At 45.0% G+C, this 72,089-nt stretch overlaps 2 protein-coding genes and 2 non-coding genes across 8 annotated transcripts; 3 read left to right on the top strand and 1 right to left on the bottom strand.

The window, feature by feature from the left end:
• Positions 1 to 5,948: 5,948 nt before the first annotated feature.
• TRNAA-UGC (transfer RNA alanine (anticodon UGC)) lies at positions 5,949 to 6,020 on the bottom strand. The gene has a single exon. It is a non-coding gene; the product is annotated as a tRNA-Ala (tRNA).
• A 745-nt stretch (positions 6,021 to 6,765) lies between these two features.
• TRNAF-GAA (transfer RNA phenylalanine (anticodon GAA)) lies at positions 6,766 to 6,838 on the top strand. Its single transcript has one exon. It is a non-coding gene; the product is annotated as a tRNA-Phe (tRNA).
• A 6,292-nt stretch (positions 6,839 to 13,130) lies between these two features.
• LOC138668429 (polyubiquitin-B-like) lies at positions 13,131 to 33,663 on the top strand. 5 transcript variants are annotated; one of them, XM_069756030.1, is made up of 3 exons: positions 13,455 to 13,569; positions 18,789 to 18,837; positions 32,429 to 33,663. In XM_069756030.1, the coding sequence occupies exon 3, from the start codon at positions 32,432 to 32,434 to the stop codon at positions 33,026 to 33,028; it is 597 nt and encodes a 198-aa protein (XP_069612131.1). In that variant the 5' UTR covers positions 13,455 to 13,569; positions 18,789 to 18,837; positions 32,429 to 32,431; the 3' UTR covers positions 33,029 to 33,663. The 5 variants fall into 5 exon arrangements, with proteins under 5 accessions (XP_069612130.1, XP_069612129.1, XP_069612131.1 ...); XM_069756026.1 differs by lacking the exon at positions 32,429 to 33,663 and adding an exon at positions 21,477 to 23,353; XM_069756029.1 differs by lacking the exon at positions 18,789 to 18,837 and having other exon boundaries at positions 13,131 to 13,569.
• On the top strand, positions 33,114 to 33,663 carry LOC138668485 (polyubiquitin). Its single transcript, XM_069756031.1, has one exon. It carries the CDS (start codon positions 33,114 to 33,116, stop codon positions 33,573 to 33,575), a length of 462 nt encoding a protein of 153 aa, XP_069612132.1. The 3' UTR covers positions 33,576 to 33,663.
• Positions 33,664 to 72,089: the final 38,426 nt, after the last annotated feature.

The raw sequence follows: 72,089 nt of genomic DNA, 5'->3' as shown, positions 1-72,089 counted from the left end.
GGTTCATGGTACTCCGGTTTACAGGGAGAGCTCTGCGGATCACCGGTTACTTAGCGGTGATCTGCGCAGGCGCGCACTTTTGTTTCTCGTCGGGTCTTTCCGTGCCCTTCAGCGATTGTATACCGGATGTTACGTCAGCGCCCTTTGAGCATTTATACGCCGCTGTGCGGCTACTAACTGCACGCTACTTCCTGTCTTCTTGTGACACACGGCGATCTCGTACATAATTACAGGTATGTCTTGGTTTGTTCCTCAGTGTTTGTACATATTGGAATGGAGTTCCCCTATTTCATTAGTGATTTTTCGGTGCCTTACTCTTTCATGTAGTGCCAGTATATAGATTAGCCTGACGGCTCCGTGGTTCATTTTGGCAGCTTATCCCTGTGGAATAGGTAGATATGGCCCTTTTTTTCGCTATATTGTTGTGGTTATGACATGGTTTTGCATGTGGTTTCCTCGCAGTCACACTATATAACATGATGCACCTCCCGGCGGTTTATGAGATGGGGTCTTGCTTGATTTGGTGTAGATTACGTTTTTCCTTACACCGGTTACTTCTATTAGTATTATCAGGGTTCTTGGTCCTCTGGGTTCTCATTTATTATACACCAGTTTTTTCTATTTATTTTTTCTTCACGTCCTGGGTGGACTTTTTTGCTTTCTTTTTCTTCTCAACCTATGTTGTTGATCATCATATATGTCATTATTTACATTGTTGTTTTATTTCTAATATTGTAGACTTCCTTGAGAAAGGCATTAATGTGCCGAAACGTTGGATACTTTTGATGTCTATGTCAAATATCGGCTGAGTGTTGAAGATTAATAAATAATAATTTTCTCAAGAAAGAAATAAGTGTGGAATTACTTTTGAGTGCTGGAGGTTATTTTTCTATTACATGATCTTTTTACCTCTGAGCACCAACTTATAGTGAGTGCGCCGCTTTTGACTGCTTGGGCATGCTGTGAAAGCGCAGCACAACGGGGGCAGCAGATGCAGTTTTACAACGCATCCGCTGCCCCATTGTGAGCTCCGGGGAGGAGGGGGCGGAGTTCCGGCCGCGCATGTGCGGTCGGAAATGACGGACACAACGCACCAAAAAACGTTACAAGCAACCTTTTTGGGTGCCGACAGTCCACCACAACACGACACAACCGTCGCACGACGGTTGCGACGTGTGGCAATGCGTCGCTAATTTAAGCCTATGGAGAAAAAAACGCATCCTGCAAAACGACGCATTGCAACGTGCGTCGTACGACGCTAGTGTGAAGGTAGCCTAAGGCATCTTTCACACTTCAGTCTGTTTGTTTACGTCCAAATCCGTCGTTTTGAGAAAAAAAAAACGGATCCAGCAAATGTTGCTGCTGGATCTGTTTTTTTTTCTGATAGACTTGTATTAGCGACGGATTGTGAGGGATGGCCATCCATTTCATCCGTCGTATGACGGATCCATCATAAATTCTGTGTTCGTCAGGCAGAGACAGCGCACATAGAAACGTTTTTTGTGTACGTCGTAAATTCGCCCAGCGGCGGATCCTGTGCTCTACATTGTTGGCTATAATGGAAGCCAATGGATGCAGGATCCATCGCTGACCGTCAAAAAACGGAATCCAGCGATGGATTAAGTTTTTTGAAACTGAGCATGCCTGGAAGGATTTCCATTCTGGGGAAAATTCTCTCTCGGCTGGAACTACTTCAACGAATCTGTAAAAAAAAACGGATCCAGTGCACAGGGCTGGCGTCAGCACCCGGGCAAATGCCGGGGCCCTAGCGAGACGGGGGGGCCCATTTATGGTAGTGCACTACATCCCTGCTTTGTGTGACTACAGTGACTCAAACTACTCAGTCATTCAAATCCCTCATCCCCGGCACCCGGTGGCGCCTCAGATGCAGGCGGCAGAGAGATCTAAAGGTTTCGCTGGCGCCTGGCGCTGCGCAGCTGCAATACTCACCTCCGCCGGCCCGTCACCATGGATACAATACAAAGAGAGTCACTTCCGGGCGACGCCGGGTCATCTGTCCTGTCACTTCCGGTCGTCTTGTCATCCTAAGCGCCGGCAAGAAGAGAACAGAGAAGATCATCGGATCACATCCATTCCGTTTGTTCGCGTTGGTTCCATTCCACTTCCAGGACAGGTCAAGGCTCCAGCAGCGGCAGCGCCAAGCAGGAGAAGACGAGCAGCAGCTGCAGTCAGGACTCAGGAGGTGCACAGTCGGTGCTCCCTCTCCGTGTCCACAACGAGGGTGACAGCGCCGAGTGAAGCAGTGAGTAAGTGACTCGTCTTCGGTGACGGTCCTGACTCCCAACGCTGCGCATTGCAGGGGCAGGGGTCGGGGGGGAATGGGATGCAGCCTGCCCCCCAGAGCAGCTTCAAGTGCAGATCATCACCGTGTCACATTACAGCAGAGAGCTTCCGGCCCGGTAATATATGAGTAGTCTCTGTCTCGTACAATGAGATGTGTATTCCGAACTTGTAGTCCTCCAATAGCTGATAAGTCACGTGGTCACCTTATTACTCCCATGCAGCTTGGTAACCGAGTCCTTAGTTACCGCTTTTGTTAACAGGAATTTGTCTTCAGTTTAGTGTGCAGAGCTAAATATTGGCGGCCATTTTCCCAAAGACCAGAATGCACGTATTCCAATATCAGTGACCACGGCAATATGGCGGACATAGGCTACGTTCACATTTGCGTTGCATGCGTCATGCGCCCCTATATTTAACATGGGGGGGGCGCATGGACATGCGTTGTGCTGCGTTTTGCGACGCATGCGTTTTTTTTGCCGCAAGCGTAGGGCGCAGGGAACGCAGCAAGCTGCATTTTTTTTGCATGCAAAAAAGGACGCATGCGTCGCAAAACGCTGCGTTTTAGCATGCGTTTTGGTGCGTTTTTTGCGTTGTGCGTTGCGTCTTGGACGCAACATCGCACAACGCAAATGTGAACGTAGCCTTAGTGAGAACACAAACGATGCTAGTGTTAGCGAGAAAAACCTCAGTGCAGCTGAAGGAGCAAGTGAGAGGAGCACAGCTGATAGAGGTAGTCCGGGTGTAGAAATGTGGGATTTAGTGCTGAGCCTGGGCCTGCTGCATGCATCCTAATGTCAAGCTATTTTGCTTGCTTCATTCAGAGTTTGTGAACCAGGCCTTTCCTGTTTTCTGCTCCTGATCCTGTTATATACTAGGTACGTGGGCTGCCTGTGTTATATACTACGTGGCTGTGCTATATAATACGTGGCTGGGCAATATATTATGTGGCTGTGCAATATACTACGTGGCTGTGCAATATACTACGTGTCTGTGCTATATACTATGTGTCTGTGCTATATTCTATGTGGCTGGGCAATATACTACATGTCTGTGCTATATACTACGTGGCTGGGCAATATACTACGTGGCTGGGCAATATACTACGTGGCCTGTGCTATACACTATGTGGCTGTGTGTCACGCTCACGCCCTGACTGGTGGGCGTGAGCTCGGGGGGTTTGTGGCCCCACTGTGCCACAAACCAGACTACCCTGGAAGGGGCGTAACTATGATAGCTACCTGGGTTTTCACTGGAGCCTCTGATGGTGAGGTCAGGCTTGTGCAGCAGGCAGCTGCCAGGTGCTACTCCAGGGTGGTGTCTGGCTGTGGTTGCTGATCCCACTTGGGAGACAGGAACACCAGGATTGGTGCGGGCATTAGGCAGGACTGGCAGAAGAGCACGGCTGGAACTCAGACGAGTAGGCTGGCAGAGAACACAGGACTGGCTAGGACAGCAGGAACACAGGACTGGAAGGCAGGGCAGGAACGGCAGGACTGGCAGGAACACAGGATTGGTTGATGTGGTATATGAAGGAACAGGTAGGGGCCTGTTCACACTGGAGGTGCAGGTACAGATATGTAGTTTGGAGGAACAGCTAGGGACCTGTTCACACAGGAGGTGCAGGAAAGGAAACAAGCAGAAAGGAATGAGGTATGAAGAAACAGGTAGGGACCTGTTCACACAGGAGAGGAGTGCAAGACTGCAGATAGGAGTGGAAAAGCAGCAAGAGATAGCGTAGCAACAAAAGCTGAGCAGAGCCACAAAGAATGTGGAGAGAAGCTGCAGCAAGAGATACTGCAGAAGCTAAGCAGAGTGGAACCGCAAGGATTGCAGAGAGGAACTGCAGCAAAAGGTTTCTGCAGCAACGGGAGCGGAGCAGATTAGAACGGAGCAGAACCGCAGGAGTGCGGAGCAGCGGCAAAGCCACCAAGATACAGAGCAGGAAGAGCCGCAAGAGTGCGGAGTGTAAGGAAACTGAGAACACAAGGAAAGACACAGCAGGGAAGGAAGCCACAGACAAGAAGACCGAGATAAGACAAAGTACAGACAAGGCACTGGAACAAGACACAGGGACCAGGATATTCTGCCTCCTGGAGGGCGGACTACAAGATCAAGGCAATAGCACAGAGAAAAGCTCAGAGGGAGTAACTCAGAGCAAGGCCAGGCAAACTCAGCAGCTAAACACTAACTGAGCTAACACATTGCACAGGCCCAGACCACAGGGTGGAGCTGCACTATATACAGGAGGCCTCTCGGTAATTGGTCAGGAACTGATTAGACAGGTGCACCTGATTCCTATAAGAACCAGAGAGTTCAGGCGGCGGCCCCCTATACACACAGCCATGAAGCATGCACAGAGCAGAGACACAGAACATGGAGCTGGCATGAAACAGAAACCACATCATGGCCTGGAGCAGTGGGTAAGATTGTGTGAGAGATGTGAAGCCATGCTGTGATGCCAGCAGAGTTGTTACACTGTGCTATATACTACGTGGCTGTGTTATATACTACGTGGGCTGTGCTATACGCTACGTGGGCTGTGCTATATTTCTCTGCTGTATCTGTGCATCATGAATCGTGGTATGTGTTAAAGAGAGGGGCCCACTGAGACTCTTTCGCCCAGGACCCTCAAAAACCTGGAGCCGGCCCTGCCAGTGCATCAGTTTTTTACAATCTGCACAGGATCCGTCTTTTCAAAACTTTGACGGATTGTGACTGATTCTAAAAAACGGATGTGTGAAAGAGGCCTAAGGCTGAGTTAAAACCCTTTTTGGTAGATCTGGGAATTTTTACACCTAATGGGGCACTTTTCTCTCCATTACAAAATGGCGTGGCAAACGGCCACTCTATTTTCTATAGAGCTGCCAGAAAAAGCTGAGCACAACGTTTAGAAGGTCCATCGGGAATGAATGGAGGAGTGGTGGTCGAGCATGTCTACTGCCAATCCAATCAAAGGGGAATGAAAGTTGTTTTTACCATCCAAATCCTTTAAAGGGACTCTGTCACCTGAATATGGAGGGAACACTCTTCAGCCATAGGGGCGGAGTTTTCAGGTGTTTGATTCACCCGACAAACACCCAAACACCCCGCCCCTATGGCTGAAGATTGTTCCCTCCAAATTCAGGTGACAGAGTCCCTTTAAAGGAGTTTCCCATACTCGGACAACCTTTTCTTAATCCTTCTGTTCCTCCCCTCCCCAGTAAAATAACATTTAAACCCACATTTGGTGTCGGCCCTGGCTCTCCCGAGGATTGCGTCACATCGTTATGTCACGTAACCGCTGCAGCCAATAAGCAGTGGCTTCACTGTACTACTGTCGTAATTGACATTCGGAGAAAGTGAGAGAGCAGCAGCAGCAGCGCTCACTTCCTATTGATGTCTTGATTTTATTGGAAGGAGAGTGAAACCAGCACTGATTGTCTGCAGGGATTGTGTGACATCGCATCGCAATCCTTGGACTGGCCCAGCACCTCTCATGACATGGCAGCTGCATAGAAATATATCAACCCATCACACTCTGGTCAGGAGAGGTGCCTGCCAAGTCCATAAAAATTATTTTACTGAGGGGGGACATAGGGATAGAGAAGGGGTTGACAGAGTATTGGATGAACTCCCTTTAATGCAAAAAAGAAAAAAATTTCCTCTGGAGATGCCGGGGATTGAACCCGGGGCCTCATACATGCAAAGCATGCGCTCTACCACTGAGCTACATCCCCTTTCTTTTGTGTGACATTTCACAGAACTGTGTTGGAAACTATGCAAGAACCAGGCCGCTGTATATGGCAGGAGACAATGAGAATCACAGCAGAGATCCAGTCCTCCTTATATTAGTATAGTGGTAAGTATCCCCACCTGTCACACGGGAGACTGGGGAATCGAACCCTAATGGGGAGGATTTAAGCTTTCCTTTCTCTTGTAAAAAAAAAAGTCAATGCTGAATTCAAAACATAAATATACATGTATGCATTATTCTTATAAGGCCTCTTTCGCACTTCCGTCAGAATGTGAAGGTCACAATGCGTCGTTCTGTGAAAAAAACGCATCCTGCAAAGTTGCCCGCAGGATGTGTTTTTTTCACATAGACTTGTATTACCGACGCATCGTGACGTATGGACACACGTTCCATATGTCGTACACTGGATACGTCGGTATTTGGCGGCCCGTCGTTACGAAAAAACGTTCAATGTAATGTTTTTTTCGTCCGTCGAAACCGCCGTTTCCATCCGCACATGCGTGGCCGGAACTCCGTCACTCCTCCTCCCCGGAACTCACAATGGGCAGCGGATGTGTCTGAAAACTGCATCCGCTGCCCACGTTGTGCACAACGTCCGTCGGTACGTGGGGCTGAAGGTTTGCGATGGCCCCGTACCAACAGAAATATGAAAAAGGCATTAAGTGACATAGTTTGGCAGGCATAATACTTGTAGATTGATAGAATCTGGTTTCACACAAAACAACATGGCCGAAATAGCTCAGTTGGGAGAGCGTTAGACTGAAGATCTAAAGGTCCCTGGTTCGATCCCGGGTTTCGGCAGTTATTTTGCCTGTTACTGTTATTTTCTCTAATCTCTTCAGTTCCACATGGATTCCATAGAAAAACGACCATTCACACGTAAACTTTGTGTTTTCACTTCTGTTTGGTTGTTTCATATCAGTACAAAGACTCGGGAGCCCTCCTCCAACCAGTCCTCGTTAGTATAGTGGTAAGTATCCCCGCCTGTCACGCGGGAGACCGGGGTTCGATTCCCCGACGGGGAGGTTGTGTAATTTTTTTTTTAATTCAATTTTTATTTTTCTGCAATCTCTTTTCAACTAAATTGACGCTGCACTGCTCACTGCTTTTTACACCGCGCTTACAATTTTACTTTTTTTTTTTCACTGTGTTTCAGTTACTTACTCACTTACTTTGACAACAGTACTCTACATTCCATTACCATTTAATGCATACCTATGTCTCCCAGCCAGTCCTCGTTAGTATAGTGGTAAGTATCCCCGCCTGTCACGCGGGAGACCGGGGTTCGATTCCCCGACGGGGAGGCATAATTATTTTTTAACAGTTTTTGTAGCTTTATGGGGGGAGGAGAGGGTAGGAATGTTACTCCTCTTTTATGGGATGTCTGGGCATATTGCCCCCCCCATTATGTGATATCTACAAATATTACTCTCCTATTATGGGATGTCCGGGCATATTACTCCCCTATTATGGGATGTATATGAATATTACTCTTCTATTAAGGAGGGAGGAGAGGGTAGGAATATTACTCCTCTATTATGGGGTGTGTGGGAATATCACTCCTCTATTATGGGATGTGTGGGAATATCACTCCTCTATGATGGGGTGTGTGGGAATATCACTCCTCTATGATGGGGTGTGTGGGAATATTACTCCTCTATTATAGGATGTGTGGGAATATTACTCCTCTATGATGGGGTGTGTGGGAATATCACTCCTCTATGATGGGGTGTGTGGGAATATTACTCCTCTATGATGGGGTGTGTGGGAATATTACTCCTCTATGATGGGGTGTGTGGGAATATTACTCCTCTATGATGGGGTGTGTGGGAATATTACTCCTATATTATGGGGTGTGTGGGAATATTACTCCTCTATTATGGGGTGTGTGGGAATATTACTCCTCTATTATGGGGTGTGTGGGAATATCACTCCTCTATTATGGGATGTGTGGGAATATCACTCCTCTATGATGGGGTGTGTGGGAATATCACTCCTCTATGATGGGGTGTGTGGGAATATCACTCCTCTATGATGGGGTGTGTGGGAATATTACTCCTCTATGATGGGGTGTGTGGGAATATTACTCCTATATTATGGGGTGTGTGGGAATATTACTCCTCTATTATGGGATGTGTGGGAATATCACTCCTCTATTATGGGGTGTGTGGGAATATTACTCCTCTATTATGGGGTGTGTGGGAATATTACTCCTCTATGATGGGGTGTGTGGGAATATTACTCCTCTATTATGGGGTGTGTGGGAATATCACTCCTCTATGATGGGGTGTGTGGGAATATCACTCCTCTATTATGGGGTGTGTGGGAATATTACTCCTCTATTATGGGGTGTGTGGGAATATTACTCCTCTATTATGGGGTGTGTGGGAATATTACTCCTCTATTATGGGGTGTGTGGGAATATCACTCCTCTATTATGGGATGTGTGGGAATATCACTCCTCTATTATGGGGTGTGTGGGAATATCACTCCTCTATGATGGGGTGTGTGGGAATATCACTCCTCTATGATGGGGTGTGTGGGAATATTACTCCTCTATGATGGGGTGTGTGGGAATATTACTCCTCTATTATGGGATGTGTGGGAATATCACTCCTCTATTATGGGGTGTGTGGGAATATCACTCCTCTAGAATATCACTCCTCTATTATGGGGTGTGTGGGAATATCACTCCTCTATGATGGGGTGTGTGGGAATATCACTCCTCTATTATGGGGTGTGTGGGAATATTACTCCTCTATTATAGGATGTGTGGGAATATTACTCCTCTATGATGGGGTGTGTGGGAATATTACTCCTCTATGATGGGGTGTGTGGGAATATTACTCCTCTATTATGGGGTGTGTGGGAATATTACTCCTCTATTATGGGGTGTGTGGGAATATTACTCCTCTATTATGGGGTGTGTGGGAATATTACTCCTCTATGATGGGGTGTGTGGGAATATTACTCCTCTATTATGGGGTGTGTGGGAATATCACTCCTCTATTATGGGGTGTGTGGGAATATTACTCCTCTATGATGGGGTGTGTGGGAATATCACTCCTCTATTATGGGGTGTGTGGGAATATTACTCCTCTATTATGGGGTGTGTGGGAATATTACTCCTCTATGATGGGGTGTGTGGGAATATTACTCCTCTATTATGGGGTGTGTGGGAATATCACTCCTCTATTATGGGGTGTGTGGGAATATTACTCCTCTATGATGGGGTGTGTGGGAATATCACTCCTCTATTATGGGGTGTGTGGGAATATTACTCCTCTATTATGGGGTGTGTGGGAATATTACTCCTCTATGATGGGGTGTGTGGGAATATTACTCCTCTATTATGGGGTGTGTGGGAATATCACTCCTCTATTATGGGGTGTGTGGGAATATTACTCCTCTATGATGGGGTGTGTGGGAATATCACTCCTCTATTATGGGGTGTGTGGGAATATCACTCCTCTATTATGGGGTGTGTGGGAATATCACTCCTCTATTATGGGGTGTGTGGGAATATCACTCCTCTATTATAGGATGTGTGGGAATATTACTCCTCTATGATGGGGTGTGTGGGAATATTACTCCTCTATTATGGGGTGTGTGGGAATATTACTCCTCTATGATGGGGTGTGTGGGAATATCACTCCTCTATTATGGGGTGTGTGGGAATATTACTCCTCTATGATGGGGTGTGTGGGAATATTACTCCTCTATTATGGGGTGTGTGGGAATATTACTCCTCTATGATGGGATGTGTGGGAATATCACTCCTCTATTATGGGGTGTGTGGGAATATCACTCCTCTATTATGGGGTGTGTGGGAATATCACTCCTCTATTATGGGGTGTGTGGGAATATTACTCCTCTATTATGGGGTGTGTGGGAATATCACTCCTCTATTATGGGATGTGTGGGAATATCACTCCTCTATTATGGGGTGTGTGGGAATATCACTCCTCTATGATGGGGTGTGTGGGAATATCACTCCTCTATGATGGGGTGTGTGGGAATATTACTCCTCTATGATGGGGTGTGTGGGAATATTACTCCTATATTATGGGGTGTGTGGGAATATTACTCCTCTATTATGGGATGTGTGGGAATATCACTCCTCTATTATGGGGTGTGTGGGAATATCACTCCTCTATGATGGGGTGTGTGGGAATATCACTCCTCTATTATGGGGTGTGTGGGAATATTACTCCTCTATTATGGGGTGTGTGGGAATATTACTCCTCTATTATGGGGTGTGTGGGAATATTACTCCTCTATTATGGGGTGTGTGGGAATATTACTCCTCTATGATGGGGTGTGTGGGAATATTACTCCTCTATTATGGGGTGTGTGGGAATATCACTCCTCTATTATGGGGTGTGTGGGAATATTACTCATCTATGATGGGGTGTGTGGGAATATCACTCCTCTATTATGGGGTGTGTGGGAATATTACTCCTCTATTATGGGGTGTGTGGGAATATTACTCCTCTATGATGGGGTGTGTGGGAATATTACTCCTCTATTATGGGGTGTGTGGGAATATCACTCCTCTATTATGGGGTGTGTGGGAATATTACTCCTCTATGATGGGGTGTGTGGGAATATCACTCCTCTATTATGGGGTGTGTGGGAATATTACTCCTCTATTATGGGGTGTGTGGGAATATCACTCCTCTATTATGGGGTGTGTGGGAATATCACTCCTCTATTATGGGGTGTGTGGGAATATCACTCCTCTATTATAGGATGTGTGGGAATATTACTCCTCTATGATGGGGTGTGTGGGAATATTACTCCTCTATTATGGGGTGTGTGGGAATATTACTCCTCTATGATGGGGTGTGTGGGAATATCACTCCTCTATTATGGGGTGTGTGGGAATATTACTCCTCTATGATGGGGTGTGTGGGAATATTACTCCTCTATTATGGGGTGTGTGGGAATATTACTCCTCTATGATGGGATGTGTGGGAATATCACTCCTCTATTATGGGGTGTGTGGGAATATCACTCCTCTATTATGGGGTGTGTGGGAATATCACTCCTCTATTATGGGGTGTGTGGGAATATTACTCCTCTATTATGGGGTGTGTGGGAATATCACTCCTCTATTATGGGGTGTGTGGGAATATCACTCCTCTATGATGGGGTGTGTGGGAATATTACTCCTCTATGATGGGGTGTGTGGGAATATTACTCCTCTATGATGGGGTGTGTGGGAATATTACTCCTCTATGATGGGGTGTGTGGGAATATCACTCCTCTATTATGGGGTGTGTGGGAATATTACTCCTCTATTATGGGATGTGTGGGAATATTACTCCTCTATTATAGGATGTGTGGGAATATTACTCCTCTATGATGGGATGTGTGGGAATATTACTCCTCTATGATGGGGTGTGTGGGAATATCACTCCTCTATTATGGGGTGTGTGGGAATATTACTCCTCTATTATGGGATGTGTGGGAATATTACTCCTCTATTATAGGATGTGTGGGAATATTACTCCTCTATGATGGGATGTGTGGGAATATTACTCCTCTATTATGGGGTGTGTGGGAATATTACTCCTCTATTATGGGGTGTGTGGGAATATTACTCCTCTATTATAGGATGTGTAGCGAAAATTACTCCTCTATTATGGGGTGTGTGGGAATATTACTCCTCTATTATGGGGTGTGTGGGAATATCACTCCTCTATTATGGGATGTGTGGGAATATTACTCCTCTATTATGGGATGTGTGGGAACATTACTCCTCTATTATGGGGTGTGTGGGAATATTACTCCTCTATTATGGGATGTGTGGGAATATGACTCCTCTATTATGGGGTGTGTGGGAATATTACTCCTCTATGATGGGATGTGTGGGAATATTACTCCTCTATTATGGGGTGTGTGGGAATATTACTCCTCTATTATGGGGTGTGTGGGAATATCACTCCTCTATTATGGGGTGTGTGGGAATATTACTCCTCTATTATGGGGTGTGTGGGAATATTACTCCTCTATTATGGGGTGTGTGGGAATATTACTCCTCTATTATGGGGTGTGTGGGAATATTACTCCTCTATTATGGGGTGTGTGGGAATATCACTCCTCTATTATGGGATGTGTGGGAATATTACTCCTCTATTATGGGATGTGTGGGAACATTACTCCTCTATTATGGGGTGTGTGGGAATATTACTCCTCTATTATGGGATGTGTGGGAATATTACTCCTCTATTATGGGGTGTGTGGGAATATTACTCCTCTATGATGGGATGTGTGGGAATATTACTCCTCTATTATGGGGTGTGTGGGAATATTACTCCTCTATTATGGGGTGTGTGGGAATATTACTCCTCTATTATGGGGTGTGTGGGAATATTACTCCTCTATTATGGGGTGTGTGGGAATATTACTCCTCTATTATGGGGTGTGTGGGAATATTACTCCTCTATTATGGGGTGTGTGGGAATATTACTCCTCTATTATAGGATGTGTGGGAATATTACTCCTCTATGATGGGGTGTGTGGGAATATTACTCCTCTATGATGGGATGTGTGGGAATATTACTCCTCTATTATAGGATGTGTGGGAATATTACTCCTCTATTATAGGATGTGTGGGAATATTACTCCTCTATTATGGGGTGTGTGGGAATATTACTCCTCTATTATGGGATGTGTGGGAATATTACTCCTCTATTATGGGGTGTGTGGGAATATTACTCCTCTATTATAGGATGTGTGGGAATATCACTCCTCTATTATAGGATGTGTGGGAATATTACTCCTCTATTATGGGATGTGTGGGAATATTACTCCTCTATTATAGGATGTGTAGTGAAAATTACTCCTCTATTATGGGGTGTGTGGGAATATTACTCCTCTATTATGGGATGTGTGGGAATATTACTCCTCTATTATAGGATGTGTAGTGAAAATTACTCCTCTATTATAGGGTGTGTGGGAATATTACTCCTCTATTATGGGATGTGTGGGAACATTACTCCTCTATTATAGGATGTGTAGTGAATATTACTCCTCTATGATTGGATGTTTTATTTCGTGCTTTCTGTCAGCGTCCTCCCCTCGCCACACACAATGGGTCGTCTCTGTAGCAGGCAGCAGCCGCGCAGCCGCACACACCACCCAGCCACCAGCACGTTCTATGGGCTGTGAGTGGACTAGAGAGAGGCGGCGCTCAATGAATGACTGTCTCCTGTCCTGTCTGCCTCCGCCGACGTCCCTCACTTTATAGTCTATCGTTTTCGTTTATATAGGACCAGTGACTGATAAAATACCCCTCTGTACTAATTACGCCCCGATAACCCCCTGCCCGTCCTTCCTGTTCTATAGCCCTATGTGTGACGTTGTAGGCCTGGCAGCGCCACAACAGGTCGGCAAATAGTCCCTGTCTCGTGGTCCCGCGGATGGATACCGGAGCGCAGTATATAAGCAGCACCCTGTCGCGCTAGCGCCATATTTCTTCTCACACAGAGCACAGCGGTTTGGTGAAGGCGGTGTTGCAGCTGACAGTGAGTATAAATAACGTTGCGCGCTCTTTCCCGCTATGGCAGCGACCGCTATAAAGACATAGACTGCGCTACCTCGTCAAGAAATGTTTACTAGGCGTTTTCGTTGTGTGGGTCTTTGCTGTGTGTATTGATGATTACCACGCCATAAGCTTCCTCCTGTTCCGCGTACTTTAGAGTGGGGCACATTAATAATACGTGCCTACGGTAGACGGTATAGCGCGCGGTCCGGGCTCATACCCGCGCGCTCACACCCTGTCCGTTAGTCTGTGACGTAATCGGGAGGACAATAGGGGGCGTGTCCTGGGGGAGGAGCTCGCGCCTGTGCAGGCAGCTTTGAATCCAGTGTTTCAGGCGGGTGCGCGCAGCGCTAAGGGGTCAGTCCTGGTGGTCATCAGCCCCTCAGCTGTACGGTAATGTGAATTGCCATCTCCTGCTTGGAGACTAAAGGGTTCACTCCATGATCGCCCAGTGAGCCAGCACTGCCAGCAGATGGATGCACTGTCAGGCTGCTTGTTGTCTGTAAAACTCGATCATATGACTTTATTAATAGCTCTGGCTTTTATGAATAATGGTTTCTTATTCGGCAATCTTTTCTCCTGTGATTTTTTTTTTATTTTTTTAATAGGTTTAACAAAAAAATAACCATCACAATAATAAAACACAATGCAGTGAGGTGCCCTGGTGTGAATACACTTAAAAACTGCTACAAAAACAGTAAAACTGGCACAAAAGTGGGCACCAAAGAGCGCTGAAGAAAGAGTTAAATGCCTTTGGGCCACTGATCTCACAGTGCAGACATATAGAACAGTGCGCCCCACATCAAAATCGGGTCCCTCCAGCCTGGCCCAAATGGGTTCTGGGCACCAGAACTGGCATCAAAGTGGGCAAACGGCTCATTTTCACATATTTGAATAAGTAACTGATTTTTTTTTTTTTTAATGGGTTAAATGCCTTTGGGCCACTGATACCACATCAAAACAGGTTTCTTCAGCCTGGCCCAAATGGGTTCTGGGCACCAGAATTGGCATCCAAGTGGGAAAACGGCCCATTTTTGCAGATTTGAATAAGTAAAGGTACCTTCACACTGACCAACTTCACAACGATATCGCTAGCGATCCGTGACGTTGTAGCGTCCTGGATAGCGATATCGTTGTGTTTGACACGCAGCAGCGATCAGGATCCTGCTTTGACATCGTTGGTCGGAGCAGAAAGTCCAGAACTTTATTTCGTCGCTGGATCTCCCGCAGACATCGCTGAATCGGCATGTGACGCCGATCCAGCGATGTCTTCACTGGTAACCAGGATAAACATCTGGTTACTAAGCGCAGAGCCGCACTTAGTAACCCGATGTTTACCCTGGTTACCAGTGTAAATGTAAAAAAAACCAAACACTACATGCTTACATTCCGGTGTCTGTCCCCCGGCGCTCTGCTTCCTTGCACTGTCAGCGCCGGCCAGCCGTAAAGAAGATTACAGCGGTGACGTCACCGCTTTGCTTTACGGCCAGCTGGCGCTCAGTCAGTGCAGGAAAGCACAGCGCCGGGGGACAGACACCGGAATGTAAGTATGTAGTGTTTTTTTTTTTTTTTTTTTTTTCTACATATACAATGGTAACCAGGGTGAACATCGGGTTACTAAGCTTGGCCCTGCGCTTAGTAACCCGATGTTTACCCGGGGACTTCGGGATCGTTGGTCGCTGGAGAGCGATCTGTGTGACAGCTCTCCAGCAACCACACAGCGACGCTGCAGCGATCGGCATCATTGTCTAGATCACTGCAGCGTCGCTAAATGTGATGGTACCTTAACTGATGTTTTCCATTCGCCACGACAGCACCCACGAGAGAGGGGATCCGCCCCTAGGAACAGGAAACCTACAGAGAGATAAAAGGGGCAGGCCCCCCTCGCTCCTCAGTTGGTTTCCTGTTCCTAGAAGGGAACCCACAGAGAAAACTCTATGGAGTACAGATGAAGAGGAAAGGTCCGCCTGGATGCCGCCTGTCCGTCTCTGATGAGTCAGGGGCTCCAGGACGGATGGACAGTCGGGGGTTCCTGCTGGCTCCCCCCTCATCTGCTACGGCTTGGAGCAACAATGTCCCTGCTGGGACATCGTTGTAAGTTATGACAAGGAGAGTGGTGTACCTCAGGTAAGGCTCCGGTTGCGGTGCTGCCTGACAGAGGTCGGCGTCGCTTCTCCCGATCCCATGATGGCGGTGAGAGCGGCCGGCAAGTTGCAGGGACGCCGGCGCATGCGCAGTGCAGCAGGCGCTCCCTGTACTATGAGGTCACGCTATTACTTCCGGGGGCGCCACCATATTGGATTTTGTGAGCGGTTCCCCCCCTGGACTACTATGCGGCTGGTAAGAAAAAAAAAAAAGGTGGAAACGGCAGGAAGGGGTGTGTGAGGCCGGTGCTATAAATTGCAGCTCAGCTGTGTAGGGGGTGCGGTAACATGTCATCCCATGAGGAGATTTGTGAGCGCCCTATGGAGGAGTTAGTGGAGCCCAGTGAAAATGTCAGGAAGAGAAGTGATGCAAAAGTGAGCGACTCCACTGACAAGTCAGGGAGGAGGTCGTCCCGTGGCATACCCCAGGCCGAACAAAAGAGCCGAGACCCGGTATATACAGCTACTGTGGGGTGAGTGTTTATTTAGCTTCTTGGAAGCTTATGTTGGTCTCCTCTCCTTATGTGTTTGTAGGGGAAGAGGACTGGGAAGACCAAGCACGTGCAGTGTGCAATATGTACTGAGCCCTTACCTGATGCTTATAGCATAAAGTTATGCCAAGTTTGTATAGATAACACCCTGCGGCAGGAAGAATCTGTTAAAATGAATGAAATACGACTTATAATTCGGGAAGAGCTTCAGAGTTTACGAGGCAGTCCATCCGTAAATATTAAGAGGAGAGCTAGCAGAGTATCCTCACCTAGAGCTGACACGTCGGCAGAAAGTGGGGAGGTCGAGTCAGATGTCTCTGTTATCGGGTTCATCAGATGAAGAGGACTATGTCTGCTTTCCTACTGATGGCATAAATAACTTGGTTAAATCCGTAAGGAGTACTATGGGGGTTTCAGAATTGAAAGAACCTCAAACTCAGCAGGAGGTGATGTTCGCGGGTCTGTCTCAGCGAAAGGGCCATGTGTTCCCAGTAAACCAGGCTATAAAAGACCTGGTCAAGAAGGAATGGAGTAAGGGTCAAAAGGGGTTTGTGCCAGTCTCCTGTAAGAGACGCTACCCCTTTGATGACGAGGAGTTGGCCAACTGGGCTAAAGTGGATGCGGCTGTAGCATCTACTGCTCGCCGTTCCTCTCTGCCGGTAGAGGATGCGGGTTCTTTGTCCGATCCAATGGACAGGAAATCTGATGCGCTTCTCAAGAAGTCATGGGAAGCCTGTGTGACTGCATTTAAACCTGCAATCTCCGCTACATGTACCAGTAGATCCATGGTGGTCTGGCTAGATCAGAACATCAGAAGTGGCATTTCCAGAGAAAAGTTGCGAGCCTCCATTCCATTGATCAAGGGGGCTGCGGCATTTATATCTGATGCCTCAATAGACTCTCTCCGCCTTGCGGCCAGAACAGCTAACCTCTCCAATACAGCTCGTCGAGCATTATGGCTAAAGAATTGGAAGGGAGACGCCCAATCCAGGGCTAAATTGTGTGCCATACCCTGCCAGGGTGAGTACCTCTTTGGATCTGTCCTGGATGACATACTCACTAAGGCGGGCGAAAGGAAAAAAGGGTTTCCTAATCCCTTTATTCCTTCCTACAGAAGAGCATTCAGGAAGCCACCATTTGAAAAGAAAGGAGGCTTTAAAGACCGCTGGAGTGACGGAGTTCAGGCAGAAGGGCAATCTGTTCAATAAGCGTCCCTTCAGACCAGCGGAAAAGTTCCGTGAACCCTATTCCACCAGTGGGCGGTAGGCTACTTCAATTTGTGGAACAGTGGAGAGAGATAACGGCCAATACATGGGCCTTAAATTTAATTTCGTCAGGTCTCACCTTAGACCTCATTCGGACACCTCCGGATTCTTTTCTTCTTACATCCCTAAAATCCAGGCTGCAGCAAGAAGCACTGGAAACTGAAGTCAAGTCTCTTTTGTCTAAACAAGTGTTAATAAAAGTTCCACCATCTGAAAGAGGAAAGGGCTTTTATTCTCCCTTATTTCTAATAACTAAGCCTGATGGGTCCTTTAGGACTATATTTAATTTAAGAAAGTTAAACACCTTCATAAGACCTAAAGCCTTTAAAATGGAGTCCATTCGATCAGCCATTAACCCTGCTGTTCTGTTAGGTCAAAAATGACCGTTTTTGAAATTCTATGTTATAAAAATTCAGCGTGTGATTCTGAGACTTGAGGCTCCCTGACTTTTCGTCATTAGGGGGGTACTCTCTGTGGGAATTTTTTTTTTTTTTTTTTTTTAATTTTTGTTTACTTTATTTGGTACAATTTTTTTTACACTTGTACTGTTCGGTCAAAAATGACCGATAGGCCTTTATTCAGCTCTCCAGACAATTTTTGACAAAAATAAAGGTGCTATCACCTCATTTTGAACTATATATTGCATCTACTACTATTTATCAATGTATCTGACTACTTTTGGTCAGAAAAGATTTACACATACCAACATTTTCAAGTTGCGATACAGCCGACGGATTCGCTTCCAGTATAGCTATGCGCAATTTATTTCACTGGTTTTTATTTACCCTGCTGTTCATATAGATCTAGTTCCATTCAGTTGTCAACATTTCATATTGTAAATCATGATTTTCTGATTTTCCATGTGTTTGCTGGTTGTACAGTATTACACTGTGCAATGCTGTCCTAAGCAGAATTCACCTAAAGTGTTAGTCCGGTTCACTATGTATTGATTTAGGCCTTCGCCGGATTTTTTTGGAGAGTCTGAAAACTATACATTTTTGGAAAGGTTATAGTATAAGCAATACGAAAAACAATGTTTCCATTTGCCCCGAGTCCCACGTGACCGCCATATTGGATTTTACAAAATGGCTGACGTAAAACCAATTTTCGTTAATATCTCAGCTTATAAATAACATAAAAATAAAATTTGACAGCTAAACATACATTTTAGGGCTAAGAAATGCAATATTACTAGTTGCAGATGTGTTTTAGATATTTACTACAGCAGTTTTTTATAATTAGTATTGACATAATAATACATAATGACAGGAATCACATGTTTTGTTTTTTCTTTTATTACAGGAGTTGAACATGACAGACAAACCACAAGCTACTGAAGTCACTTGTGAAGGTGAGGCACCTATCAACTGGAAGCTATGTATGCTCTGTCAGTCTTCCAATGGCAATGAGAAGTTGGTGCAAAATCCTCGGATACAGTCTTACCAGCGCGTTTTGGACATAGTAGCAGAGAGGGCAAGTTTACAAGATGGCAACTATGTTGATATCCATCGACGGATTAGCAACAGGAAAGACACAATCGTTACACATCAGGCAGTCTACCATCGAAGTTGTTACACAAATGCAATTAACAACGACCAAATACAACGAGCCCGGGACCGTTATGCACATGCATTAGCTACTGGTAGCCACATTACCAAGAAACGAGGATTAAAAAGAGGACGTGCTGAAATGGACGAATCAGGTTCATTAACATCTGACTCTTCATCACCATTCACGAGGTCACATACATGGCCACTGGATAAGGAAAAATGTTTCTTTTGTCAGAACGATGAGAATGAGAAGCTTTATAATGTGAGGACAGTCAACGCAGGGAAATCGTTGAAACAAGCTATTGAAACATCAGATAATTTAACACTGAAAACAAGACTGAACACATGCATTGCACCAGGGGATGCACATTCTATTGACGTCCGGTACCACAAAAGCTGTTGGACAAAGCATGTTTTTCATGGACAACGAGAACGTAGTACCAACAGAACAGACCACAAAGAACCCTTATTACAACGTGCAAGTCTGCTAGAGTTGATAAACCTAGTGGATATTCAAACACAGAACCAATCATATCTATCTATACAAGATATCGAAACCACTTATTTGAATATGCTTGGTATAGAAGGCGTGGAAAATCACAAACCTACATTCACTAGAAAGTGGCTCAAAGAAATTATAATGAATGCCTTGCCACATCTGAAATCCTGTCTTTCAAAAAACAGAAGGGAATCAGCAGTTCTTTATTCACCAGAAGCCTGTGAGGAAATCATGGTTAATTCTGCAATGGAATGTCGTAGTGATCATGCAGACAACATGCAGACAATCTACAAAGCAGCACAGTTAATTAGGAAAAGCATTGCTAATTTTACAACGGAAGTCAATGATAAAAACACCATAACGGTCACTAGTGACATAAACGACGTTCCAGCAGAATTATATTCCGCTATCCGTTGGATCATAACAGGGCCGATTGACAGCCTTGAAACTCAAAGAAGGACCAAAATTGTTGACGGAGCAGCACTCACTATGAGTCAGAACATCATGTATGAATTCAAATCAAAAGCTTTCGACTGAAAAAGAAGTGAGCAAAACTATGTTGTCAACTCTTGCTACCTTCGTATGTTTTGCTTACTCTCCAAAAGGCATTTTTATTAAGAATATTCCCGAACTGCGATGGCATCTATTTTGCAAGCATATGGCAGAAAGTGACAGGTTACCTCCTACACTCGGAGCTCTAAAACAACATGTCCTCAGAGTCCATATCCAAGCCAGAGTGTGGGGACAAGCTAACATTGCTTTGCAGGATTCTCAGCTGGATCCCGAGAAGAATGGCTATCACAAAGGGTTGGATGGACAGTTGAAACCAACCATGACAGATGTTCTTCCAGCTCCAAAAGCAATAATCGAGATGATTAGTTGTCAATGCAAACATGACTGTTCTTCAAGGTGTTCGTGCCGAAAAAATAACTTATCCTGTACCGATCTTTGTCAGTGTGACAGGGAGTGTATGAATGACGAGGACACTCAGACCAAATATGAAACTGATGATGACAGTGATGGTGGCGATATGTAAAGACACTCTGGTTGTTCAAAAGTTAAAAACATTAACTCTCTGCTTTTCGAGTTCGAAAATTTGTTCAAATATAAACCGATACAATTTGTAGTCGTATAGAGTATTTATTTGGATACCACTGCATTTCTTAGTACTCAAAACGTATGTTTAGCTGTCAAAATTTAAGTTTTACGTTACTTACAAGCTGAGATATTAACAAAAATCAATGTAAATCAGCCATTTTGTAAAATCCAAGATGGCGGCCACTTAGGACTCGGGGCAAATGGAAACATTGTTTTTCTTATTGCTTATACCATAGCCTTTCCAAAAATGTACATATTTGAAACTCTCCAGAAAATTCCGGCGAAATTACATAGTGAACCGGGCTATGTTGTACTGTGAGCTTTTTCCTGCTGCAGGGTGGTGTCTGCTCTGATCTTATCTGTAGACAGATAACATAGCAGTGTAGAGTTTCAGTTCAGCTGGAGACAACACAGAGTGAGCAGAGGTTCAGACGTCAGAGCTCTGAAGTCCCATTTTTACAGGTATGTTACAGATAAATTATTTTATTCTAAAATTATTCAATATTCTCACTGCTGTGATAAAATGGATGATGGGGGGTTAGCATTAGGGTTGTGTAGACTCAATGTCTGCTTATGAGTACATATTCTCACTGCTGTGATAGAATGGATGATAGGGGGTTAGCATTAGGGTTGTGTAGACTCAATGTCTGCTAATGAGTACATATTATCACTGCTGTGATAGAATGAGTGCATGCCTCATTTTTGTTTGCGACGCTCCAGCACCATAATCACGGCATATCTCAATGTGTGACGGGACATTATTGTGTGTATTGTTGCGAAATTGTTTTGATTTTTTTTTTTCATTCATTGTTTATGGATATATTTTATTTTTTCATTCAACAGTGATGCCTTACAGCATGAGAAGACACTTCACCCAAGCTGAATTGGAGGAGTTTATAAACGACTCCGATACAGACGAGGATGTCCCACCTGATAATGTCTCCGAAGAGGAGGACAACATTAGTGAGGATGAAGATATTGCCGAGAACTCGGATTCTGAGGGTGAATCTGATGTGGAAACCCCGACAACCGGTCTGACGCAAGAAATCAATTCAAAAAACAAACATGTCGTTTGGAAATTGCAGCCTCCTGCTCCGACTGGTAGAAGGTCTTCATCAAATGTCATCACAGATACTCCAGGTCCCACTAGATATGCAATTGCTAGAATTGATGACATTCAATCGGCATTCCTATTATTCATAAATATAGCCATGCAAAATATACTTATCCAAATGACAAACATTGAGGGAAAAAAGGTTTATGGCGATAAATGGAAGAACTTCGATGTGACGGCTATGAATGCTTACATCGGGTTACTTCTATTAGCTGGAGTATACAAATCATATGGAGAGTCCACTAAAAGTTTGTGGAATTCGGAAACGGGGCGCCATATATTTAGGGCCACCATGTCTTTAGAAAGATTCCACGAAATTTCCAGAGTTCTACGGTTTGACAAAACGGATAGATCTGAAAGAAGAAGCACAGATAAACTTGCCCCAATTAGGGATTTGTGGAGTAAATGGGTCGAGATACTCCCAAAATGTTATAATACCGTAGAAAATTTCACTGTTGATGAGCAGCTGGTGTCATTTAGAGGCAGGTGCCCATTCAGGCAATACATTCCAAGTAAACCAGCAAAATACGGTATAAAAATCTGGACTCTGTGTGACAGTAAAACATCATATGCTGCAAATGTTCAAGTATATATTGGAAAAAACCCTCTAGAAAGACCTGAAAAAAACCAAGGCATGAGGGTAGTTTTGGACTTGACCCATGGACTCAAAGGGAGAAACGTTACCTGTGACAATTTCTTCACATCCTACCAATTGGGGCAGATGTTACAAAAAAACAATATAACTATGCTGGGTACTGTACGAAAAAATAAACCTGAACTTCCACAGGGTATCCTCAATAAGAGAGACGTACACAGTTCAATGTTTTATTTTACAAAGGACACTACGGTAGTGTCGTACGTTCCCCAAAAAAATAAACAAGTTATCCTCATGAGCACCATGCACCATGATGCAAAAATAAGTGAGAGAGATGACAGAAAGCCAGACATGATTCTTCACTATAATGCCACTAAAGGTGCTGTTGACACATTAGACCAGCTTGTAGGCACGTATACATGTAAAAGAAAAACAAATAGGTGGCCTATGATTCTCTTTTACTACCTGATCGATGTATCTGCCTATAATGCCTTTGTATTGTGGCGGGAAATAAACCCCAAATGGCAAGAAAAAAAATTACACAAACAACGGCTTTTTATTGAGGAATTGGGGAAGTCTCTCACTAATCCATATGTAAAAACACGGCCAAGAAATGAGAGTGCAGAAAAAGTGGCCCGACAAATTCGAGAGCATGGTGGAGACGGCGAGCCAACAGCTTCGACCACCACTGATACTGAAACGGCTTCCACCATCGCAACCAGCTGCAAGCGAAAAAGATGCTCATTCTGTCCAACGTCCAGTAACCATAAATCTAATATTATGTGTTGCAAATGTGCAAAATACTTGTGCAAGCGTCATGTAAATTATACATGTGATCAATGCAAGTAATACATTGATCGCATTTATCATTTGTTTTTGACAAAAAACCTTTTTTTTTAAAAAAGTTTGTATATAGTTTAGAATAAAGAAAAGTTTTTATGTGCAATATGAAGCAAATATTGCAAAAAATGTTAATTTATTTGATTAAAAAAATAAAAGTTTTTTATTTAATTTTTCATCTGATTATTGAAAACCATGTTCACATACAGTAAAACAATGCAACAGGTAATCAAATAACACTTGAATTAGGTACAAATCACAACTTTGTTAGGTCCGGTCAAAAATGACCGGGAACAGTATAAGTGTATAAAAAACAACGTTTTGTTGCCATTTTATAGAGAAAAAAGCTTTTTTTTTTTTTTTGCCTTTGAAAAAAGTATATCTACATAATGTTTGATATTATTACTTATAGTTAACATTTAGATCAAGATTTTTTTTTTTTTATCTGCAAAAATAATCAATTTTTCCAAAAATCGAAAAAATACCATGTTCCCTTTTGGATATAAAAAAAATATAAAACAAGCTTTGTATTTTTTTTTCCTGGTATTTGAACAACCATCTTCACAAGCAATATAATAGTGCAAAAACTGTTTAAAAAAGCCACTTAGATTAGCTAAAAATGATTATTTTATAAGGACGGTCAAAAATGACCGGGAACAGTACAAGTGTATGTGAAATCTAAACAGAACAGCAGGGTTAAAAATCTATTTCCCAACTGTTACATGGTGGTGCTGGATCTTAAGGATGCTTACTACCATCTGCCTATACACCAGTTACACCAGCAGTTTCTCAGGGTAGCAGTTGTATTAGATGGTCAGGTTTGTCATCTGCAATATAGGCCAAAGGGCATTGCCCTATCTTTGGCTCCGAGGGTCTTCACTAAATTATTGTTAGAGGTAATGTCTTTTCTGAGGTTAAAGGACACACTAATCATCCCGTATTTAGATCTTCTAATAGTGGGTAGAGACTCCCTACAGTGTGAACAGAGATTGGAAGAGGTAGCCGTTTCATTACAATTTCTTGGTTGGATTATTAATTGGGAGAAATCGAGACTCCAGCCTGTTACATGTCAGAAGTTCCTTGGCCTCCTTTTAGATTCGGTTGATCAAGTATGTTGCCTGCCAGATAGTAAAAAGACCTCCATAATTGATAAAGGGAACTTAGCAATCAATAGGCGTAGTATGACTTTGAGAAGCGCCATGTCGTTGCTGGGGTCTTTAACTTCTTGTATTCCTGCAGTTGAGTGGGCACAGTTTCATACCAGGCAGCTGCAGAGATTTATATTACAGGAGAATATTGAGAATCAGGGTCATTTAGATCAGATAGTTTTTCTTCCGACAGAAGTGGTACACTCCCTCACATGGTGGTTAGATTGGGGAAATCTGTCAAAAGGAGTCCTGTGGGTAATCACTCCTTCAAATATAGTTACCACAGATGCTAGTCCTGAAGGTTGGGGAGCACATTTTCGAGATCAGATGGTCCAGGGACTCTGGTCCAGATCAGAGTATAGTGATTCTTCTAACGTTAAAGAGTTGAGCTGTATATTATTCCCTGCTCCACTTTCTTCCTCAGCTGCGAGGCTCGCACACAAGGGTCCTCTCCGACAACACCTCTGCGGTGGCCTATCTAAACCGGCAAGGAGGTACACGGTCAGTCACTCTTATGGAGGTGGCGTCAGACATCATAAGGCTAGCCGAAGGTCATCTGTTGTCCTTGTCAGCGGTACACATAAGAGGGGTAGACAACTTTCAGGCCGATTCTCTCAGTCATCATACTCTTCATCAAGGGGAATGGATGCTCAACAGGAAGATTTTCAAAATGATAACAACTCGATGGGGCATGCCTCAAATAGACTTGTTCTCAACAAGATCCAATCGACAGGTCAGGATGTTTGCCTCCCTGTGCAGGCTGGACAATCAAGACATATTAGATTCCCTTCAGGTACCATGGACATTCGACCTGGCATACGCGTTTCCCCCATGGAATCTATTGCCCATGGTGATAAGGAAGATAAGAGAGGAAGGGGCAAGAGTTCTGCTAATAGCCCCCTTTTGGCCCAAGAGGCCATGGTTTTCATGGCTCAGAGCCATGTCAGTGACAGATCCGTGGATTCTGCCTCTGGCCGACAACATGCTGTCTTGGGGTCCGTTTTTCCATCCTCAAGTGAAGGGCATGAACTTAACTGCCTGGAATTTGAGAGGCAATTACTAAGCAGGAGAGGGTTTTCTAGTGGATTGATAGATACCCTTATGAAGAGTAGAAAGCCTTCTACCACCAAAATTTATATTTGAGTCTGGAAAAAATTTCTTCAGTTTCACACTACACAAATTTCTTCAGAGGTGCCTATATTTTCAATACTGGAATTTTTGCAAAAAGGACTAGAATTGGGACTTTCAGTTAATACTTTGAAAGTTCAGGTCTCAGCGTTAGGAGCCCTCTTCAGTTATGATATCTCAGGTGATAGATGGATATCCCGTTTTATATCTGCATGTTAACGGTCGAAACCAATAAATATTCCACAGGTGCCCCAGTGGGATCTATCTTTGGTCCTGGATGCATTGACACAAAGCCCGTTTGAGCCTATTCATGCAGCCTCAATAAGGAACATTTCATTGAAAGCAATATTATTAGTAGCTTTGGTATCAGCTAGAAGAGTGAGTGATCTGCAGGTGTTGTCAATCGATCCTCCATACCTATCTATAACACCTGATAGAATAGTTTTGAAAACAGATCCATGTTACCTAAGGTGGCCACTAGTTTTCATAGATCCCAGGAGATCTTATTACCTACCTTTTATAAAGACCACTCATCTCCAGAGGAAGCAAGACTTCATACCCTTGATGTTAAGAGGACTATTCTAGCCTATTTAGAGAGAACTAGGGACTGGAGGAAGAGTAGGGCCCTGTTTGTGTCTTTTCAGGGTAAAACCAAAGGATCCAGAGTCACGAAGGGGACGTTGGATCAGAAGCCATAACCTTGGCTTACAGAGCCAAAGGAAGAGATCCTCCAATGCATGTGGGGGCTCATTCTACAAGGGCCGTATCAACTTCCTGGGCAGAAAGGGCGAACGTGCCAATAGAGCTTATATGTAAGGCCGCAACTTGGGCTTCACCGGGCACCTTTTATAAGCACTATAGATTAGACCTATCTGCTGCTTCTGATCTAACCTTTGGGGTTTCGGTTCTTGACTCAGTTAGGCTACGTTCAGACTAGCGTTGTGCGCCGCTGCGTCGGCAACGCACCGAAAAACGCGGCAAAACGCTGCGTTTTGCGACGCGTGCGTCGTTTTTTGCCGAAAATTGGACGCAAGAAAAATGCAACTTGTTGCGTTTTCTTGGTCCGACGCTTGCGGCAAAAAAGACGCATTTGTCGCAAAACGCATGCGTCCCCCATGTTAAACATAGGGGCGCATGACGCGTGCGTCGCCGACGCACACTAGCACAACGCTAGTCTGAACGTACCCTTAACCCACCCAATCTATAGTCTCTGAAAATCTCTCGTGGGTGCTGTCGTGGCGAATGGAAAATACCGGATTACTCACCGGTAATGCTCTTTTATAGAGCCCACGACAGCACCCATTCACATCCCTCCCTTTTCTTTGTATAGTTGCACGTGGTGCTTTTTTGGTGAGGTGTAAATATTAGAAAGATGTAGTATAAGGTTGTAAATATGTATATATGTATATACCTGAACCTGTTAACTAAAACCTGGCGGCGGTTCCTCCTATTCTCTGTAAAACAACTGAGGAGCGAAGGGGGGCCGCCCCTTTTCTCTCTGTAGGTTTCCTGTTCCTAGGGGCGGATCCCCTCTCTCGTGGGTGCTGTCGTGGGCTCTATAAAAGAGCATTACCGGTGAGTAATCCGGTATTTTTAACCCATTATCTACCTATGTCCTTTTTGTGACTCCTAAGATTTTATAATTGGGTCCATTTTTTTTTGTTTGTAAAATGTATTTTAAGTGTATTCACATCAGGGCACCTCACTGCATTGTCTTTTATTGTGATGCTTATTTTTTGTTAAACCTATAAAAACAGAAGAGAAAATTGCCGAATAAGAAACCAACTTCAGCCTCATCATATCAATGCTGTTCCGTTATGGAAACTATCACATCTGGCAGGTAACGGCTTAACTGGAGTTGGCTTGAGTTGCACCCCCAACAATCTGATATTGGTGACTCCTCTGTGGGTAGGCCATCAATATAAAGCTAACAAAAGCAACACATTTAAAAGAATCTTGCATGAAGATTTTACACCTCAAACTGTATTTGGGTTGTTCAAATACTAGTCCAGCAATAACTTTACATAGCCAGTCCAATACTGAGAAGTCTGCATTTACATGATACAGGGTGGGCCAGTTATATGGATACGCCTAAATCAAATGGGATTAGTTGGTGATATCAACTTCCTGCTTGTGGTACATTAGTATATGGGAGGGGAAAAACTCTTCAAGGGGGGGTGGCCATTTTGGATCCAACTTTGTTTTCCAATTTGAAGAGGGTCATGTGACACATCAAACTTGGTGAGAATTTCACAGGAAAAACAATGGTGTGATTGGTTTTAATGTCACTTTATTCTTTCATGAGTTATGTACAAGTTTCTCTGTTTACAGCCATTGACATGTCACAGAGGTTAACACGTGAGGAGCGGATAGAAATTGTGTTGATGTCTGGTGAACGCAGTACCCGGGTCATTGCAGCAGATTTCAATGCAAGACACTCAACGAGACCGCCCATCTCTCATGCTACAGTTGGCAAACTGCTTGGCAAATTTCGTGTAACAGGTTCAGTGTTGGATTTGACAAAATGTGGACGCAAAAAAAGAGTCACTAATGAAGAAACATCAGTGGCTGTCCTAGCTTTTTTTCATCAAGAGCCCACAGCATAGCATTCGCCGCATGTCACTGGAGAGTGGCATCAGTCGAACATCCCTTCGGCGGATATTCGCTACTCACAAATTGCACTCTTAGGGTATGTACACACATTGCAGATTTGCCTGTGGATCTTATGGCTAGAGAATACCAAGCCCGATGTTTAGTAATTAACATAATAATAAAATGATACGTAAAGTTATATAAAAACATACAAAAAAATCTGCATGTGTCCCGAGGTCATACTTGCGAGAAACTCACAAGTCTCTTGCATCAATACCCGACACTGCTGCCGGCACTCAGGGCCAGAGCGTTCAGCAACATAGAAATACATTAGAAAAAATGAGTACCAGCGGAGCATAAAAGTAGTGCAAAATTTAATATTTTATCAATTTAACAAGCTTAAAGTGCGTAATTAATAGGTACATAGTACAAAAGGATGGTTAAAGGGAAAGCGAGTACCCACCGCTGCAAACTGCCATATCTATATTACATGCTTAATATCAGAACGGGAAAGCAGCCATAAGTGCACAATAAAGATCAACCCATGGGTAAAGAGTATCACACAGCCTCAAATAATTATCTAAAGCGGCGCTTACCAATAAAATGTAGCAGGACAATGTGCACCGGGTGGGATTTAGCCAGGAAATGTCCCGACTACTTTTATGCTCCATAAAGGCACAGATGATTGGCCTCGGGGAGACCAAAACATCCAACACTGCGGAGACACCATCACGTGTTTCTCAACGCAGTGATTCCAGAACACTGCCCCCATCCCTTATGGGAAATATGCAGATGCATATTCTCAACGCAGTGATTCCTGGCTATTCACTGCTTGCGTCGAGAAACACGTGATGGTGTCTCCGCAGCTTCTTTACATGCATCTGCATATTTCCCATAAGGGATGGGGGCAGTGTTCTGGAATCACTGCGTTGAGAAACACGTGATGGTGTCTCCGCAGTGTTGGATGTTTTGGTCTCCCCGAGGCCAATCATCTGTGCCTTTATAGCCTTTTTACTAGGCACTGCTCCTAATAGCCAGATTCCTACTCCACACTGATGGGCAAAAACCCCGAAACAGCTGTCTGGATGGATACCATGCTTGGCATAGGTGGCTTTCTTTCATAGGATGCTGCCCTTCCCGTGGTTGTTCCTTCCCGGGGAAAGGCCTGGCTATTCACTGCTTGCGTCGAGAAACACGTGATGTGTCTCCGCAGCTTCTTTACATACTTTTATGCTCCGTTGGTACTCCTTTTTTCTAATAGTCTGCATGGAGTTGGTTTGCCACTTTGGTTGTGGGTTCTTATGGCACTATTCAGTGCTCTAATTTCCCTGTGGCTTTAATATGTTGCTTGGCATTGTTAACATAGAAATACATGCAGCTGCACACTCCGGTCCAATTGCAAGCGGCATTGCCGGGTATTGAGCTGCAAAACTCGTGTGAGTTTCTCACAAGTGTGACCCCAGCCTTAAACACTATCTTTTTAATTTGAAAAAAGAAATGGCGTGGGCTCCCACGCAACTTTCTGTGCCAGAGAGGGAAAGCCAGCAACTGGGGGCTGGTGATTACAGCCTGGGAAGGGGTTAATACCCATGGATCTTTCCAGGCTCTGAATCTCGGCCCACAGCTGTGTATTTGGCCTTTACTGGCTACTAAAATAGGGGGACACCCCCTAGTAGATCCCCCTATAATAGCCAGAAAAGGCAGCTGCGGGCTCATATTCATAACCTAGGAATGGGCCATGGATATTGCTCCCCCTTGGCTACAAACACCAGCACACAGCTTCCCCAGAAATGGTGCATCTCTAAGATAAACCAATTCCGGCACGTATCCTCTCTTCCCACTGCCCTGTAGTGGTGACATATATGGGGTAATAGTTGGGGGTTGATGGCACCTTTTGAAGTGTGTGTGGCCACGGTGTAACGCACTCCGTTAACGCTGCTATTAACCTTGTGTGACCAACTTTTTTACTATTGATGCTGCCTATGCAGCATCAATAGTAAAAAGATCTAATGTTAAAAAAAAAAAAATTATATACTCACCTTCCGGATCCAGCCTAGGCCTTTCCCACTCCTCACGACGCTCTGGTGACCGCACGTCATCTCGCAAGACCGCAATGCACTCTTGGGACCGGAGCATCGGTAAACGTCTCGGCTGGATCCAGGGGTCCGACGGAAGGGGAGTATATAACTATTCTTTTTTTTTTTTACAAATATATGGTGCCCACAGTGTTTGGTACTGCGTGGGCTGTGAATTGTGGTATGTGTTAGAGGGGGGGCCCACTGAGACTTTCGCCCAGGGCCCTCAAAAACCTGGAGCCGGCCCTGGCTTCAGTGATTGTTCGTGGCCGGCCACGAACAATCAGCGACAGTCGCAGTCCGCCCGTGAATTGGCTCAGAATTTGAACCACGCTTTGCTAATTGGTTGCGGCTGGCCAAATCCTGTGTATAAATTGCATTACTCTGAAAACTTAAAAAACTACATACATATTCTAGAATACCCGATGCGTTAGAATCGGGCCACCATCTAGTGTATGTGTATGTTACACTTGAGCACAGTAGCCAGATGATGGGACTGCTACTGTCCCATCATCCGGCTAGCTGTCACTGTAGCAGGCATAGCCGGGTGGGACTAGTAGTTCCATCGAACAATGCCTGCCTACACACAGCCGCGCGTGCAAGCACCCTCTTCCCCCTCCCAGTCTGCAGCATTTCTCACAGGCACATCTGCAGCAAATCCACAGATTTTTTTTTTTTTTTTTTTTCAAACATGCAGATTTGCCTGACACAATGGAAGTCAATGGGTGCAGAAACGCTGCAGATCAGCAAAAAGAATTGAGATGCTGCAGAAAATAAAAAACGCAAATCTTTTTTTTTTTTCTTCCCGCAACATGTGCACACCAGTTTTCAATGTCACACTGACTAACATTGCTTGTGCACTACACTGCGGATTTGATGCAATTCCGCACACCCAGAAACGCTGCTGATCCACATCAAAATCCGCAACGTGTGCACATAGCCTTACAAAATCCATCTGCTGCAGCATCTGAAACAACGGATACTGGAAGCCTGTGCTAGTATTTCTTCTGTGATGTTGCTATCAGTGTCAAGAGTGGGAGAAGAGGGTTGCATTGACTATCCAACACATTTGAACACCTTTTTATAAGTGGTCATAAACTTGTAAGAATAAAGTTACATTAAAACCAAGCACACCACTGTTTTTCTTATGAAATTCTCTAAGTTTGTCACATGACTCTTCCATTGGAAAAAATAAAGTTGGATCCAAAATGGCTGACGTCAAAGTGGCTGCCAGGGTTACCACCCATCTTGAAAAGTTTTCTTCCTCTCATATACTAATGTGCCACAAACAAGAAGATATCATCAACCATTCACCTTTTTATTTAGGTGTATCAATATAAATGAGAGGGGAAAAAAAGGGTGTAGTTCCAGCTCCTTAAAAAATCCTTTTATTTATATCAAATATTATAAAGCATAGTGTGCATGGTGTACATGCTCCCTGGAATAAATGCCGACCACCAACAGAGGCACAGTGCCTCTGTTGGTGGTTGGCATTTATTCCAGGGAGCATGTACACCATGCACACTATGCTTTATAATATTTGATATAAATAAAAGGATTGTTTAAGGAGCTGGAACTACACTTTTTTTTTTTTTTCCTCGGATTTCAACGCTTGCCTGCAGCGGAGTTCCGGGCACCCGCGGTGGATATTGGTGAGCTGGCTTGCTTTTCTCTTTTACATCAATATAAATGGCCCACCCTGTAGAAATTGAGCTTAACGGGCACCTAGTGGGGTACAGATTCTATAGAAAGCATAGACTTTTCTATTGGAAAAAAAAAATAGTTTTACAAGAATATAAAGGTAGGGAATCGATAGGCACCAGGATAACTTATATTATTTGCTGGAAATTTTTTTTTTTTTTTAAACTTGTGCAATAGCCAACAATCGTGCAGTATTGTGGAAGTAGCACTCACCGTTTCCATGGTAGTTAGTCCTTTATTTAAACTCGTATAAACATCCCCCAACACGCTGCCATACTGCTTTACGGGAGACATGCAGGGAGAAGAGGTGGACGGCATTTTTGCGCTCAGGTGACACTACTACAGGTCTAATCACTGAGTAATTGGCCTGTGGGCAGAAGTTGATCAATGAATGCAACAGGTTGCCACGAGAGGTGGAGAGTTCTCCTTCAATGGAAGTCTTCAAGCAGAGGCTGGACAGACATCAGTCTGAGATGGGTTTAGAGAATTGTGCATTGAGCTGTAGTGGTTGGACACGGACCCTGGAGGTCCCTCTTGACTCTAACATTCTTATTCTTTTTCCCTATAACTTGTCTTAATTTTTTTTTTTTTTTTTTTCTCAGAACATGCAGATTTTTGTGAAGACCCTTACTGGGAAGACAATCACCCTAGAAGTGGAACCGAGTGACACCATTGAGAATGTAAAGGCAAAAATCCAAGATAAAGAAGGCATACCACCTGACCAACAAAGATTGATTTTTGCTGGGAAGCAGCTGGAAGATGGCCGTACACTCTCAGATTACAACATTCAAAAAGAGTCAACTTTGCATTTGGTTCTCCGTCTTAGAGGTGGCATGCAAATCTTTGTGAAGACTCTAACTGGCAAAACAATCACTCTAGAAGTGGAACCCAGTGACACTATTGAGAATGTGAAGGCTAAAATCCAAGACAAAGAAGGAATTCCCCCTGACCAACAGAGGTTGATCTTTGCTGGTAAACAGCTTGAGGATGGCCGCACTCTCTCTGACTACAATATTCAGAAAGAATCCACTCTTCACTTGGTTTTGCGTCTAAGAGGTGGCATGCAAATTTTTGTGAAAACCTTAACTGGTAAAACAATTACCCTAGAAGTAGAACCCAGTGACACCATTGAGAATGTAAAGGCCAAGATCCAAGACAAAGAAGGAATTCCCCCTGACCAACAGACTGATTTTTGCTGGTAAACAACTTGAAGATGGCCGCACACTTTCTGACTATAACATCCAGAAAGAATCAACTTTACATCTTGTTCTCAGATTGAGAGGTGGCATGCAAATCTTTGTGAAGACTCTAACTGGCAAAACAATCACTCTAGAAGTGGAACCCAGTGACACTATTGAGAATGTGAAAGCTAAAATCCAAGATAAAGAAGGAATACCACCTGACCAACAGAGGTTAATCTTTGCTGGTAAACAACTTGAAGATGGCCGTACACTCTCAGATTACAACATTCAAAAAGAGTCAACTTTGCATTTGGTTCTCTGTCTTAGAGGTGGCATGCAAATCTTTGTGAAGACGCTGACTGGCAAAACCATTACCCTAGAAGTAGAACCAAGTGACACCATTGAGAATGTAAAGGCCAAGATACAAGACAAAGAAGGAATTCCTCCAGATCAGCAGAGATTGATATTTGCTGGAAAACAGCTAGAAGACGGACGCACTTTATCTGACTATAATATTCAGAAGGAGTCTACTCTTCACCTTGTCTTGCGTTTGAGGGGTGGTGTCTGAACCATTCTATCAATGAGCATTGCTGTCTGTCCTAGAATTCTGAATTGTGCTTCTGCTGCACTTCATTAAAGTTAATGCATTCCAAAAACTTATCGTTTGAGTCTTTTTGATGCCTTTAATTCCCAAAATATAATCTCTTCTCTGATCCTACCTATGTCAATTAACATCATCCATAGTAAGCAGTGTTCTGTTAACTGGCAAAGTCCAAAAAGGTAGAACAGTGCAAATCGATTATTGTGCAAAATAAATGTATTTATAAAAGTTACAATTTTATAGCTCATAAAGATACAAATGGATAGTGTTTTGGGAATCAAAGACCCATATTGCAAACCAGCAGACGTCATAGTAACAAGAACAGCTTTCACAAAATGAACTGTGGAAAAATACACTTTCCATACTAGTTTCAATTGTTTAACCCCTTAGCGACCGCCGATACGCCTTTTAACGGCGGCCGCTAAGGGTACTTAAACCACAGCGCCGTTAATTAACGGCGCTGTGGAAAAAGTGAATAGCGCCCCCCAGAGTCGGATTTTCTCCAGTGTCTCGGCTGCCGGGGGTAGCCGAGACCCCAGAGAACATGATTCGGGGTTTTTTTTTACCCACCCCGCATTTGCGATCGCCGGTAATTAACCGTTTACCGACGATCACAAAAAAAAACGCGATCTTTTTAATTTCTCTGTCCTCCGATGTGATCACACATCGGAGGACAGAGAAAAGGGGTCCCAGGTAGCCCCCCAATACTCGCCTATCTCCCCCGGTGCTCCTCGTGGCTCCCGGTGGGCGCCGCCATCTTCAAAATGGCGGGCGCAGTGCGCCGGCCGGCCCCGCGAGAATCTTTGGGGTCTCGGCTGCCGGGGGTAGCTGAGACCCCAAAGAGCATGATGGGGGTCGGTTTTACCGACCCCTGTTTTGCGATCGCCGGTAATTAACGGTTTACCGGCGACCGCAAAAAAAAAAGCAAGGTGTAATTCTCTGTCCTCTGATGTGATCGCACATCAGAGGACAGAGAAATAGGGGGATTCGGGGACCCTGTCATACTCACCTGTGTCCCTGGATCCTCCTGCTGCTCCTCCTGGCCGCCGGCAGAAGAAAATGGCGGGCGCATGCGCAGTGCGCCCGCCATCTGTCTCCATCTGCTGGCCGGCAGGAGAACAGCGGTTGGGGCTAAAATTAGGGTTGGGGCTAAAATTAGGGTTGGGGCTAAATTTAGGGTTAGGCTTCTTTCACACTTACGTCGGTACGGGGCCGTCGCAATGCGTCGGCCCAACATACCGACGCACGTTGTGAAAATTGTGCACAACATGGGCAGCGGCTGTAGTTTTTCAACGCATCCGCTGCCCAATCTATGTCCTGGGGAGGAGGGGGCGGAGTTACGGCCACACATGCGCGGTCAGAAATGGCAGATGCGACGTACAAAAAAACGTTTCATTGAACTTTTTTTGTGCCGACGGCCCGCCAAAACACAACTGATCCAGTGCACGACGGACGCGACGTGTGGCCATCCGTCACGATCCGTCGGCAATACAAGTCTATGGGCAAAAAACGCATCCTGCGGGCATATTTGCAGCATCCGTTTCTTGTCCAAAACGACGGATGCCAAACGATGCAAGTGTGAAAGTAGGGTTAGGGTTGGGATTAGGGTTTGGATTAGGGTTGGAATTAGGGTTACGCTTGGGATTAGGGTTAGGTTTGGGATTAGGGTTAAGGTTAGGGTTGTGATTAGGGGTGTATTGGGATTAGGGTTAGGTTTGAGGTTAGGGTTGAGATTAGGATTAGGGGTGTGTTGGATTTAGGGTTTTGATTAGGGTTATGGTTAGGGTTGACATTAGGGTTGTTTTGGGGTAAGGGTTGTGATTATGGTTAGGGTTAGTGATTAGGATTATGGATCAGGTTGAGATTAGGGTTAGGGGTGTGTTGGGGTTAGGGTTGGAGCTAGAATTTTTGGGGTTTCCACTGTTTAGGTACATCAGGGGGTCTCCAAACACGACAGCCAATTTTGCGCTCAAAGTCAAATGGTGCTCCCTTCCTTCTGAGCTCTGCCGTGTGCCCAAACAGTGGTTTACCCCCCACATACGGGGCATCAGCATACTCGGGATAAATTGGACAACTTTAGTGGCACAGTGAGTAAAACATAAAAAAACTTAGTGGGACTAATGTGGTCTTTCTCCCAGCATATTAAGGAGGCCGTAATGGCACAGTGAATATAAAAATCATAGAGCAGGACTGCCCCAAGAGATTGACGTGGCGGGGTGGCTCAAAGAATTGATCAATTGTTTGCTAAATATCTCATTTTGATATACAGTCAGAATTTAATATGCGCATTTGCGCTTTTCAAATTGCGTTCTGACCACAAGCAGCGCTGGCTTCTCTTTGTTTTGTATTGGTTTGTGGCTGACCACCACTTTTGCCGTGCGCGCTTGGGTCATTTACGCCATTCTTTCTGTTTTCATTGTGATTGATCTAGGCTGCTGTACACACTTACAGCAGCCCTGCCCGGGCTCTGTTTTAATTAGTGCGCCTGGGCCTGTCTCTCTCTTTAAGCCATGGTGCTGGTCAGGCATTGTGGAGGTCAGATCTGACATGTCCATGCTTGGACCTGGTCGACCGTTATTGTCGCATACCCTTTCTGGCGCCATGGGAGTGATTCGGAAAAGCTACAGGTACGGTTTGCATTCAATATGGTCCCGCTTTTAACACATTTAGGAGGCCGTAATGGCACAGTGAGTAAAACATAAAAAAACTTACAGCGGGACTAATGTGGTCTTTCTCCCAGCATATTAAGGAGGCCGTAATGGCACAGCGAATATAAAAATCGTAGAGCAGGACTGCCCCAAGAGATTGCCGTGGCGGGGTGGCTCAAAGAATTGATCAGTTGTTTGCTAAATATCTCATTTTGATATACAGTCAGAATTTAATATGCGCATTTGCGCTTTTCAAATTGCGTTCTGACCACAAGCAGCGCTGGCTTCTTTTTGTTTTTTAACAACTTTAGTGGTCCAATTTCTCCTGTTACCCTTGTGAAAATAAGAACTTGGGGGCTAAAAAAATCTTTTTTGTGGGAAAAAAAATATTTTTTATTTTCACGACTCTGCATTATAAACTTCTGTGAAGCACTTGGGGGTTCAAAGTGCTCACCACACATCTAGATAAGTTCCTTAAGGGGGTCTAGTTTCCAAAATGGTGTCACTTGTGGGGAGTTTCCACTGTTTAGGTACATCAGGGGCTCTCTAAACGTGACATGGCGTCCGATCTCAATTCCAGCCAATTCTGCATTGAAAAAGTCAAACGGCGCTCCTTCACTTCTAAGTTCTGCGGTGCGCCCAAAAAGTGGTTTACCCCCACATATGGGGTATTGGCGTATTCAGGAGAAATTGCATAACAAAATTTATGGTTACATTTCTGTTTTTACACTTGTGAAAAAAAAAAATGGTTCTGAATTAAGATGTTTGCAAAAAAAAGTTAAATGTTCATTTTTTTCCTTCCACATTGTTTCAGTTCCTGTGAAGCACGTAAAGGGTTAATAAACTTCTTGAATGTGGTTTTGAGAACCTTGAGGGGTGTAGTTTTTAGAATGGTGTCACACTTCATTATTTTCTATCATATAGACCCCTCAAAATGACTTCAAATGTGATGTGGTCCCTAAAAAAAAAAATGGTGTTGTAAAAATGAGAAATTGCTGGTCAACTTTTAACCCTTAACTCCCTAACAAAAAAAAAATTTGTTTCCAAAATTGTGCTGATGTAAAGTAGACATGTGGGAAATGTTATTTATTAACTATTTTTCGTGACATATCTCTCTGATTTAAGGGCATAAAAATACAAAGTTTGAAAATTGCAAAATTTTAAAAATTTTCGCCATATTTCCGTTTTTTTTTTTCATAAATAATCGCAAGTAATATCGAAGAAATGTTACCACTAACATGAAGTACAATATGTCACGAAAAAACAGTCTCAGAATCAGCGGGATCCGTTGAAGCGTTCCAGAGTTATAACCTCATAAAGTGACAGTGGTCAGAATTGCAAAAATTGGCTCGGTCATTAAGTACCAAATTGGCTCTGTCACTAAGGGGTTAATAACATTTATTCATTACTGTTGTCCAAAGATCATTATTAATGAGTGAATGTGCTTGGATAACGTCTTGTCTGACCACGCATGGGTGTTTTCGGAGTATCTTTGGCGTGCTTCTGTATTATGTTCAGTCCCTGTGGCTGCACGATTTGCAGCTTTTGGGAAGCCCTACATGTGTTGAGGCTGTATTAACAGTCGCAAATCATGCAGCCATAGGGATTCTTCACAATATACGAACAGGCCCAAGCTACTTGGATAACACCCCAAGTGTGCTCGGATAAGATGTTAGGCTTCTTTCACACTAGCGTCGGAATCTCCCCGTCGCAATGCGTCGGGGAGAGATTCCGACGCTAGCGTTTGCTGCATTGTACAATGGAGGCAGCGGATGCATTTTTCCGGCGCATCCGCTGCCCCATTGTAAGGTGGGGGTGGAGGTCTGTCAGGAGAAAAAAAACGTTACATGTAGCGTTTTTTTTTTTTCTCCCGACGGTCCGCCAAAGCACGACGCAAATGCGTCGTCAATAGAAGTCTATGGGGAAAAAACGCATCCTGCAAGCACTTTTGCAGGATGCGTTTTTTCTGCAAAACGACGCATTGTGACGGATTTAAAAAAAAACGCTAGTGTGAAAGTACCCTTATCTAAGCATGTTCGCTCATCACTAATCATTATGTGATGTTCATGTTGCCTTACTGCTGCTCATAAATGTTGCTCACTGTGGGAAGGGGGGAGATTATTCTCAAAATGTTGCCTACTTGTAAATTCATGTCTCACCATATACATATTTTTTTTTGTCTTGTATATTTTTACTTTTATATTTATTTGTATTCAATTTATTGCACAAGTTTGCCTTTCTCCTTCTTGGGCTTCTCTATTCCGTCTCAGTTTTGGCCTTGTATTTTGAATTCACATATTCCATGCTATGTTGGCTACCAACAAACCACTGCATTTTCCTAATCTGAGTGAAGGTCAGCACTTTTTTAAATAGTATTTTGCATCATAGCAACAGAGGAACATGTGCTATTTCAGCCAGGCAAATATACTGAAGGAAAAGCAGGAGTTTATAAATTAATTTAGGGGAGTTTGATTTCTGTAATGCTGGACAAACAGCACTGAGCTGCCTTCTGAATATTGAATGCTCCAGTATGAGCAGATTGGACTAATGGCCAGCCTTGGCTTGAACTGCTTCGCTACACTCATCAGGAGGGCATTTAAACTAGAAGAAGAGGGGACGGGAAGAAAAACATTAGACTCGACCAAAGAAGACCCAGGAAAACATACTCAGAAGGTAGGTAAGAACATTTCTAAAACAATCCACAGCAAGGAGATTGGAACAAAACAAAATCCTCTAAACTGCATGCTCGCAAACGCCAGAAGCCTGACAAACAAGATGGAAGAACTAGAAGCAGAAATATCTACAGGTAACTTTGACATAGTGGGAATAACCGACACATGGTTAGATGAAAGCTATGACTGGGCAGTTAACTTACAGGGTTACAGTCTGTTTAGAAAGGATCGTAAAAATCGGAGAGGAGGAGGGGTTTGTCTATGTAAAGTCTTGTCTAAAGTCCACTTTAAGGGAGGATATTAGCGAAGGAAATGAGGATGTCGAGTCCATATGGGTCGAAATTCATGGAGGGAAAAATGGTAACAAAATTCTCATTGGGGTCTGTTACAAACCCCCAAATATAACAGAAATCATGGAAAGTCTACTTCTAAAGCAGATAGATGAAGCTGCAACCCATAATGAGGTCCTGGTTATGGGGGACTTTAACTACCCGGATATTAACTGGGAAACAGAAACCTGTGAAACCCATAAAGGCAACAGGTTTCTGCTAATAACCAAGAAAAATTATCTTTCACAATTGGTGCAGAATCCAACCAGAGGAGCAGCACTTTTAGACCTAATACTATCTAATAGACCTGACAGAATAACAAATCTGCAGGTGGTCGGGCATCTAGGAAATAGCGACCACAATATTGTAGAGTTTCACCTGTCTTTCACTAGGGGGACTTGTCAGGGAGTCACAAAAACACTGAACTTTAGGAAGGCAAAGTTTGACCAGCTTAGAGATGCCCTTAATCTGGTAGACTGGGACAATATCCTCAGAAATAAGAATACAGATAATAAATGGAAAATGTTTAAGAACATCCTAAATAGGCACTGTAAGCGGTTTATACCTTGTGGGAATAAAAGGACTAGAAATAGGAAAAACCCAATGTGGCTAAACAAAGAAGTAAGACAGGCAATTAACAGTAAAAAGAAAGCATTTGCACTACTAAAGCAGGATGGCACCATTGAAGCTCTAAAAAACTATAGAGAGAAAAATACTTTATCTAAAAAACTAATTAAAGCTGCCAAAAAGGAAACAGAGAAGCACATTGCTAAGGAGAGTAAAACTAATCCCAAACTGTTCTTCAACTATATCAATAGTAAAAGAATAAAAACTGAAAATGTAGGCCCCTTAAAAAATAGTGAGGAAAGAATGGTTGTAGATGACGAGGAAAAAGCTAACATATTAAACACCTTCTTCTCCACGGTATTCACGGTGGAAAATGAAATGCTAGGTGAAATCCCAAGAAACAATGAAAACCTTATATTAAGGGTCACCCATCTAACCCAAGAAGAGGTGCGAAACCGGCTAAATAAGATCAAAATAGATAAATCTCCGGGTCCGGATGGCATACACCCACGAGTACTAAGAGAACTAAGTAATGTAATAGATAAACCATTATTTCTTATTTTTAGGGACTCTATAGCGACAGGGTCTGTTCCGCAGGACTGGCGCATAGCAAATGTGGTGCCAATATTCAAAAAGGGCTCTAAAAGTGAACCTGGAAATTATAGGCCAGTAAGTCTAACCTCTATTGTTGGTAAAATATTTGAAGGGTTTCTGAGGGATGTTATTCTGGATTATCTCAATGAGAATAACTGTTTAACTCCATATCAGCATGGGTTTATGAGAAATCGCTCCTGTCAAACCAATCTAATCAGTTTTTATGAAGAGGTAAGCTATGGGCTGGACCACGGTGAGTCATTGGACGTGGTATATCTCGATTTTTTCCAAAGCGTTTGATACCGTGCCGCACAAGAGGTTGGTACACAAAATGAGAATGCTTGGTCTGGGGGAAAATGTGTGTAAATGGGTTAGTAACTGGCTTAGTGATAGAAAGCAGAGGGTGGTTATAAATGGTATAGTCTCTAACTGGGTCGCTGTGACCAGTGGGGTACCGCAGGGGTCAGTATTGGGACCTGTTCTCTTCAACATATTCATTAATGATCTGGTAGAAGGTTTACACAGTAAAATATCGATATTTGCAGATGATACAAAACTATGTAAAGCAGTTAATAAAAGAGAAGATAGTATTCTGCTACAGATGGATCTGGATAAGTTGGAAACTTGGGCTGAAAGGTGGCAGATGAGGTTTAACAATGATAAATGTAAGGTTATACACATGGGAAGAAGGAATCAATATCACCATTACACACTGAATGGGAAACCACTGGGTAAATCTGACAGGGAGAAGGACTTGGGTATCCTAGTTAATGATAAACTTACCTGGAGCAGCCAGTGCCAGGCAGCAGCTGCCAAGGCAAACAGGATCATGGGGTGCATTAAAAGAGGTCTGGATACACATGATGAGAGCATTATACTGCCTCTGTACAAATCCCTAGTTAGACCGCACATGGAGTACTGTGTCCAGTTTTGGGCACCGGTGCTCAGGAAGGATATAATGGAACTAGAGAGAGTACAAAGGAGGGCAACAAAATTAATAAAGGGGATGGGAGAACTACAATACCCAGATAGATTAGCGAAATTAGGATTATTTAGTCTAGAAAAAAGACGACTGAGGGGCGATCTAATAACCATGTATAAGCATATAAGGGGACAATACAAATATCTCGCTGAGGATCTGTTTATACCAAGGAAGGTGATGGGCACAAGGGGGCATTCTTTGCGTCTGGAGGAGAGAAGGTTTTTCCACCAACATAGAAGAGGATTCTTTACTGTTAGGGCAGTGAGAATCTGGAATTGCTTGCCTGAGGAGGTGGTGATGGCGAACTCAGTCGAGGGGTTCAAGAGAGGCCTGGATGTCTTCCTGGAGCAGAACAATATTGTATCATACAATTATTAGGTTCTGTAGAAGGACGTAGATCTGGGGATTTATTATGATGGAATATAGGCTGAACTGGATGGACAAATGTCTTTTTTCGGCCTTACTAACTATGTTACTATGTAGTGCTGAAAAAGGGTCTTCCTTTATTCCCTCAGATAATGCGGTGTTAACATGGTGAGATCCTGTTTGATGCAGAGACCAGTCACTGGTTGTCATCGGTGCCATGCTGACAGTTGGAATTGCATGGAGATCTGCTGACTCCTGAAAGCATTCAGTGCTGCATAACAATCCCTTTCAGCCTATAGAGATCTCCACTTGCTTCAAATTATTGGTAAAGCCGTAGAATATTGGTAGCAAAAAAGATTCAGTACGCAACGTTCCTGGTCTCCTGAGCCGTCGCTCCATGTCATATGCATGGTCACTTTCACATAGCACTCCCATTATCCCTGTTGACTAATGGCTGTTACCAGGTTTTTTTCTTCCCTATCTCAGCAACGTAACATAGATTTAAAGTTACTGATTGCAGCAGTGAGTATTTTACTGGGCTGTGTAGTAGAAAAATGTTCCCTTTAGATATATAATGTACCGTATATGACAAGTGAGTACACAACCTTTTTTTTTTTTCGTTAATATTTTATCTTCATGGGACAACACTGAAGATCCATTTTACTACAACATAGTAAGTGAAAATTGTGCCCTCTAACATACAAGCATTAATGCCTAAACCACTGACAGCAAAATTGCATACACCCTGAGGTGAAAATGGCCTAATTGTGCCCAGTTGGCCATTGTCACCTCCCTGGTGTCATGTGACTCACTAATGGTACAAGGTCTTGTGTGTGAATAGGGTGTAGATGTTCTGAATTTGGTGTTATCGCGCTCATACTTGTCACTAAAAGTTCAACGTGGCACCTCACTGTGAAGAACTTGCTGAGGACTTTAGAAATTTTTTTACTGTACATAAAGATGGCCTAAGATATAAGGCGATTGCCAACATCCTGGAACTGCTGCAGTATGGTGGCCAAGACCATACAGAAGCTTAACTAGACAGGTTCACCTCAGGATTGGCCTTGCCATGGTCAGCCAAAGTCGCGTGCATGTGCTCGGCTTCATCTCCAGAGGTTGTCTTTTCAAAGTAGATGTAGGAGTGTTGCCAGCATTACTGCAGAAGTTATGTTGAGGAAGGATTTAAAGTGATCCTTCACGGTTAACTCAGTGATTTCCAAATTAATCTACAGGGCGTTGCCGGCAACTGAAAATGACCAGACGGAGACGAGTGTCTGTTTTTGGGAAGGATCAAGCAGATCTCTGGGCCTCTGTTTATTGTCTATGACTTTTCTTAATCATAGGAATTATACTTCAAACAATCGGCGTAAGAACACGTTCACAGTTCTTAACCTATAAGAATACAGGAACAGTCTGTACGTCAAAGTCTTGTAGAACAATACACCCTCAGTCTCATGTCCTGTCCAGATTGCAACAATCAAGGTCTCATAACAGCTGTAAACTTTAGCCTACTAACAAAATTTATATCAAAACAACAAAATGGAGAATCTTGCTTAATATGTTCCTTCACAGTTACTGTCGGTGCTCAGACGATGCATTGCACAGTGCGTCTAATTGATCTACACAATATTTTGGATTGACAAAGGCAAATCCCTAAGGACCCTAAAAAAATAACTTTAATCAATTTAAAATGGAAATAAAACTTGTTGTGGAATTTTCTGTGCTTTTGCTGGGCCAAGCGTACTAGTAATAGAACTCGTGTCATAAATTTGCTCATAGCCCTAATCATGTCCCCTGGCAGTATTCAGGGGTAAGGGATCAGGTGCTGCCGCTACCTATAACCTGTCTAATCCCCATACACATGCACTAATAATGCTATTAAAATTGCTTCTAAAGCCTCCCCAACATGTTTCACCAGCTATACTGCCTTCATCGGGGATTGAGGCTACAATGAGCTGCAAAAAGAGGTTACTAGACCCTTTTAAGACCTAGGATCTGATGTCATAAGGGCAGCCAATCACTGCTCCCATTACAAAGATTGCTGACGGCTAAAGTTAATTAGATATCCAAAAATTATATAGGAGTACATGGTTCAAATTATGTATGCATGTGTATAAATATATTCTATATGTAATACACTAATATCTACATTATTTCTATATGAGGGAAAAGAAAAACCATAATATTACCCAGCTTACATTATAATAGACCCAATCAGAGGGGCTCTGTGGGGACCTGCACAGGGTCACAAACGCTTCACCAGTTACCTTCTTCCAAGTGGTGCACTGGAGAAATCTTCCGGATCTAAACTGACATCTCTGCAGTTGCGCAGACCCTTTCTATAATGAGAGCTATACCATGCATGTCACAGCCAGGAGGTCAGATTCCTGCCTTAATGAAGTTTGCATCACTGCAAACAGTTGGACATAGTCATGAGGTCTCTAACAAGTCTGGGATGGATGCTGAATATTGGTGAGCAAATATACTCATTACTTGAGATTTCTCGAGCATGCTCTGGGGTCCTCTGAATATTTTTTTTTTTAGCGCTCGGAGTTTTAGCGCCGCAACTGAATGATTTACATCTTAGTCAGCATAAGTACACTTGGGGATTCCCACATGTACTTATGCTGGCTAACAGATGTAAATCATTCAGCTGCGGCGCTAAAACTCCGAGCACTAAAAAATACTCTGAGGACCTCCAAGCATGCTCGAGAAATCTCGAATAACAAGTACATTCGCATATCGCTAATGCTGAACTTATCCAAGTCCAGAATCGTACCAAGTCAGGTACAGGAGTACTTGGGGATAAAACTAGACTCGAACGAACAAAAATGTTCTCTCCCACCGGGGAAGATTCAAAATATGATACAGATGGTATCTTGAGGTACCGTCACACTCAGCAACTTTCCAACGATCACAACCAGCGATACGACCTGGCCGTCATCCTTGGAAAGTCCTTGTGTGGTCGCTGGAGAGCTGTCACACAGACCGCTTTCCAGCGACCAACGATGCCGAAGTCCCCGGGTAACGAGGGTAAACATCAGGTTACTAAGCACAGGGCTGCGCTTAGTAACCCGATGTTTACCCTGGTTACCATTGTAAATGTTTAAAAAAAAAAAACACTACATACTTACATACCGGTGTCTGTCCCGCACTGACAGTGAGCGCCCGCCAGCCGTAAAGCAGAGCACAGCGGTGACATCACCGCTGTGCTTTATGGCCGGCGCTCACAGTCACAGTACCCACTGGGTACCACACGCACTGTGCCGGAGACAGCGCTAAAGTTTAGCGCTGTTCCCGGCATCGTGCTGAAGCCCCATTCATATCTTCCCTGCAGCGGCGGTTGCTGCAGGGAAGATATGAATAATAGTGTTTAAAATAAAGATCTATGTGCGCCCCCCGCCCGCCGTTCTGAAAATACTCACCTGGCTCCCTTGGCTGTCGCTGCTACCTCTCATGGCCGCAGCTTCTGTATGCGGTCACGTGGGGCCGCCGATTACAGTAATGAATATGCGGCTCCGCCCCTATGGGAGGTGGAGCCGCATATTCATTACTGTAATCGGCCCCACGTGACCGCATACAGGAGAAGATGCGGCCATGAGAGGAAGCCGCGTCAGCCAACGAGGGAGCCAGGTGAGTATTTTCAGAACAGTGGGGGGGGCGCACAGGGGGTGGAAGGGCGGGGGGCAGATCTTTATTTTAAACACTATTATTCATATCTTCCCTGCAGCAAATGCTGCAGGGAACATATGAATCGCTGCTTCAGCACCAGTTAGGGGACAGCGCTTAATGTAGCGCTGTCTCCTGCACGGCACACGGACTGTATACGGACAATGTCCGTGTGCAGTACGTGTTTTACACGGACCTATTGACTTTAATGGGTCCGTGTAATACGTGCGCTCCCACGAACACTGACATGTCTCTGTGTTTGGCACATGGAGACACGGTCCGCAAAAAAATCAATGACATCTGAACAGATGCATTGATTTTTATGTGTCTACGTGTGTCAGTGGCTCCGGTACGTGAGGAAACTGTCACCTCACGTACCGGAGCCACTGACGTGTGAAACCGGCCTTAGTGTTGAGGAAAGTTCGGGAGGAGAATGCAAGGGTTATTGTAATAGCACCTTTCTGGCCATGAAGAATATGATTTTCGTGGCTGAAGATAATGTCCATCTCAGACCCTAGGTCCTGCCGGACACTCCAGACCTTTTGTCCCAGGGACCAGTGAATCATCTACACATATAAAACTTACACATGACAGCTTTGCATTTGAGGGAACTTTTAAGCAGTAGGGGTTTCTCTTTAAACTTGGTATCCACCCTACTATAAAGTGGGAAACCAGTAACTAAATCATATGGGCGAGTGTGGAAAAAATTCATCTCGGCATCAGGTGCCGACCTAATCTGGGAAGTCCAAATAAAGAAAACCTTAGAATTTTTACAGAAGGGGTTAGAACAGGGGTTGTCTACAAGCACCTTGAAAGTCCAGGTGGCAGCTCTAGGAGCTTTGTACAACTATAGCCTAGCTAAAAATCGTTGGATAAGATTTATTAGGGCTTCAAGTAGATCCAGGCCCATTTCCCTTCATACTACTCCTCCCTGGGACCTACACTTAGTCCTGAATGCATTAACTAAGGCTCCCTTTGAACCTCTGTCTGAGGTTCCATTGAAAATCATATCCCTTAAGACCTCCTGGTAGCTTTAACATCAGCCTGTAGGGTTAGCGATATACAGGCTTTATCGGCGTACCCACCCTTTACATGGATAGTCATCCTTAAGATGGACCAGCCTACCTCCCGAAAGTTGCATCACGGTTCCATAGGACTCGAGAAATCTCTCTGCTCTCCTGCCCTAATCCCAAAAGTAAGGGGGGAGAAGTACTGCATACCTTAGATGTAAAAAGGTGCCTAGTCCAGTATCTGATAGCTACGAAGGAGTGTAGGAAGGATAGGTCTCTTTTTTTTTTTTTTTGTTTGCTTCCAGGGTCCAAAGAAGGGACAGAAAGCATCAAAGACCACACTGGCAAGATGGATAAGAGACGCCATCACCCTATCCTATTCCTCCTGTGGAGCAGCCGTCCCGGAGGATATAAGAGCCCATTCAACCAGAGCAGTGGTGACTTCGTGGGCAGAGAGCCGGCGCCTCGATAGAGCAGATATGTACAGGTCCTTCTCAAAAAATTAGCATATAGTGTTAAATTTCATTATTTACCATAATGTAATGATTACAATTAAACTTTCATATATTATAGATTCATTATCCACCAACTGAAATTTGTCAGGTCTTTTATTGTTTTAATACTGATGATTTTGGCATACAACTCCTGATAACCCAAAAAACCTGTCTCAATAAATTAGCTTATCAAGAAAAGGTTCTCTAAACGACCTATTACCCTAATCTTCTGAATCAACTAATTAACTCTAAACACATGCAAAAGATACCTGAGGCTTTTATAAACTCCCTGCCTGGTTCATTACTCAAAACCCCCATCATGGGTAAGACTAGCGACCTGACAGATGTCAAGAAGGCCATCATTGACACCCTCAAGCAAGAGGGTAAGACCCAGAAAGAAATTTCTCAACAAATAGGCTGTTCCCAGAGTGCTGTATCAAGGCACCTCAATGGTAAGTCTGTTGGAAGGAAACAATGTGGCAGAAAACGCTGTACAACGAGAAGAGGAAACCGGACCCTGAGGAAGATTGTGGAGAAGGACCGATTCCAGACCTTGGGGAACCTGAGGAAGCAGTGGACTGAGTCTGGTGTGGAAACATCCAGAGCCACCGTGCACAGGCGTGTGCAGGAAATGGGCTACAGGTGCCGCATTCCCCAGGTAAAGCCACTTTTGAGCTACAGAGAAGCAGCACTGGACTGTTGCTAAGTGGTCCCAAGTACTTTTTTCTGATGAAAGCAAATTTTGCATGTCATTCGGAAATCAAGGTGCCAGAGTCTGGAGGAAGACTGGGGAGAAGGAAATGCCAAAATGCCTGAAGTCCAGTGTCAAGTACCCACAGTCAGTGATGGTGTGGGGTGCCATGTCAGCTGCTGGTGTTGGTCCACTGTGTTTCATCAAGGGCAGGGTCAATGCAGCTAGCTATCAGGAGATTTTGGAGCACTTCATGCTTCCATCGGCTGAAATGCTTTATGGAGATGAAGATTTCATTTTTCAGCACGACCTGGCACCTGCTCACAGTGCCAAAACCCAGGGCCGCCATCAGGGCATGACAGCCGTGACTGGCGTATGGGGCCCGGTGAGCAGAGGGGGCCCGCATCGGGCCCCGTCTCATCTGGTCACCGGGCCCCCCCTGCAGGCGCTGCGGCAGCGGCACACTATTGACGTGCGGGCCCGCGCCCGCACGTCAATAGTTAACAGCCGCCAGCCAGTCTGAGGCTGGCGGCTGAATAGGGCCGCAGTGCGCACTCGCCGGCGTTGCCGGCGTCTGACGTCATTGTCAGCCGCCGGGCCCGGCGGCGAGTGCGTCTGTGTGGAGCCTGGAGAGGGAGCTTCACCCGGCGCTGGAGCTTGGCCAGGTAAGAAGTTGTGTTTTTTTTTTCTTTGAGAGCTGCTGCGATCCGGGGGGCAGGATGATGGACACACAGGGGCAGAATGGTGGACACAGTGGGGCAGAATGCTGGACACACAGGGGCAGAAATGCCGGACACAGTGGGGCAGAAATGCTGGACACAGTGGGGCAGAATGGTGGACACAGTGGGGCAGAATGGTGGACACACAGGGGCAGAAATGCTGGACACAGTGGGGCAGAAATGCTGGACACAGTGGGGCAGAATGGTGGACACACAGGGGCAGAATGGTGGACACACAGGGGCAGAATGGTGGACACAGTGGGGCAGAATGCTGGACACACAGGGGCAGAAATGCCGGACACAGTGGGGCAGAATGGTGGACACAGTGGGGCAGAATGCTGGACACAGTGGGGCAGAAATGCTGGACACAGTGGGGCAGAAATGCTGGACACAGTGGGACAGAATGGTGGACACACAGGGGCAGAATGGTGGACACACAGGGGCAGAATGGTGGACACAGTGGGGCAGAATGCTGGACACAGTGGGGCAGAAATGCTGGACACAGTGGGGCAGAATGGTGGACACAGTGGGGCAGAATGCTGGACACAGTGGGGCAGAAATGCTGGACACAGTGGGCAGAATGGTGGACACACAGGGGCAGAATGGTGGACACACAGGGGCAGAATGGTGGACACAGTGGGGCAGAATGCTGGACACAGTGACACAGGGGCAGAAATGCCGGACACAGTGGGGCAGAATGGTGGACACAGTGGGGCAGAATGCTGGACACAGTGGGGCAGAAATGTGGACACACAGGGGCAGAAATGCTGGACACAGTGGGGCAGAAATGCTGGACACAGTGGGGCAGAAATGCTGGACACAGTGGGGCAGAAATGCTGGACACAGTGGGGCAGAAATGCTGGACAGTGGGGCAGAAATGCTGGACACAGTGGGGCAGAAATGCTGGACACAGTGGGGCAGAAATGCTGGACACAGTGGGGCAGAAATGCTGGACACAGTGGGGCAGAAATGCTGGACACAGTGGGGCAGAATGCGAGACACAGTGGGGCAGAATGCTGGACACAGTGGGGCAGAATGCTGGACACACAGTGGGGCAGAATGCTGGACACACAGTGGGGCAGAATGTTGGACACAGTGGGGCAGAATGCTGGACACAGTGGGGCAGAATGCTGGACACAGTGGGGCAGAAATGCTGGACACAGTGACAGGGGCAGAATGCTGGACACAGTGACAGGTGCAGAATGCTGGACACAGGGGCAGACTGTGAGACCCAGGGGCAGAATGCGAGACACGGGGCAGAATGGAGATACGGGGCATGATTGGAGACACGGGGCAGGATCAAAGACATGGGGGCATGACTGGAGACAGATGGGGCAGGATTGGAGACAGATGGGGCAGAATGGAGACACAGGGGGCATGATTGGAGACAAGTGTCAGGATTGCAGACATGGGGGCATGGTTGGAGACATAGGGGGCAGAATGGAGACATGGGGCATGATTGGAGACACTGGGGGCAGAATTGGAGACAGATCGTGCAGGATCATGGGGCAGGATGGATATGATGGAGACAGATGGGGCAGGATGGAGAGATCACATGGGGCGATCATATGGGGCAGGATAAGGAGATCATATGGGGCAGAATGGATACTCATGAGGGCAGGATGGGAGAATATCTGGCTGACGCCAGGAATGAGACACACGGGGCCAGGCTGGGTGATATTATTAATACCATAGGGGCTAATTTGGGGATATTATTACTGCAGTGATGTATTTATTTTATTTTTTGAGTATACTGTTTTAAATGGGGGGCGGTCCTGTTACTGTATAGAGTGATACTATGTCGCCTTCTTCATGTGGTGTAATGTAGAAGTTGTGAAAAATTAAGTAATGTGTTCTGCAAGCGGAGCTCGAGATAACTGTGTTATTTCCTGCAGAGAGAAGTCCTGGCTGGATGAAATGATGGCGGTCTGTGCTGGATGAAAGATGAAGGACTTCACCTAGAGACGTCACTGGTGAGTCAGTGTGTTACCTATACACTGACACTATACACTGTATACAGAGCTCCTGTGTATAATTTCACTAGTGATCACTATATTATCTGTACACAGACACTGCATACTAAGTACAGATCTCCTGTGTATAATGGCACTTATGGTGATAGTATGGTGTTTTTTTAAAAATTACTGATCAGAATTGTAGTATTCAGTCACTATGTGGTGGTAATATGTGGTCTGGACATGGTGTTGTGGTATTTGTTCCTTGTATGTGATATTATTCGATCACTGTGGTGGTAATATGTCATCTGGTCATGGTGTTGTGGTATTTGTTCCTTCTATGTGATATTATTGGGCATTTTAAAAATTGAAAAATAAATAAAAATATACCTAAATTGTATTGCATATTTTAACAAATATTTAATAGGTTACAGCAGAGTAGGGCCCGGCCAAAAGTGTCTACCGTGTTATGGTGGCGGCTTAAAAAATCTTTTGGCCAAAACAAAAGCTGCCTGCTATATGTGTGATCTGGTGATGGGAACTGTTAATGTGTGATTGGTGAGAAGTGGAGTTTTTCCAAGAGAGAGCGGTGGGACTGTGGACAGTTCGAGGGGTGGAGCCTGGAGGCGGGGCTGGGGTGGAGCCTGGGCGGAGTCTCAAGGGGGCCCCGAAAATTTTGCCAGTATAGGGCTCCGAAATTTCTAGTGGCAGCCCTGCCAAAACCACTGGTAAATGGTTTACTGACCATGGTATTACTGTGCTCAATTGGCCTGCCAACTCTCCTGACCTGAACCCCATAGAGAATCTGTGGGATATTGTGAAGAGAAAATTGAGAGACGCAAGACCCAACACTCTGGATGAGCTTAAGGCCGCTATTGAAGCATCCTGGGCCTCCATAACATCTCAGCAGTGTCACAGGCTGATTGCCTCCATACCACGCCGCATTGAAGCAGTCATTTCTGCCAAAGGATTCCCGACCAAGTATTGAGTGCATAACTGAACATTATTATTTGTTGGTTTTTTTGTTTGTTATTAAAAAACACTTTTATTTTATTGGATGGGTGAAATATGCTAATTTATTGAGACAGGTTTTTTGGGTTATCAGGAGTTGTATGCCAAAATCATCAGTATTAAAACAATAAAAGACCTGACAAATTTAAGTTGGTGGATAATGAATCTATAATATATGAAAGTTTAATTGTAATCATTACATTATGGTAAATAATGAAATTTAACACTATATGCTAATTTTTTGAGAAGGACCTGTAGAAGCCGCTACTTGGTCTTCTCCCTCTACATTCTTTAATCACTACCGGCTAGACTTGAGCTCTTCTTCAGACCTCACCTTTGGGAGAAGGGTGCTGAAGGCAGTGCCCTCCCCCCCCTAAATGTACAATCTGTGTAATTCTCTCCGTGGTGCCGTCATGGGGAAAGAGAAAATCGTAGTTACTTACCGATAACGGTATTTCTCTGATCCCATAACGGCACCCGTACATTCCCTCCCTTCACGTATAGGTGTGCACACTAGAATTAGTTAGTTGTTAGTCACTTGGTACCTCTTTTAACGTTTGAAATAAATAATTTGTTTTTGTATTACCATTTGAGTTGCAGCTGAAGTTCTGTTTAATGCTCTGTAAACCAAGTGATGTGGGAGAGGGGTACCGCCTTTTTTTTTTTTTTTCACCTGTATGTTTCCTGTCCCTGAGGATGGATCCCTCCGTGGTGCAGTCATGGGATCAGAGAAATACCGTTATCAGTAAGTAACTACGATTTTTGCTGTCAGTCACAATCCTTTGGCTTGACGGGTCCGTCGCAGATTGTGGAAAAACGGATGTGACGGATTTGTTTTTTCGCATCCAGTATCAGGTCTCTATTGGTTGATTTGGCCCTATTTTAAGGCCCTATGTAATACCTTCTTACGATAACCCCTAGCAGAAAATCTCTAAAATAGATTCTGGCATTCCCTTCCAAAGAGTGTATCATTCTAATTGTTACGCCTTGCACGAAGGCACGGTTCTACCGGTATACCCGCCTTTAAAGGTGGGGGTGCCAGCTTTCCCAATGTAAAAAATGATTCATGGAAGTCGGTTTCCGATAAACATTGACATGTACAGTTATATGAAAAAGTTTAGGCACCCCTATTAATCTTAAGCTTAATGTTGTATAAAAATAGTTTTTTTTGCAACAGCTATTTCAGTTTCATATATCTAATAACTGTTGGACACAGTAATGTTTCTGCCTTGAAATGAGGTTTATTGTACTAACAGAAAATGTGCAATCTGCATTCAAACAAAATTTGACAGGTGCATAAGTATGGGCACCCTTATCATTTTCTTGTTTTAAATACTCCTACCTACTTTTTACTGACTTACTAAAGCACTTTTTTTGGTTTTCTAACCTCATTGAGCTTTGAACTTCATAGCCAGGTGTATGCAATCATGAGAAAAGCTACTTACAGTGGCCACTTGCAAGTTGTTCTCCTGTTTGAATCTCCTCTGAAGAGTGGCATCATGGGCTCCTCAAAACAACTGTCTAATGATCTGAAAACAAAGATTATTCAACATAGTTGTTCAGGGGAAGGATACAAAAAGCTGTCTCCGAGATTTAACCTGTCAATTTCCACTGTGAGGAACATAGTAAGCAAATGGAAGAACACAGGTACAGTTCTTGTTAAGGCCAGAAGTGGCAGGCCAAGAAAAACATCAGAAAGGCAGAGAAGAAGAATGGTGAGATCAGTCAAGGACAATCCTCAGACCACCTCCAGAGAGCTTCAGCATTAACTTGCTGCAGATGGTGTCACTGTGCATCGGTTAACTATACAACGCACTTTGCACAAGGAAAAGCTGTATGGGAGAGTGATGCGAAAGAAGCCGTTTCTGCAAGCACGCCACAAACAGAGTCGGCTGAGGTATGCAAAAGCACATTTGGAGAAGCCAATTTCTTTTTGGAAGAAGGTCCTGTGGACTGATGAAACCAAGACTGAGTTGTTTGGTCATACAAAAAGGCGTTCTGCATGGCGGCAAAAAACACAGCATTCCAAGAAAAACACTTGCTACCCACAGTAAAATTTGGTGGAGGTTCCATCATGCTTTGGGGCTGTGTGGCCAATGCCGGCACCGGGAATCTTGTTAAAGTTGAGGGACGCATGGATTCCTCTCAGTAGCAGCAGCAGATTCTTGACAATAATGTTCATGAATCAGTGACAAAGTTGAAGTTACGCAGGGGATGGATCTTTCAGCAAGACAATGATCCAAAACACCGCTCCAAATCTACTCAGGCATTCATGCAGAGGAACAATTACACTATTCTGGAATGGTCATCCCAGTCCCCAGACCTGAATATCATTGAACATCTGTGGGATCATTTGAAGAGGGCTGTCCATGCTCGGCGACCATCTTAACTGAACTTTAATTGTTTTGTAAAGAGGAATGGTCAAAAATACCTTCATCCAGGATCCAGGAACTCATTAAAAGCTACAGGAAGCGACTAGAGGCTGCTATTTTTGCAAAAGGAGTATCTACTAAATATTAATGTCACTTTTGTGGTGGGGTGCCCATACTTATGCACCTGTCAAATTTTGTTTGAATGCAGATTGCACATTTTCTGTTAGTACAATAAGCCTCATTTCAAGGCAGAATCATTACTGTGTCCAACACTTATTGGATATATGAAACTGAAATAGCTGTTGCAAAAAAAAAAACAATTTTTATAAAACGTTAAGATTAATAGGGGTGCCCAAACTTTTTCATATCTATAATATAACGCTGGGAGCGTCACTCTGTCCGAAGCCTTTATAGACTGCGCAAGCGCCGGCGCAGTCTGGGCCTCACAGAGTGACGCTCCCGGGAGATCGCGGTATGCGTTAACACTGAACGCACACCGTGATCTCCAACAGAGAAGCAGGGACCGCCAGGAGGGTATCGGCTATATTCACCTGTCCTCCGTTCCACCGCTGCGCGCCACCATCTTCCCGGTCCTCGGCCTGTGACCTTCAGTTCAGAGGGCGCGATGACGCGCTTAATGCGCGCCGGCGCCGCCCTCTGACTAGTCACAGCCAGAGGACCGGGAAGATGGCGGCGCGCAGCGGTGGAACGGAGGACAGGTGAATATAGTACGTGCTGGGGGGCCTGAGCTGGCGGCGATACCGGCACCTGACCCCCACAGCGCGCCGGTGTTCCCGCCTGCTCAGGCCCCCCAGCACTCGGTGCCCAGCGACCATAGGTGAGTATGTGTTTTTGTTTTTTTTGTTTTGTTTTTATATATCGCAGCAGCATACGGGGGCATATAGAATGGAGCATGTTAAGGGGGCCATCAACCATAATGGAGCAGTGTACGGGGGCATATAGAATGGAGCATGTTAAGGGGGCCATCAACCATAATGGAGCAGTGTACGGGGGCATAGAGTATGGAGCATCTTATGGGGCCATAAACTTTTATGGAACAGCGTATGGGGCATATACTATGGAGCATAATGGAGCAGTGTACGGGGCATATACTATGGAGCATTTTATAGGGGCCTGTTATGATCTGGTGGCCTAGGAGCAGCATGAGACGTACTCTGGAGAAAGTGGTACCTTTACTGACCGCAAACCCTGAACTAGCAGCGCAACTAGAAGTAGCTGTGGAGGGTACCTAACACTCCCTAGACCCCTCGACACAGCCTAAGAACTAACTACCCCTAAAGACAGAAACGGGAAAACTATCTTGCCTCAGAGAAAATCCCCAAAGGATAGACAGCCGCCCACAAATATTGACTGTGAAAGGAGAGGGAAATAACATACGCAGACATGAAATCAGGATTTAGCATAGGAGGCCATACTAGCTAAAAAGGAAGAATAGGACAGAGTACTATGCGGTCAGTATTAAAACACTAGAAAATATCCACCACAAAAAATACAAAACACCACATCTGACTAAAGACATGGAGGGTATATCTGCATCTCCAGAGACACAGCTAGGCTGCAAAAAATCCTTCACAGACAAAGCTGGACAAAACAAGAAAATGCACAGACTATAAGGTCCACAGCAGGTGGACAGCAAAAAACAAGGCCAGAACTTATCTTTGAAGAAATGAACAGCAGACCAGGAAAGACCAAGTATGGATGTGAATCCTCCAAAAACAATGGACAACTGGCACTGACTAAAGGATAAAGCAGGACTTAAATAGCCCAGCCCAAATTGCAAAAAATGGATACACCTGATAAATGCTGCGATCCAACTACCGCAGCACTACCACTCATAACCACCGGAGGGAGCCCAAGAGCAGAATTCACAGCACATTATATAACTAGCTGAAAAGCCCGGCGTTGCCTGGGCATAGTAAATATCTGGGGTTAGTTATAGCACCTCACATCTCTTATTTTCCCCCTCACTTCTCTCATTTTCCCCCCTCACTCCTCTCATTTTCCCCCTCACTCCTCTCATTTTCCCCCCTCACTCCTCTCATTTTCCCCCCTCACTCCTCTCATTTTCCCCCTCACTCCTCTCATTTTCCCCCTCACTCCTGTCATTCCCCCCTAACACTTGTCATTTTGACCTCACATGTCACTTTCCGATCACTCCACTATTTTCCCTCACTCCTCTCATTTTCACCTCACACCTCTCATTTTTCCCTCAGTATATACGGTACGTTTGTCATCTCCCTTATATATAGTATACACCTGTATGTCATCTGTATATAGTATATACCTATATGTCATCTCCCCTGTAAATAGTAAATACCTGCTGTATGTCATCTCCTTCTGTATATTGTATATACCTGTATGTCATCTTTTCTGTATATAGTATATACCTGTGTCATCTCCTATATATAGTATATACAGTACGGACCAAAAGTTTGGACACACCTTCTCATTTAAAGATTTTTCTGTATTTTCATGACTATAAAAATTGTAAATTCACACTGAAGGCATCAAAACTATGAATTAACAGATGTGAAATTATATACTTAGCAAAAACGTGTGAAACAACTGAAATTATGTCTTATATTCAAGGTTCTTCAAAGTAGCCACCTTTTGCTTTGATGACTGATTTTCACACTCTTGGCATTCTCTTGATGAGCTTCAAGAGGTAGCCACCAGAAGTGGTCTTCCAACAATCTTGAAGGAGTTCCCAGAGATGCTTTGTACTTGTTGGCCCTTTTGCCTTCACTCTGCAGTCCAGCTCACCCCAAACCATCTCGATTGGGTTCAGGTCTGGTGACTGCGGAGGCCAGGTCATCTGTCGTAGCACCCCATCACTCTCCTTCTTGGTCAAATAGCCCTTACACAGCCTGGAGGTGTGTTTGAGGTCATTGTCCTTGTCACGTATCGCTGCTCCGTGGTGTCACTTATTCGTCACGTGCCTGCTCTCACACGTGATTTGGGGTTGTGCCTGCAAGGGTTAATCTATCTCCCCACTCTCAGTCCCAGCATTCAACCTCTGTCCTATGCTGTAATGGGAGCATAAATCACACACTGACCCAGGCCACAAACCCGCTCATACACGCTGCCACCACTCATCGAATACACGGGCGATGAGTCCCAGAAATAATACTAATAAAAATATGTTTATCACTCATAAGGCTCACACACCTCTAGGCTATGGATTCTTTAGAACATTCAAGGTTCAACTTATTAAAGTTTATACTTTAATAGAAAAAGGTTCAATGCTTACAATAGAAAAAGGTATAAAAATATGATAATAAAAGACATACAACTTATGCAAAACAGTATCAAATAAACAGGAGAAAACTTACAGAAATCATCTAACTTGTAGTCTGCTTTCTGCTCCCTGAGGGGGGGTGAGTGTAGTTGTGGAACACATCAGCTTTCCAGGCTGCCCTCATCATGTGAACACTATTCTCTGTCTGCAGCCTAAATTTATAACTTTGGTCTGAGGTCAGGTTTCTAGACCGGCCCCTCAGGCCAATATCATAACTGCTGCCTGTTTGATTGGGCCACGGCCGCGCTACTAATGAATATATATTCTTTTCCTCTGGGACACGTGTGAAATGGTTCCCAGGGATACCTTCCCTCAGGCCCAATTTAGCATCTCCCCTCCAAGACCTCAGAGGTGTCAAGTGTTCCTTTGTTCTTGGCTCTAGCTAGACCCCCTGGTGAGATATGGAGACAGAATTCCTACTCTTCCCGAAGAAGTACATATTAACACCTAGGTGCCACTGGCCTTCAGGACAGATGCTACATTATCACTGGTCACTACACACATATAGATATATATAATATATACACACATATTCCACCACACCTCCCCCCTCATGAACGTGCATGGGGGTTGACTTACAGGTCAGCTCCCGAGCACGTATCTGGTTCTGTCCCATCTTGGCAAGAAAGGCCATCGGCATTGCTATGATCAACTCCCTTCTTGTGCTGAATTGTGAAATCATATTGCTGAAGTATCAAACTCCATCTAAGCAATTTCCCATTGACCCCAACTACTCGGTTGAGCCAACTCAGTGGGTTATGATCTGTGATCACGGTGAAGTTGCGCCCATAGAGGTATGGTTGCAGCTTCTGCAGAGCCCACACAATTGCCAAACATTCTTTTTCAATGGTGGCATAAGCCACTTCTCCGGGCAGGAGTTTCCTGCTTAGGTACAGAATTGGGTGTTCCTCTCTTTGTTGGTTCACCTGGCTGAGAACTGCACCTAGCCCATAGGTGCTGGCATCTGTCTACACTACAAACTGGTGAGTGAAATCTGAAGCCTGCAGGACGGGTGAACTAACCAATGCCGACTTTAGGGCAGAAAATGATTCCTCACACTGAGGTCTCCAGGAGACTATTTTAGGAAGTCTCTTCCTGGTCAGATCAGTTAACGGTTTGGCCAGAGCACTGTAGTTTGGTACAAACCTCCTATAGTAGCCAGCCGTACCCAGGAAGGACAGTACCTGCTTCTTGGTTCGTGGGGTGGCCCAAGCTGTAATGGCTTCTACCTTCCCTGGCTCAGGTTTTGGCAGTCCTCCCCCCACCCGGTGTCCTAGGTATTGTACTTCCAGCATGGCTACCTGACACTTCCCTGGCTTAACAGTAAGACCTGCAGTTTTAAGCTTTTGCAACACCTGCGAAAGATGTACGAGGTGTTCCTCCCAAGAATCACTAAATATGGCTATATCATCAAGATAAGCGACGGCAAAACCATCACACTCTTCCAATAAGTGATTGACCAACCTCTGGAAGGTCGAAGGGGCATTCTTCATACCAAAGGGCATCACCAGAAACTCAAACAGCCCGAATGGCGTTATAAAGGCAGACCTCTCCTGAGCTTCTCTGGTCAGGGGTATCTGCCAGTATCCCCTACTCAGGTCCATGATGGTGAGGTATTATGCTTTAGCTAGCTGCTCTAACAGCTCATCTATCCTTGGCATGGGGTAGACCTCACATGTAGTCAATACATTTAATTTCCTGTAGTCTACACAGAACCGGGTAGTACGGTCCTTTTTTGGGACAAGAACCACAGGCGAGGCCCAGGCACTCTGGGATTTTTGTATCACCTTGAGTTTCAGCATCTCCTCTACCTGTTCCCTCATGTGGGCCTTCACCTCTGCTGACACACGGTATGCAGACTGCCGTACTGGGGGATTAGTACCAGTGTCCACATGGTGAACTGCTAAGTGTGTCCTCCCAGGCTCCCCTGTGAAGACTTCGGTGAACTCGCTGAGCGCCCCCATCAGCTCAGACCTCTGACCGTGGGACAGCTCAGGGTTAAACTCTGCTGACTCCAGGGTATCCATGTACTGAGTCCCGGCCCCCATATCCAGTAACAGATCAGCCTCCCCCTCTTCAGGCAGGCTGCAGACAGGTAAGACACAGGCCTCCCTGGCATGATGAGCCTTCAACATATTTACATGAAACACTTTCTGATGCTTTGCATGCTCATCTAGTGTCACCACATAATTAACATTCAGCCGCTGTACAGTATATGGTCCCTCCCATGCGGCCTGCAATTTATTCTGTAACATAGGGACCAACACCCAAACCTTCTGCCCTCCTCGTAGGCCCGCAGTCTGGCATTACGGTCGTACCAGACCTTCTGGTTGGTTTGGGCCTGGACCACGTTCTCATGGGCCATGTTGCTCAGTTTTTGCATTCTCTCTCTGAGCCGCAGTACATATTCGACCACTGAGACTCCAGTAGTTCTGGGGTCGTCCTCCCAACAGTCCTTAATCAAATCAAGTGGCCCCCTGACCCTCCTCCCATAGACCAGTTCAAAGGGGGAGAATCCAGTAGACTCCTGGGGTACCTCTCTGTAGGCAAACAGCAGATGGGGGAGGTACCGCTCCCAGTCTCTCCCTTCAGTCTCCACCAACATTTTGAGCATTTGCTTTAATGTTCCGTTAAAACGCTCGCAGAGTCCGTTGGTTTGGGGATGATAGGCGCTGGCCACAAAATGCTGTACTTGTATTCTTTCACAGAGGCTTTCCATCAGATCAGACATGAACTGAGTTCCCTGATCAGTCAACATTTCCCTGGGGAAACTCACACGAGAGAACACAGTCAGTAAAGCATCCGCCACTTTGTCTGCTCGGATGGAGGACAGTGCCACAGCTTCCGGATATCATGTAGCATAGTCCACCACTGTGAGGATGTACTTTTTGCCAGAGCTGCTAGGGATTGCAAGTGGCCCTATGATGTCCACAGCCACTCGCTGGAAAGGTTCATCGATCACAGGCAGTGGTATCAATGGAGCTTTCTGTATATTCCCAGACTTTCCAACTCTCTGACAAACTACACATGATCGGCAGTAATTGGCAATATCTGTCCCCATCTTGGGCCAATAGAAGTTATGTGTCAGGCGAGCTTTAGTCTTTTGTATTCCAAGGTGTCCGGCCAAAGGAATTTCATGGGCAATCCTCAATAATTGTTCCCTAAATGGATAAGGGACGATCAGCTGCCGTTCATAGTCCCAAGATTCTGTAGTATCCCGGGGAATAGTCTCTGTATACAGTCTGCCCTTGTCACAGTATACTCTCTCTTTGCCAGAAGCAGCAGGGGGTTGGTCTGCAAGACATCTGAGCTCCTCCAGACTGGCATCTGTCTGCAGGGCCTCCTGGAAGCTCTGACTGTCAGCCTGCAGGCCCCGGCCTAGTGGGACTGCCAGGCACTGGTCTGAAGCTGAGTCTTCAGTGTCTGTTATCAGGGACCTTGGTGGGTCTGCCATGTATGGAGGCTCCAGGACCACAGTATGGGCCTCCTGTCCTGGCAGTTCTGTCTGAGACTCATCCTCTAATCTCTGGCCCTGAGTCTGAGCCGCAGCCTGACTCCGGGTCACAGCTGCCACATAATTACAGTCCTGTGCATTGGGACATTTTCCCTCCTCGCACGGGATCTCAGGTGGGTCACTTTCTTCCACCTTCTCTGCATCATTCACTTGCAAGGGAGGAATATAGTGGGACACCATCCTCCCCAGGTCCGTGCCTAGCAACACATTGGTGGGAATAGCCTCTGATACTCCCACTTCTCTCAGTCCTTTCCCTGCTCCCCATTCCAAGTACACACGGGCCATGGGCACGGCAGGGCTGACCCCTACAATCCCGGTTATAGACATCGTCTTTCCTGGTATGATATTGGCAGGGGTTATCATGGCTGGATGCACCAGGGTCACCTCTGCCCCAGTGTCTCTGAGACCAATGGTGACTTTATTGCCAACAGTGACAGATTGACAGTTCTCATTTGCCCTCACATCAGAGCCGGCTACAAAGAGGACAGACGGTGGGGGCACAGACAGCTTTGTGGTGGTAGTTGGGCGTTTCTACCTATCAGGGCAGACAGCGCTAACATGTCCCACTTTGTTGCAGGAGAAGCATCGGCGTGCATCACCTAGAGAATGTCTATTTCCCGGGGCCCCATAGAAGGTGGGCTTGGACAGCACTGGTGATCGGCCGGCAGAGGGAGAAGGGTCCCTGTTTGGCTTACCTCCCCTCCAGCTGAATCCCGATGGCTTCCACATCTCAGGCATCCTGTTAGCCACATAGCAGTCCGCAATCCTTGTAGCCTGATCCGCAGTTTGTGGCTCCCGATCACACACAAATTGTCGTACATCCGTGGGGCACATGTGAAGAAATTGATCCTTGACCATAAGATCTGTTAAGTCCTCAAAACTGTTGACAGAAAGTTCCCTAATCCATTGGTGGAACGTGGTCCTCAAGGTACTCACAACATCCGCATAGCTGTCAGTTGATCCACGTTGTAGGTTCCGGAACTTTCTATGATACACTTCTGGTGTCAGGTTGTATTTCCTGATCAGGGCCTCTTTTATGGCCTCATAGTTCGCATCTAGCTCTGGTGGGAGGCCAGCAAAAACTTCCAGGGCTTTGCCTCTCAACCCTGGGGTTAGATACTGTGCCCACTGCTCACGGGGTAGATGGTACTGCCTGCAGGTGTTTTCAAATCCCCGCAGGAAAGTATCTAAGTCCGTATCCTTCTCCATCACAGGGAAGTTTTCAAGACGTGGCCTCCTTGGATTTATGTCCTGGGAGGGGGTTATCTGAGGACTGATACCCTGCTCTAGTTGAGCCATCTGAAGCTGGAAAGCTCTCTCCTCACGGCGTTCTGCAGCCTCTCTCTCAGCCTGTCGGTCTGCAGCCTGTCGGTACTGTAGAATCAGCTGCATGCGCAGATTGGGATCACTTGTTCCCAGCCGTTGTAAGTCCATTTGCAAAGTACAGTCCATAGGCTCCTCAGCACTGGCATTGCTGACAATTCCATCAGGCATCTCCGGTGCAAGAGCTGGCATTGCTGGGTCTCTCTGAGGTGGGCTCTCTCATTGTCCAGATGTTCCAGCACTTTGCTCTATGTCCTGCTCGACCAAGGCGCGTATGAGCAGCTCCTTGGATCTGTCGGCTGTCTCTATTCTTCCCTGCTCACAGAGGTCGGTCAGAGCTTCCTTGCTCTGCTTCTTGTACTGGGCTGCCATATCGATGAACAGCCTTTGCCAAATAAAAGATAGAAAAGAAAAACGGGGAGGGGAAACTGTTTGCAAGTATGTCTAAGTAAGCACTGAGTTGAACCTTGAAGAACTGGTGCACTCCTCGCAAGGATACCAATTCTTTAGTACAGGGAATAATTGCTTAAACCATGTACTAATGCTCTAATAGAAATAATTCTATCCCACCGCTCGCCACCAATTGTCATGGATCGCTGCTCCGTGGTGTCACTTATTCGTCACGTGCCTGCTCTCACACGTAATTTGGGGTTGTGCCTGCAAGGGTTAATCTATCTCCCCACTCTCAGTCCCAGCATTCAACCTCTGTCCTATGCTGTAATGGGAGCATAAATCACACACCGACCCAGGCCACAAACCCGCTCATACACGCTGCCACCACTCATCGAATACACGGGCGATGAGTCCCAGAAATAATACTAATAAAAATATGTTTATCACTCATAAGGCTCACACACCTCTAGGCTATGGATTCTTTAGAACATTCAAGGTTCAACTTATTAAAGTTTATACTTTAATAGAAAAAGGTTCAATGCTTACAATAGAAAAAGGTATAAAAATATGATAATAAAAGACATACAACTTATGCAAAACAGTATCAAATAAACAGGAGAAAACTTACAGAAATCATCTAACTTGTAGTCTGCTTTCTGCTCCCTGAGGGGGGGTGAGTGTAGTTGTGGAACACATCAGCTTTCCAGGCTGCCCTCATCATGTGAACACTATTCTCTGTCTGCAGCCTAAATTTATAACTTTGGTCTGAGGTCAGGTTTCTAGACCGGCCCCTCAGGCCAATATCATAACTGCTGCCTGTTTGATTGGGCCACAGCCACGCTATTAATGAATATATATTCTTTTCCTCTGGGACACGTGTGAAATGGTTCCCAGGGATACCTTCCCTCAGGCCCAATTTAGCATCTCCCCTCCAAGACCTCAGAGGTGTCAAGTGTTCCTTTGTTCTTGGCTCTAGCTAGACCCCCTGGTGAGATATGGAGACAGAATTCCTACTCTTCCCGAAGAAGTACATATTAACACCTAGGTGCCACTGGCCTTCAGGACAGATGCTACATTATCACTGGTCACTACACACATATAGATATATATACACATATTCCACCACAGTCCTGTTGAAAAATAAATGATGGTCCAACTAAATGCAAACCGGATGGAACAGCATGCCGCTGCAAGATGCTGTGGTAGCCATGCTGGTTCAGTATGCCTTCAATTTTGAATAAATACCCAACAGTGTTACCAGCAAAGCACCCCCACACCATCACACCTCCTCCTCCATGCTTCACGGTGGGAACCAGGCATGTAGAGTCCATCCATTCACCTTTTCTGCGTCACACAAAGACACGGTGGTTGGAACAAAAAATCTCAAATTTGGACTCATCAGACCAAAGCACAGATTTCCACTGGTCTAATGTCCATTCTTTGTGTTCTTTAGCCCAAACAAGTCTCTTATGCTTGTTGCCTGTCCTTAGCAGGGGTTTCCTAGCAGCTATTTTACCATGAAGGCCTGCTGCACAAAGTCTCCTCTTAACAGTTGTAGAGATGTGTCTGCTACTAGAACTCTGTGTGGCATTGACCTGGTCTCTAATCTGAGCTGCTGTTAACCTGCGATTTCTGAGGCTGGTGACTCGGATAAACTTATCCTCAGAAGCAGAGGTGACTCTTGGTCTTCCTTTCCTGGGGCAGTCCTCATGTGAGCCAATTTCTTTGTAGCGCTTGATGGTTTTTGCAACTGCACTTGGGGACACTTTCAAAGTTTTCCCAATTTTTTGCACTGACTGACCTTCATTTCTAAAAGTAATGATGGCCACTCGTTTTTCTTTAATTAGCTGCTTTTTTCTTGCCATAATACAAATTCTAACAGTCTATTCAGTAGGACTATCAGCTGTGTATCCACGAGACTTCTGCTCAACACAACTGATGGTCCCTACTCCATTTATAGGGCAAGAAATCCCACTTATTAAACCTGACAGGGCACACCTGTGAAGTGAAAACCATTTCCGGTGACTACCTCTTGAAGCTCATCAAGAGAATGCCAAGAGTGTGCAAAGCAGTCATCAAAGCAAAAGGTGGCTACATTGAAGAACCTAGAATATAAGACATATTTTCAGTTGTTTCACACTTTTTTGTTAACTGTACATTTCCACATGTGTTAATTCATAGTTTTGATGCCTTCAGTGTGAATTTACAATTTTCATAGTCATAAAAATACAGAAAAATCTTTAAATGAGAAGGTGTGTCCAAACTTTTGGTCTGTACTGTACCTGTATGTCATCTCCTGTATATAGAATATACCTGTATGTCATCTCCCCTGTATATAGTATATACCTGCTGTATGTCATCTCCTCCTGTATATAGTATATACCTGTGTCATCTGCTCCTGTATATAGTATATACCTGTGTCATCTCCCCTGTATATAGTATGTATCTGTATGTCATCTCCTGTATTAGACCTCAGTCACACGTTATTTGGTCAGTATTTTTTCCCTTCACCATGACAGCACCGTACATGAGAGATGGCATCCTCCCCCAGGAATAGGAAACTTGCAACAGAGATAAAAGAAGGGGGCGGCACCTCTCTCCTCAGTTTGGTTTCCTGTTCCTGCAGGTGGATGCCTGTGGCAGAGCGCTTACCTCCAGAGGAATCTCCCTCTGATGATTGCCAGTCTGGAGGCTGAGGTCCGCGGTGGTGGCAGCCGTTCTCGGTGGCATCTCATACGGTGCTGTCAGGGTCTGAAGGGCTGCTGCGTGCTGCGCCTCATCCCCCCCCCTGCTGGACTCCCCGGCGACCGCTCTAAGCAGGAGCCTGGTCCGGGGGAAAGGGGCATGTCCTTCACTGACGCTGGCGCCAAAGTGAAAGGTGACGACTTCCAGTCGCACAGGAAGTGACGTCACATCCTGGGGGAGCCGGCTCGAGAAGCGCGCACACCGCTCCTACCGTATAACAGGGGGAATGTAAATGCGGACTGCCTTCTAAACATGGCAGAGCCAGCGATGGATCTGGACACACCAGCGGTACCTATACCCAAGATGAATGACGAGGCACAAGCTACCGGGATACCCAGGGTCCTGGAGGGGTGAGTGCCTTTGTAAGGTGAAATCACACATACTGATGTCCTTTACACCATGTGTCTTTTAGGGAAAGAAAGCTACCTCCAAACAGAAGAATCGGGTTTGTGCACTATGCAAAGAAACACTCCCTAGACTTTACAGCTAGAAAATCTGCCAGCCCTGCATTGATAAAACGGTGGCAGAAGAGTCTTCTTCCCTATTGCAGAATATAAAATCAATTATATGAAGGGAAATTAACTCAACTGTTAAAGAACAGTTAAAACACCATGCAAAGGAAATCCACCTCCCCCTCCCCCAACAAGTGTACAGGGGTCTGATGTAGATTCAGGAGAAGAACCGAGAGAAGAAGCGGGAGAATTAACCCCTTCTGATGCCTCAGACCTGGACTCCTCAGATGAGGGGTATGGCCGCCCTTATTTTCAATCCGAAGATATGGGAAAACTGCTCAAACTTGTGAGTGCGACTATGGGGGTAGAAACCCCTAGAGAGCCACGATCAATACTAGACACTATGTTCAGCAATTTGGAAGGAAAAAAGCGTAAATTTTTCCTTTCCATGATAATATCTTGAATTTAATCAAAAGAGAGTGGAAAAAAACAAATAAAGATATCTATCCCTCAGGCATTGAAGCGCAAATACCCTTTTGATGAGGAGGTCTGTGAAAAGTGGGAAAAGGCTCCTAGGTTAGATGCAGCCATTGCTAGCACCTCTAAAGGAGTAGCCTTACCATTTGAGGAAATGGGAGCCTTAAGAGATCTCCTTGACAAGAAAGCAGATGCTTTTCTGAAATCAGCCTGGGAGGCAGCGACATGGTCGTTTAAACCTGGGGTGGCCGCCACTTGCACAGCACATGCTATGGTTAAGTGGTTAAAGGAACTGAGTGATCAGATTAAAAACAAATGCCCGAGAGAGAGACTACTTGAGGCATTACCCTCTCTGCAGGGGGCGGCAAGATTCCTAGCAGATGCTTCGGAGGACTCTGTCAGAGGTGCCGCCCGTGCATGTGCTTTATCCAACTCAGGACGCAGAGCATTGTGGCTGAAAAATTGGACTGCTGACTTCCAATCGAAAGTTAAACTCTGTTTGGTACCCTGTGAAGGACAATATCTTTTTGGTAAAACCTTAGATGAGATCCTAGAGAACGCATCGGATAAGAAAAAGCGTTTTCCGCCTCCTCCCTTCCCTAGGTGCCGATGGGAGACCTCTTGTTCGTCCTTTCGGAGGTCCTGATATAGAGGAGGCCGAGGCCGTTCAGACGATGGGTCTATGCAGGGCAGACCCTGGAAAGAGGACAGAGAGGGCATTCCTCTTCAATGAGCCTCCTCCCAAACCTGACCCCAAACATCAATGACGCCAGAATCCCAGTGGGGGGGGGGAAGGCTCCGATTGTTTGTCCACCACTGGGCAGCGTTACCAGCTTCTCAATCGATAACCAGCTTATTATCGGAAGGTCTATGGTTCAAGTTCTGCAGCCCCCCCACCAAATAGCATGATAGTGACCAGGGTGGCCGAAAAAAATCAGGCCACGCTAGAGAGAGATTAATCTCCTCATACAAAAAGAGGTCCTAATAAAAGTACCTCACCAGGAGATAGGGTAAGGTTTCAACAGCACCTTGTTCCTCACGTCAAAACCAGATGGCTCGCTGAGAGCAATATTCAACTTAAAGGCACTAAACCACTACATTCAAGTGGAGAGTTTCAAAATGGAGACTCTAAGAACGGCAATAAAAGTACTCGACCCGGACTGTTACATGGCAGTAATAGATCTAAGGGTACCGTCACACAGTGCCATTTCAATCGCTACGACGGTACGATTCGTGACGTTCCAGCGATATCGTTACGATATGGCTGTGTCTGACACGCAGCAGCGATCAGGGATCCTGCTGAGAATCATACGTCGTAGCAGATCGTTTGGAACTTTCTTTTGTCGCTGGATCTCCCGCTGTCATCGCTAGATCGGTGTGTGTGACACCGATCTAGTGATGCGATCTAGCGATGCGTTCGCTTGTAACCAGGGTAAACATCGGGTTACTAAGCGCAGGGCCGCGCTTAGTAACCCGATGTTTACCCTGGTTACCAGCATAAATGTAAAAAAAAACAAACAGTACATACTTACATTCCGGTGTCTGTCAGGTCCCTTGCCGTCTGCTTCCCGCACTCAGTGACTGCCGGCCGTAAAGTGAAAGCAGAGCAGAGCGGTGACGTCACCGCTGTGCTGTGCTTTCACTTTACGGCCGGCAGTCACTGAGTGCGGGAAGCAGACGGCAAGGGACAGACACCGGAATGTAAGTATGTACTGTTTGTTTTTTTTTACGCTGGTAACCAGGGTAAACATCGGGTTACTAAGCGCGGCTCTGCGCTTAGTAACCCGATGTTTACCCTGGTTACCCGGGGACCTCGGCATCGTTGGTCGCTGGAGAGCTGTCTGTGTGACAGCTCCCCAGCGACCACACTATGATTTACCTACGATCACGGCCAGGTCATATCGCTGGTCGTGATTGTAGGTAAATCGTAAAGTGTGACGGTACCCTAACAGATGCTTACTACCATGTGCCAATTGCTGGCCAACACCAACAATACCTAAGATTAGTGGTAAACATTGCAAAAATTCCCACCCATCTGCAATATCAATGCCTTCCCTTCGGGGTGGCTATAGCTCCCCGTATATTTACAGAAATTATTTCCGAAGTTGCGTCTTTTATCAGAAAGGAAGACATAATGCTGGTACCCTATTTGGACGATTTTCTGGTAATAGCAAACAACAAAGAAAATTGTGTAAAAACAGTCACAAGAGTACTGGAGGTACTGACCAAGCTGAGCTGGATTGTAAACCTAAAGAACTCCAAACTAATCCCAGCTCAAACTCAAGAATTCTTCCGGATCCTATTGGATTCAGTCAGATAGGAGTGTGTCCTCCCGCAGAGGAAAATTCAAGCCATTCAACAGAAAATACAACTGTTCCAACTAGGATGGCCCATTTCGCTACGGAAAGCAATGTCGCTCTTAGATGTTTTAACGGCAACAATCCCAGCGACCCGGTGAGCACAAAGCCACACGAGAGAATTACAATGGCAGATACTAGCCGAGCAAAAGAAGAATCCGTACAACTTGAATCGGAAAATTCTTCGGTCTTCAAGAGTTCAATACTCATTAGGATGGTGGCTAAGAGCAGAAAATTTAAGCAATGCAGTGCCTTAGTCAGTGCAGAATCCAGGAGTTCTAACTACCGATGTGAGCCCATGGGGGTGGGGAGCACACCTGGAGGGTCAAGTCCTACAGGGTCAATGGGGGACCTCAATGAGAGCAGCATCTTCCAATTTAAAAGAACTGTCGGCGGTAATGCAAGCACTTCTTCATATAGGAGAAAAAATACAGGGAAGACGTGGTGGTGTTGTCCGACAACAACAATAGCCTACATAAATCGGCAGGAGGGCACAAGATCAGCAGCCCTTATGGCAGAGGTCAAAGAACTGTTCTTATGGGCAGAGAACAGCCTAATTTCCTTAGCGGGAACATACTTAAAAGGGTCAGAGAATCAGATAGCCGATTTCTTAAGCCATCACATATTACATCAAGGAGAGTGGTCCCTGAACCAGGGAATATTTGGGAAAATCTGTGCCAGCTGGGGCATTCCAGAAATAGAATTGTTTGCCACAAAAGAAAATCGAAAGGTGAGGAAGTTCTATTCTCTGAACCCAAGAGAACACCCGGAGGGAGTGGATGCGCTTCTGTGCCGATGGAACTTTCATCTAGCATATGCGTTCCCCCGATACCATAAATCCCAACAGCCTTCAAGAAAATTCAGGAAGACAAGGCACGAGTAATCCTTATCGCTCCCTCTTAGCCAAAAAGGGCATGGTTCGCGTGGCTCAGACGCATGTCTATCTCGGACCCGTGGATCCTTCCGGATACTCCGAGCCTCCTACACCAGGGACCAGTACAACACCCTCAAGTACACAGGCTACATCTCACTGCCTTGAACTTGAGAGGGGGCTCCTATTAGCAAAAGGATTCTCGAGCCCTTTGGTGACCACGTTGCTTGCCAGCAGGAAAAAGTTCACGTCGGAAAAATACCAGAAAATTTGGCAGAAATTCCTGGAATTCTCGGGACGACAATTGTCCGAAACGAGCCAAGAAATGCTGGTAAAAGAAATTCTAGAATTTATTTAAAAAGGGTTAGAAAGGGGGCTATCTACTAGCACTTTAAAAGTGCAAGTCTCTGCCCTGGGTGCGCTGTTTGATCAAAAACTTGCTGACCACCCTTGGGTCTATAAGTTCTTCTGAGCCTCCTTTGCATCCAAACCCTCAAAAAATCTACCTAAGGTGGCTCCCTGGTATCTAAATTTAGTTTTAAATGCCCTAACCTCCTCCCCCTTCGAGCCTCTTTTTTCCATTTCAATAAAAGCCTTAACCCTAAAAACGGTCCTCCTGGTTGCCTTAACTTCAGCTCGATGTACCTGTGAGCTGCAAGCTATTTCAGTAAACCCCCCTTACACTACCTTTCAGGATGACAAAGTGATTAATGAAACCCGGCCTTCCTTCCAAAGGTCAACTCAAAATTCCATAGAGACCAGGAAATAATAATGCCCTCATTTTGTCCTCAGCCAAAATCCCAGGGAGAACAAACCTTCCATTGTATTGATGTCAGACGCTGCCTGCTGCAATACATAGAAGCTACAAAATCTTGGCGTCAGTCATCAGCCCTTTTTGTCTCCTTCCAGGGGACAAACTGGAAAAAAGGCCTCAAAGTCAACTATTGCACGGTGGTTGCGTATGGCTATTTCACTTTCATTTTCCTCCTCTGGTCAAGTTCCCCCACTGGGTGTTACGGCTCACTCCACGCGTGCTATTGCCACATCCTGGGCAGAGAGGGCAAATGCTTTGGTGGAACAGATTTGTAGAGCGGCAGTATGGTCTTAACCCTCCACCTTATTCCGACATTATAGGCTAGACTTAGGTCTGTCAAACCTGTCTTTTGGGAGAAAAGTACTATCTGCTGTTGTCCCACCCTAGGAGTTTTTCTATTTCTTCCTCTTACGTACGGTGCTGTCATGGTGAAGGGAAAATATAATTACTTACCGGTAATTTGATTTTCCAGAACCATGAGAGCACCGCATTAATTCCTGCCCTATCTTGGTTGTGTGATTCCCAAAAAAAATAAAAAATATATAAATAAATATATACATATCTAAAGAAATATACATATATAGAAACTAATAAGGGGCTATACAAAATGAATGTAGTATACGAGTGTGTACTAACAAGGCGGTCATCTTCCATACTCTGAAACAAACTGAGGAGAGGTGCCGCCCCCTTCTTTTATCTCTGCTGCGGGTTTCCTGTTCCTGGGGGCGGATGCCATCTCTCACGTACGGTGCTGTCATGGTTCTGGAAAATCAAATTACTGGTAAGTAATTATCATTTTAACCTCAGTATTTGTAAGCTAAATTGGTAGCCTGGTACATCCCCAGCCAACAGGAAGCCCTCCCCCCTGGCAGTATATATTGGCTCACACATACACATAATAGACAGGTCATGTGACTGACAGCTGCCGTATTTCCTATATGGTACATTTGTTGCTCATGTAGTTTGCTTATTAATCAGATTTTTTTATAAGGATAATACCAGACTTGTGTGTGTTTTAGGGCGAGTTTCATGTGTCAAGTTGTGTGTATTGAGTTGCGTGTGGCGACATGCATGTAGCGACTTTTGTGAGATGAGTTTTGTGTGGCGACATGCGTGTAGCAACTTTTTGTGTGTCGATTTGCATGTGACAGGTTAGTGTAGCAAGTTGTGTGCAGCAAGTTTTGCGCGTGGTGAGATTTATGTGTGGTGCGCTTTGAGTATGTGCAAGTTTTGTGTGAGGCAACTTTTGCATGTGTTGCAACTTTTGTGCATGTGGCAATTTTTCCGTATGTGCAAGTTTTGCGTGTGGTGAGTCTTCCATCAGGTGAGTTTTGCACGTGTGGCTAGTTTTGCGTGAGCCTAGTTTTGTATGTGGCGAACTTTGCGCGTGGCGAGTTTTGAGCGGTGACTTTTGTGTTTCGACTTTTATGTGGCGAGGTTGGTGTATGTGTGGTGAAATGTGTGCTGAAGGTGGTATATGTGTTCAAGCACGTGGTAGCGTGTGGCACATTTTGTGTGTGTGTTCATGTCCCCGTGTGTGGTGAGTATCCCATGTCGGAGCCACATCTTAGCAACTGTATGGTATATACTCTCTTTGGCACCATCGTTCTCATTCTTTAAGTCCCCCTTGTTCACATCTGGCAGCTGTCAATTTGCCTCCAACACTTTTCTTTCAGGCAAACAGGAAAAGAAATCCAGCTTCCAAAAATATCAAGATTTATTGAGGATAAAATCCAAAGTCCAATGACATGGTTCACAGGAGAATGAGTAGCAGCAGGTTACGCGTTTCGAACAATGAGTTCTTTTTCAAAGCTGCTCACTATGCATCACAGTATGGTTAAATAGCAGCTGTGACAAATCACAGTGAGTAAACCTATCACCTGACACATAAGTGAATATACACAATAAAAACATCAAAATAACAGAAAAAAAGAGTCTCTATGGGAGGTAAACATTCACCATCCGTGGCCAATTTGGTCATGTCATATTGGGAGGAATTGTTTCTATACTCGGACTGTATTCCGTTTTTGTTGGATATATTCTGGTATGGCAGATACATCGATGATATGCTCCTTATTTGGAGTGGCGATGTATCTGCCATACCGGAACTTTTGAGTTATTTTAATTCCAATGAATT

Source organism: Ranitomeya imitator, chromosome 1, assembly GCF_032444005.1.
Source record: "Ranitomeya imitator isolate aRanImi1 chromosome 1, aRanImi1.pri, whole genome shotgun sequence".
NCBI lineage: Eukaryota > Metazoa > Chordata > Amphibia > Anura > Dendrobatidae > Ranitomeya > Ranitomeya imitator.
Note: the sequence above shows the minus strand (reverse complement) of the source record. Positions and strands in the feature narration are given on the sequence as shown.

Bases quoted from the DNA above. Each gene is read 5' to 3' on its own strand.
- LOC138668429 (XM_069756026.1), top strand. From the start codon at position 18,798: ATGACAGACAAACCACAAGCTACTGAAGTCACTTGTGAAG. The intron at 18,838-21,476 runs GTGAGGCACCTA...TTCATTCAACAG, and splicing joins TACTGAAGTCACTTGTGAAG to TGATGCCTTACAGCATGAGA.
- LOC138668485 (XM_069756031.1), top strand. From the start codon at position 33,114: ATGCAAATCTTTGTGAAGACTCTAACTGGCAAAACAATCACTCTAGAA.